This window comes from Camellia sinensis, chromosome 11 (assembly GCF_055761805.1).
Source record: "Camellia sinensis isolate YWXY chromosome 11, ASM5576180v1, whole genome shotgun sequence".
NCBI classification, from domain to species: Eukaryota; Viridiplantae; Streptophyta; class Magnoliopsida; order Ericales; family Theaceae; genus Camellia; species Camellia sinensis.
Genome location: NC_138971.1, coordinates 125,007,349 through 125,079,437, shown reverse-complemented (window position 1 = coordinate 125,079,437; position 72,089 = coordinate 125,007,349). Strand labels below are relative to the sequence as shown.

At 35.5% G+C, this 72,089-nt stretch overlaps 4 protein-coding genes across 5 annotated transcripts; 3 read left to right on the top strand and 1 right to left on the bottom strand.

The window, feature by feature from the left end:
• Positions 1 to 28,385: 28,385 nt before the first annotated feature.
• Positions 28,386 to 30,208, bottom strand: LOC145802608 (protein FAR1-RELATED SEQUENCE 5-like). The gene is made up of 2 exons (XM_082895367.1): positions 28,576 to 30,208; positions 28,386 to 28,405 (listed from the first exon to the last, which is right to left on the bottom strand). Exons 1-2 carry the CDS (start codon positions 30,206 to 30,208, stop codon positions 28,386 to 28,388), a joined length of 1,653 nt encoding a protein of 550 aa, XP_082751493.1.
• A 9,880-nt stretch (positions 30,209 to 40,088) lies between these two features.
• Positions 40,089 to 58,839, top strand: DXPS3 (1-deoxy-D-xylulose 5-phosphate synthase 3). 2 transcript variants are annotated; one of them, XM_028211061.2, is made up of 11 exons: positions 40,184 to 40,312; positions 40,466 to 40,612; positions 50,981 to 51,100; positions 51,207 to 51,371; positions 51,635 to 51,785; positions 52,356 to 52,624; positions 52,985 to 53,267; positions 53,411 to 53,703; positions 54,993 to 55,271; positions 56,371 to 56,655; positions 58,406 to 58,839. In XM_028211061.2, exons 4-11 carry the CDS (start codon positions 51,255 to 51,257, stop codon positions 58,553 to 58,555), a joined length of 1,827 nt encoding a protein of 608 aa, XP_028066862.1. In that variant the 5' UTR covers positions 40,184 to 40,312; positions 40,466 to 40,612; positions 50,981 to 51,100; positions 51,207 to 51,254; the 3' UTR covers positions 58,556 to 58,839. The 2 variants fall into 2 exon arrangements, with proteins under 2 accessions (XP_028066861.2, XP_028066862.1); XM_028211060.2 differs by having other exon boundaries at positions 40,089 to 40,612.
• A 3,668-nt stretch (positions 58,840 to 62,507) lies between these two features.
• On the top strand, positions 62,508 to 63,613 carry LOC114269716 (uncharacterized). Its single transcript, XM_028211078.2, has 2 exons — positions 62,508 to 62,576; positions 63,050 to 63,613. The coding sequence occupies exons 1-2, from the start codon at positions 62,508 to 62,510 to the stop codon at positions 63,611 to 63,613; spliced, it is 633 nt and encodes a 210-aa protein (XP_028066879.2).
• Positions 63,614 to 63,754: 141 nt separating this feature from the next.
• LOC114269717 (uncharacterized) lies at positions 63,755 to 65,211 on the top strand. The gene is made up of 2 exons (XM_028211079.2): positions 63,755 to 63,966; positions 64,326 to 65,211. The coding sequence occupies exons 1-2, from the start codon at positions 63,755 to 63,757 to the stop codon at positions 65,209 to 65,211; spliced, it is 1,098 nt and encodes a 365-aa protein (XP_028066880.2).
• Positions 65,212 to 72,089: the final 6,878 nt, after the last annotated feature.

Below are 72,089 nucleotides of genomic sequence, written 5' to 3'. Positions count from 1 at the left end.
CACAAACCAACTATTGTCCAAATTAAAATAATAATTTCATACCAAATATAGAATCATACAAAAAGTAAAGCCTTCCATATACAAAAAATAAATTTACTACCATGTGAAATGACTACCACGTAATCTGTACCACGACAAAAGGTGATGTATGTACCAAGACAAAAGTACATCTATGTACCATGACAAAAAATCATATATATGTACGACGACAAAAGGTGATCCATGTACCATGCCTGTAATTATCTGTTGGCTGCCAAAAGTTTTTTGTATCAGTAATAGTGAACTGCACAAACGCCGGGGATAACAAAAGTATTACATTAGTTCTATACAAAAGTGAGATTTCTTCTCCATATACAAAAATATTACTCTGAAAGTCCACGCAACAAAGTCATCTACAAAAAACAAAAAAAACAAAAAAACGTTAGAATTGGACCCAAAAATGCCCAACTTCATGAATGAATTTGGGAACAAGTTACAAATAACATATCAAAGAAGCAACCTTCCATGATGAATCAATTATCAGTCTTTGTAAAGTCTTTTGTTATAAGGAACATTGTTAAATGCAGAACAATCATTACTAAATCTGTCATTACTAACATAAAGCTAATGTAACAATCTTTTATTTGTATGCAACATGTATCCAAATTCTATGGCTAAACCAATATCAAAGCCCGATGTGAATAGAAACTATTCTTTTTACCAACTTCCTCATTAATTGTTTGCAAAAAACACTTGAATCATTAGATTGGATATAAAACTATCCCTACTTATTAATATCTGTCAGTGCCATTTCATTGAAGATATTAGAACATGTGAGAAAAATAATAACCAAAATAAAGTTCAATCACAAAACGAAATATGTAGAAATGTATGTTCAATCACAAAAGCAACCTTCCATGATGAATCAATTATCAGTTTTGGGCATATTCGGCTCTAACTCCCAACCAACGGATCCAAATTACATTCCGTTAGTTGTCACAAGTCCTATTTGTCATGGGGAAGCTGCCCATGAGAGTCACACGGTGGTTCGGGGGCTGTTTTGAATTTTCGCCCCCAAACTGCCATTTTTCGAGTAAGTTTTGGGCGTATTCGGCTCTAACTCCCAACCTACGGGTCCGGATTATATTCTGTCAGTTGTGACAAGTCCTATTTGTCATGGGAAAGCTGCCCGTGAGAGTCACATGGTAGTTAGGGGGCTGTTTTGATTTTTCGCCTCCGAAACGCCCTTTTTCGAGTAAGTTTTGGGCGTATTCAGCTCTAACTCCCAACCTACGGATCCGAATTACATTCCGTCAATTATCACAAGTCCTATTTGTCATGGGGAAGCTGCCCGTGAGAGCCACATGGCGGTTCGGGGGCTATTTTGAATTTTCGGCCCTGAAACGCCCTTTTTAGACTAAGTTTTGGGCGTGTTCGGCTGTAAATCCCAATCTATGGGTTCGAATTACATTCCTTCAGGTTTGACAAGTCTTATTTGTCATGGGGAAGCTGGTCGTGAGAGTCACATGGTGGTTCGGGGGCTGTTTTCAATTTTCGCCCCGAAACGCTTTTTTCGAGTAACTTTTGGGCGTATTCGGCTCTAAATCCCAACCTACGGGTCCGAATTACATTTTGTCAGTTGTCACAAGTCCTATTTGTCATGGGAAAGCTGCCCGTGAGAGTCACATGGTAGTTCGGGGGCTGTTTTGATTTTTCGCCTCCGAAACGCCCTTTTTCGAGTAAGTTTTGGGTGTATTCGGTTCTAAATCCCAACCTACGGGTCCGAATTACATTTAGTCAGTTGTGACAAGTCCTATTTGTCATGGGAAAGCTGCCCGTGAGAGTCACATGGTAGTTAGGGGGCTGTTTTGATTTTTTGCCTCCGAAACGCCCTTTTTCGAGTAAGTTTTGGGCATATTTGGCTCTAACTCCCAACCTACGGATCCGAATTACATTCCGTAAATTATCACAAGTCGTATTTGTCATGGGAAAGCTTCCCGTGAGAGCCATATGGCGGTTCGGGGGCTATTTTGAATTTTCGGACCTGAAACGCCTTTCTTAGACTAAGTTTTGGGCGTGTTCAGCTGTAAATCCCAATCTATGGGTTCGAATTACATTCCTTCAGCTTTGACAAGTCTTACTTGTCATGGGGAAGCTGCTCGTAAGAGTCACACGGTGGTTCGGGGGCTGTTTTCAATTTTCGCCCCCGAAACGCTTTTTTCGAATAAGTTTTGGGCGTATTCGGCTCTAAATCCCAACCTACGGGTCGGAATTACATTCCGTTAGTTGTCAGAAGTCCTATTTTCCATGGGGAAGATTCCGTGAGAGCCATACGGCGGTTTGGGGGCTATTTTGAATTTTCAGCCCTGAAACGACCTTTTTTGAGTAAGTTTTGTGCATATTCGGGTCTAAATCCCAACTTACGAGTCCGAATAACATTTTGTCAGTTGACACAAGTCGTATTTGTCATGGGGAAGCTGCCGGTAGGATTCACACGGTGGTTCGGGGTCTGTTTTGAATGTTCGCCTCCAAACCGCCCTTTTTCGATTAAGTTTTGGGCGTATTCGGCTCTAACTCTCAACGTATGGATCCGGATTATATTCCGTCAGTTGTCACAAGTCCTATTTGTCATGGGGAAGCTGCCCGTGAGAGTCACATGGTGGTTCGGGGGCTGTTTTGATTTTTCGCCTCCGAAACGCCCTTTTCTGAGTAAGGTTAGGGCGTATTCGGCTCTAACTCCCAACCTACGGGTCCAAACACATTCCGTCAGTTGTCAGAAGTCCTATTTGTCATGGGGAAGCTGTCTGTGAGAGCCACAAGGTGGTTTGGGGATTGGTTTGAATTTTTGCCACCGGAACGCCTTTTTTTAACCGAGTTTAAGGCGTTTTCGGCTCAAACTTGAAGCCTACAAGTCCGAATTACATTCCGTCAGTTCAATTCTCTTTAAAAAAATGGTTTTTTTTTTAATCAATATTATGTTACAGATTCCATGATTCTCATGCCATGCCATGCCAATTTCTTTATATCATCATTTCTTTATGTCATCACAAGTTTTATGGCATCAAGCAATTTCCCAAATGCCCATTCCATTGTCATTTAATCAGAATTTCATCCCTTACATTCTCAAGAAATAAAATTAGACTCAACCAACAACCCAGAAAAATTTAATCTTGCAAGTTCAAACCATCATATATTATATAGCCTACAATGCGATCCAGAAGCTTATGCGAACAATCTAGCATCTATCAGACAAATTTACCAAAACATGCACCAATATCTTGTATAAAAACAGTGGATAACATTTTAGTGGTACAGCTCAGAATCATGAGTGGTAAAGTACGTCAAGTTGTAAATAAATCCTCTGTTTAAGAATAAATGAATAAACGAAATACATCAAATTTATAACTCATTATTCTTCCATGGAATTGCATCCAAATAAACCAAAGCACACACTTTGTTAAATTTGATTCCACTCTGAAGCTAGAAAACTTCAGAACATGTATATAGAATGCGCAAGAATTGATACACAAACAAACACTACATGCTAAACTCATTCTTTGGTCTTGATCTAATAAAGTGAATATAATGAAACCAAGTTTCAGTTACCTTCAGAGCATACACTCACAAGGTCATACACTAGAAAACAGCCATAAGAGAGCACAAGATCTCTCAAAGATAATTTCCCATAACTTTCCTAACCATCTAAACTTGAAATATGATTAGTAAAACGTACTGGCTTGTCCACTGATTAAACACGTTGAAGATCAAGGAAAACTAGAAAAAACAACTGACAGTAAACAACATGAAAAAAGGCATTACCTCCACGAAGGCCATTAAAAAATGAGTAGATCCCACCAGGTTTCTTCAATGAAGGAAGATGTTGGTGGAACTCTCTCAAATGTTCATAATACTCCCCTTAAGTGTCAAAGAATACACCTGGAAAAAATAGAATCAACGATTACAAGGGAACAGTTATGCATGCTATATGCCATATAACATAGTCAAATTAATTAGCTATTATTGTGTATTTAAAAAAAAAGTAAAAAGAAAAGCTTCTACAAGTATTTGCACATTTAAGCAGGGCAGATTGTAGACAATACAACATGCACTTAATCTATCAATGATAGAAATCAGCTACAACTGCACATTTCCTTGGTCATTTCACTTCCTTCTTTATAGTGGTCTTAGATGCAAAGAAAAAAAATATTTAGTAAAATTAGGAAATAATATCTAATTTAATGAGGTTTGAATGTCTATGGGTTGGTATATTAAATGGGATGGAAAGGGGAGTGAGTAGTAACCACTAGTGAGAAAAGAAAGTAGATTCCAGAAGTTCATAATAAAGTACCACCAAGGTCCAATTCTGCTGCAATGGAAATTCAATATTCTCCTAGCCACCTCTTGTACAGTATATGCAAGAGTGGTATAAGTTTCCTTCTTGATTCAATTTTCTTTAATACCAGATGTAGTCCCATCTATATCAAGTGATTGTGCATGAAGAAATTTTCCTTTTTTGGTTTAAAAGAAATATTTACAGATTCAACTAAACTATAACTTTACGACCTTAGTGGATGAGAGAACCCACACAAGTGCTAATAACAATCTGAGCTCGGAATACTTATTGAAAATAAAAATAAATAGAAACTGAGCTCGAAGTTGGTGAGTAACCAACATGCAGAGCAAAACAAAAAAGAAAAAAGGAAACAAAACAAACAAAACAAACAACACAGATCATTCCACTCAGGGACAGAGCAGAACAGATCAGTTGTGGCCTTGGTAGCAGGTCAGCAAGACAGAACAGATCAGTTGTGGCCTTGATCAGCAAGACAGAGCAGATCAGCAATACACGGCCATACCAGCTTCATCTGGGTCTCAGCCAGAAGCAGTACTAACAGATTCTACCCATACTGGCAGCCTAGCAGCAACCTCACCTTAGCAAAACTGGCAGCCCAACCCATAAACTTGCAGCCAGATTCTACCCAGCAGTCCACCAGCCCTTCACCATCAGACCAACAGGTTCAATCACACACAGGACTTGAGTAACAGCCTAGCAGCAAGCTGACCTTAGCATACTAGCATCCCAATCCCATAACTTGCAGTCATCCACCATGAAACTAGCAGATTAGCCTAAGCATGACTGCAAGCAGCATAACAGACATCAAAGCACCAATTGCACCAACAGTCTTAACACAACCATACCAGCAGAACCCCAGCAGATTGGATCAGATCACACACAGGACTGGACTTGCAGCCTAACAGCAAGCTCACCTTAGCATACCAGCAGCCCAGCCCAGAACTTGCAGCCAGATTCTAGCTTGGCATTGTAACAGATCATCTACCCAGCAGATCACCAGCCATCCACCATCAGACTAACAGATTCAAACACACAAAACACCCCACAGGCAGAACCACAGCAGATTGGATCAGATGAGACACAGGACTTGACTTGCAGCCTACCAGCAAGCTCACCTTAGCAAACCACCAGCCCAGCCCAGTGGTTGCAGCCAGATTCTACCTTAGACAGCCCACTTGCAGCCAGTAGTTGACACAGATCACCATTGCAGTAGCACAACCAGACCAGCAGTAGCTAAACCAGACCAGCAGTAGCACAACATTGCAGTCCAACAGCAGAGCATAGATAGTAGCAGATTCAGCCTCCATTCCTGATGCAGTACTGCATTTGTTGCATATTATACACAAGATCAGTAACAGATAACACCACAGCCATTTCAGAAGACTTTATCCACATTGCTACTCTCACCTTCACAATATCACACAACTCGTCCGAATTCGGTTGGATGCCCTGGAACACACTCTCATTTCTGTGTGTCCAGATGGACCAGAGAATGGGTAGAGGAACAACTGTCCAAATTTTCTTTTCCAACGTTTTCATTCTACACCCAGACCACCACCGTAGCACTCCATTGACGGAACTAGGAAGAACCCACTGAAGAGCCCACCATTTTACAATGTTAGACCAAAGCCTCCAAACAAAAGGGCCAAAAAGAAGAATATGTTTATAGCGATCCCGGTATTCCCTGTTGTTGTATAACTATAATCTGGACTCAGTTTCGTAGATTCGTTGTTGTCTTATCCTCATTTCTATCCCTTACTCTTTGTTTTAGAGTTTTGGGTTGTGTTGGGCAAGTTGGGAATTCGTTGGTTGTGTTTTAAAGCTTTGAAATTTTGCCCAGGTTTTGGTCTCTCCGCTCGAGCGGCGGTTTTGTGCTCGAGCGAGCTTTTGTTACTGCCTTTACGCTCGAGCGGCAATTTGGACGCTCGAGCGTGAATTTCCTTCTCTCAGCATTTCGGTCGTCTGTAGAAAATTCTGGGAGAGTGCACCCGGCGCTCGAGCGGATCTTTGGACGCTCGAGCGTGAACTTGTGTCTGTACGCTCGAGCGGGGTGTTGTACGCTCGAGCGGACCTGCTTTTATATCAGTTCGTGAAACCACCTTTTTGATCACTTTTTGATTTCCTTTCTCTCTCTTACTTTTTCAAAACCTCCATTGGAGAGCACCTCACTCTAAAACCGAACTTCTCTCTTAGGATTGATCTACCTAGAGTGTTTTCCTCACCTTGGGCCTTTGTAAGAAGTGTGTTGATCGTCGAGGGCTTTGTTGAGATCTGAGAAATTTGGGATTTGGAGCACTTCTGAGTTTTACTCATCTTCTCCCTTGGAGCTCTGAATTTGAGGTAGGGATATCCTACTCCTCTCCATGGATTTTGTCTTTAAATTTTGGTAATTTGAGATGTTGGGGTTGGTTTGGTAATTTTGTGAAAGTTTGGGCCATTTGTGTTATTTTACAAAAGTTGGGATTTTATTTGTAATAAACCTAGATGCATGTTTGGTATAGAGAAATGGAATAAATGTTGAATCATTGATGAAAATGGGACCTAAGGGTGGTAATGGTAATTATGGAAAATGACCTAATTACATTGTTTAATTAATTGAGATAATTAATTGTGGGAAATGAGGAAATGAAATGGAATTGCTGAGATTGGGAGTGCATGGGGTAAAAGGGTGTAGTTGAATTATTTATCACTCACCGAATTGAAATGTCGATTGAATATCCATTGTGCATTTATTTCCTGCTTAGAAATAATTGCTTTGGGCTACCGGTGGAGGGTAGTGTTGATTGTTGTAGACAATGCTTGATGATTAGGCAAACTAAAACTAATCAATTGGATGTGTCATAGAGCATGTCGGTTGATAGAATACATTAATTTTATGTATTGATTGATTGCATATGTGATTCTGTGTTTATATGCATTACTTGTGTATGGGAGGAGATAGGGGATGTACTCCACGGTTTAGGGGAAGATGGGGGATGTACCTCTAAACCGGTTAATGGTTTAGGGGAAGATGGGGGATGTACCTCTAAACCGGTTGTTGGAATGTTGATATAGCTCATATGCTTATCGGTTGAAGTGTTGATACAGCTCATATGCTTATCTATCGGAATGTTGATACAGCTCATATGCTTATCTGTTGTAGTAGTGATATAGCTCATATGCTTATCTATTGAAAAGTTTGTTTGATTTGATATAGCATTAAAATGTATATCATCATTGTTTGCGAAGTATGGGAGTAGTTTATGTGTTATTGATACAACACCATAATGTGTATCCACCTTGGATTTCGAAAGTGTTCTAGTGATGAACTATAATCTCATCAAACGTTCTGGCCAGAGTATTGAGCCTTGTTTTCAAACTCAAAGTTGAACAAAAATGAAAAGTGAATTGTAACATAGACTTGGCTGTCATGGTAACGTAGGGAGATGTAAATGGAAGTGTCAGTGTTGACCATCTATCAGTTGCTAATCTTTTAGTCATTGTTCATGGTTGGTTTAGTGTATTTCTACTGGGCTGTGGCTCACCCTATATGGGAATATCATTTTCAGGTACAGGTAGCATGCCACCTCCAAGGACGTAGCTTGGGAGGCCAGAGGCGGACTTTTTGTTGTTTTACTTTTGATGTATTACATGTAAATTCAAGCCAAGGGCTTAACGTGTTTGAGTTAGTACTCTTTTGTTGTAACCAAGTGTTAACTTGGAAAGCTGTAAGCCCATAGGGCATTTGCTTTTGTTGTTAACATGTAATACTTTTTGTAATGAAACTCTGATAAATGAAAGAACGTGAAGCTTTTGAATATCAATGCATGTCTTATTTAATGGGTTTAAAGTTATTATTTTGAGGGCGTTACAACTTGGTATCAGAGCGTACCTGGTTCGAATACTTTGGGTACGTGGGAAGTGATTAGTATCACAATGGGTTTCTCTCGCTTGTTAGAGACTTAGACGTAATGTTATGTACTTTTATGATAACATGTTTATGTGACTATTTGGGTATGGAATGTAGTTTCTTGGATGTTGATTGGATCCTTGGGTTTCTGGGAGTCCTGTTGGAAAGGCACTTGATCAATGCTGTTTCTGATTGGAACTCTAGTAACGCCTCGGGACTATCATTATCTGGAAATGAAATTCGTAAGTGCTTACATGTTTATGTGCTTATGTGGAGTGAATTACAGTTATCCATGTGTTAGGATGTAAGTGTTCAGCTTCGGCACATGTATGAGTGTGCTAACGTGTCTCCGTTACTTTTACTAGGATGCCTAGGCGAGGAAGTTGCGATTTCCCTCCTTCCGCTCAGGAAGAGCTGCGGAAACAATTTGTGGAATTACGCCAAGGTACTACACCTTTGGTGCGGTTCGAAAGATGGTTTGCTAATCTGTCGAGGTTTGCTCCAGAATTGGTGGAGACGGAGTACTTACGTTGTTTCGAGTTTGAGAGTAAGCTGCGTGACGATATCCGTGTAAGGATAGCGGGGTCTTGGCATAAAAGATATAGGGCGCTTGTTGAGGCGGCCGCCCATGTAGAGGCTGCAGTGCTAGCAATGGGGCAGAGTGGGGAGGAAGCCATCTCGGCGACTCCTGTGACTCAGGGTGTTGGTAGGCCTTTTAAGAGGCAGAGGGTTTTAAACTCGCAACAGGAAGGACGGGCTAGAACTGCCCTTCCAGTGTCAGATTTGGGTTCGGGGGAAAATAAGCAGAGGGGCATCATTTGTTTCAGATGTGGTCTGCTGGGCCACAGGGTTTCGGTTTGCCCACAGAAGAAAGGGGTGGGGTTAGCAGTTCAACCAGTAGTTGTACCACCAGGATCATCCAACCAGCCGGGTTTTGGACCGATTAAATGCTCAGTGGGGAGGCAGTTGTTGGGGTCTTCATCAGCCCAGATTCTGAACCAATCTCGTGCTCAGGCACCGCCTACCTGTTGGGTGTGTAATCAGCCGGGTCATATTCGACGTTTTTGTACTCAGTCGGGAGCTTCTTTAGGGGTTTTGCAACCTAGCCAGGCTCAGTCTCTTTCGACTGGGCAGGAACAGTATCGTTTTGGGGGACTAGCAGGCCAGATTGCGAGGGCCTCAGTAGAGTCGAGTTCCCAAGCCCCAGCTAGGGAAGTTTGTAGTTGTTCCAGGTGTGAGCAGAGGGGGCATACCAGTGGTTCTTGTCCGTGACTTGTAAGCTCGTAGGTTGCCTTATGTTCGGGGATGACCAACTTCGGCGGTCCAACAAGGGACGGTAGTAGTAGTAATACTGATGGGATGGTTTTGTTTTGACTAATCCGTTTTGTAATCAGTGGATTATTGTTTTGTGATCATTGGGTTCCGTTGTGTAACCAATGTGTTTTGGGAAGGTTGAAACATCTAAACTGTTTGTTTATCTATATATATACATATATGCTTTGTTTGTTAATTTCCCTAGAGTGGGTGAATTGGAGCATGTCGTAGCTCTAAAATTTTATTAATGTATAAAGTTGCTATAAAAAAAAAATTATGCTTGTGATTTGATTTGGGAAGGATGAGGGCTAGAGAGCCATGTTTTCAAAATTTGGAAGAACCACTGAGGGGTACTTGTCCTAGCCAAGGTAATATTGGAGCGAGAACTGTTTTACTTGCCGAGTGTGTGGAATTACATGGGTACGACCCATTTAAAGTTTTGTGCGTGGTATAGCTTTTGATCTACTGTCGAGTGAACTTGAGAGGACGTGAAGTGTACGATTAATACTAGATGTAACACGTATTTAATATGGTGTCCTACGGGGGCATAGCACATAATTTTGTCAAGGTTGGACTCGTACCTTCGTGGTAAGTAACGTTGTCAAGATTGCAGGTGTACTGATTGGCCGTTTCAAGTGAAGGGATGTCAGTCCCTATATAAGGTTGTGATTGTTGTATCGGGAGCGATGTGTTGTGAGTAGCTGGTACTATACCTCGGACTGTAGTATAATGGATGTCTCCCTAAGTTTTCAAATTTCTTTATTTGGATTGAATGTGATAAGTTCGTACCTTAGCACTGGTCAAGTCAGAGGATATTATCAGAAGCGTTAATTGGGTATATAGCCCATGGTTAGAGTGTGACCCGTGGGTGGAGTCACAGTGGTATGGTGTTTGCGGATGAAGATGTGGGTTAATGACGAGGGAGGCGAGGACTTTTACCCCTCTGGAAAGTTAGAAGAGTGAATCTTTGGAAGCCCTATCGGCGACTTGTGACGGTGTCGGGGTTTGGTTCATGATGGTTGCCTAGCGGTAGTGTGGACTAGTGGTTTAGCACGGAGGCCGGGCCTCTTGATGGTACTCTCGAGATGAGTGACAAGTAAGATATAGAGTAACGAGTGGACCCTATGAGTTATTGGAGGATTCGGTGTAGGAGTAAGAGGGCTTGCAAAATAAGGAGGTTTTGCCTAGTACGGTTGAATGTGTTAGATGGGATGGTTTCGAGAGTTGCGCGGTGTTGGCAAGACTATATGAGAATGTTCGAGGGAACGTGAGATTTGTATCTCGAGTTAGTGGGAATGGTACCTGTATGCTGGTTCGTGTGTTGGGCCTTGCTAGATAGTGAGTCCGTGGTGACCCCCTTGGTTGTATAGGGGTAGTGTTCATATTGTGATTGGTTATCCATTGTTGGGTGTGGGTTATGAGTGGAGGCTGCCAGCATTCTTTGAATTAAGAGCAATTCGTGTTCTAAAGTAATGAGTATAGCGTGGGTCAAAGTAGTCCTTCGTATTCGGGATGTTGTGATTGAGGTTGACCATGTCGGTCTTCGGTTAAGGAAGTGAGCAGGCTTGCTAGATAACCATGGCGGGGGATGGTGATTCCCTTAGACGCGATGTTGAGGCGGTTAAATTTTAGGAAATCCGATGAGATTCCAAAATTTGTGGTTCGTGTAGAGAACTCTGTGGTTGGGGTTAGTGGTCTGAGTAGCACATCAGTGTGTGGATTACTGAGTGTAGAGTTTATTGAGTTGACTAGTCAGCTTGTCGGTATCGGGTGTTGGGGTGGCATTGGTCACCTTGAGTTTAGTCTCGTTCGTTGTAGACTCTGTATGTTGATTAAGGAAAACTGAAATTAATCGAACATGTTTTGTCGTTGAGTCTGACGGTTGGAATAATACATCTAATATATGTATTGATTGATCATTGTGAATGATTGGCTTTTTATACATTATGAATGTATGGTGTCTAGTTTGATGTTGATACAGCACTATAATGTGTATCATTTGTGTGTTTCTGAGCTGTGTTTATGATTATAAAGTGGTTAAGTAAAGGGAGGTGGGATAAAATTGCAAAACCATGAATTTCTTATACCTTATGTGTTGATAGTACGGTTGTTATTTCTATTAATTATCATTATAGAAATGTTGTGTTCCGTGTTGGTTGTGTCATCACTACGTGAGTGATGGTTGTTGATAGTGTTAATTTGGAAAGAAATGGAAAACAAAATTTTCCTAGTGTTTGGGGTCATCTAAATGCGTTGTTGAAAAGTTGATTTAATTCAAGGATTTTCTTTTTAAGAATTCTAGATTACTCTTTTGGGCAAATAAACTGTGGATAACTCTGCGTTTTGGGTAACAGCGTATTTGTGAAAAATGTTTACAAAGCTTTTGAGTTTTCGTATGGAAAATGCAAGATTTATCCTGGAACGTTAACGTTGAAAATTTAAACATCTTTGAGAAATGCCTCTTGAACAAGAAAATGTTTTCTTATTATCTACTTTAAGATTTGCTTTAGTCGTGTTGTTGAGTAGTGACTAAGCTTGGAGCACTAGTCGGTTTTTGGTGAATTGTTTCGGGGGAGGTTTGGTTTGTTGAGACTTGCGCACCTAAGGTGGTGTTATTTAGAATGTGTTCCCTTGGTTGGTCTTTTCCTTGGTAGAGTGAGTCGGAGGCTTGTTTTGAAAGTAATTTCTTTCCTTGGGGTTCGGTTGTTGAATGCTCTATGATCATTTGGCCTTGTGTTTTGATGTATCTTTAATTTCGAGGACGAAATTCTTTAAGGGGGGGAGGTTATAGCGATCCCGGTATTCCCTGTTGTTGTATAACTATAATCTGGACTCAGTTTCGTAGATTCGTTGTTGTCTTATCCTCATTTCTATCCCTTACTCTTTGTTTTAGAGTTTTGGGTTGTGTTGGGCAAGTTGGGAATTAGTTGGTTGTGTTTTAAAGCTTTGAAATTTTGCCCAGGTTTTGGTCTCTCCGCTCGAGCGGCGGTTTTGTGCTCGAGCGAGCTTTTGTTGCTGCCTTTACGCTCGAGCGGCAATTTGGACGCTCGAGCGTGAATTTCCTTCTCTCAGCATTTCGGTCGTCTGCAGAAAATTCTGGGAGAGTGCACCCGGCGCTCGAGCGGATCTTTGGACGCTCGAGCGTGAACTTGTGTCTGTACGCTCGAGCGGGGTGTTGTACGCTCGAGCGGACCTGCTTTTATATCAGTTCGTGAAACCACCTTTTTGATCACTTTTTGATTTCCTTTCTCTCTCTTACTTTTTCAAAACCTCCATTGGAGAGCACCTCACTCTAAAACCGAACTTCTCTCTTAGGATTGATCTACCTAGAGTGTTTTCCTCACCTTGGGCCTTTGTAAGAAGTGTGTTGATCGTCGAGGGCTTTGTTGAGATCTGAGAAATTTGGGATTTGGAGCACTTCTGAGTTTTACTCATCTTCTCCCTTGGAGCTCTGAATTTGAGGTAGGGATATCCTACTCCTCTCCATGGATTTTGTCTTTAAATTTTGGTAATTTGAGATGTTGGGGTTGGTTTGGTAATTTTGTGAAAGTTTGGGCCATTTGTGTTATTTTACAAAAGTTGGGATTTTATTTGTAATAAACCTAGATGCATGTTTGGTATAGAGAAATGGAATAAATGTTGAATCATTGATGAAAATGAGACCTAAGGATGGTAATGGTAATTATGGAAAATGACCTAATTACATTGTTTAATTAATTGAGATAATTAATTGTGGGAAATGAGGAAATGAAATGGAATTGCTGAGATTGGGAGTGCATGGGGTAAAAGGGTGTAGTTGAATTATTTATCACTCACCGAATTGAAATGTCGATTGAATATCCATTGTGCATTTATTTCCTGCTTAGAAATAATTGCTTTGGGCTACCGGTGGAGGGTAGTGTTGATTGTTGTAGACAATGCTTGATGATTAGGCAAACTAAAACTAATCAATTGGATGTGTCATAGAGCATGTCGGTTGATAGAATACATTAATTTTATGTATTGATTGATTGCATATGTGATTCTGTGTTTATATGCATTACTTGTGTATGGGAGGAGATAGGGGATGTACTCCACGGTTTAGGGGAAGATGGGGGATGTACCTCTAAACCGGTTAATGGTTTAGGGGAAGATGGGGGATGTACCTCTAAACCGGTTGTTGGAATGTTGATATAGCTCATATGCTTATCGGTTGAAGTGTTGATACAGCTCATATGCTTATCTATCGGAATGTTGATACAGCTCATATGCTTATCTGTTGTAGTAGTGATATAGCTCATATGCTTATCTATTGAAAAGTTTGTTTGATTTGATATAGCATTAAAATGTATATCATCATTGTTTGCGAAGTATGGGAGTAGTTTATGTGTTATTGATACAACACCATAATGTGTATCCACCTTGGATTTCGAAAGTGTTCTAGTGATGAACTATAATCTCATCAAACGTTCTGGCCAGAGTATTGAGCCTTGTTTTCAAACTCAAAGTTGAACAAAAATGAAAAGTGAATTGTAACATAGACTTGGCTGTCATGGTAACGTAGGGAGATGTAAATGGAAGTGTCAGTGTTGACCATCTATCAGTTGCTAATCTTTTAGTCATTGTTCATGGTTGGTTTAGTGTATTTCTACTGGGCTGTGGCTCACCCTATATGGGAATATCATTTTCAGGTACAGGTAGCATGCCACCTCCAAGGACGTAGCTTGGGAGGCCAGAGGCGGACTTTTTGTTGTTTTACTTTTGATGTATTACATGTAAATTCAAGCCAAGGGCTTAACGTGTTTGAGTTAGTACTCTTTTGTTGTAACCAAGTGTTAACTTGGAAAGCTGTAAGCCCATAGGGCATTTGCTTTTGTTGTTAACATGTAATACTTTTTGTAATGAAACTCTGATAAATGAAAGAACGTGAAGCTTTTGAATATCAATGCATGTCTTATTTAATGGGTTTAAAGTTATTATTTTGAGGGCGTTACAATGTTCCACTGTTTCGACCTCACTTTGACAAAACACACATACAATATTCGCATTCCCGTCAAGGATCCCGGGTCAATTGTCACAAGAACAATTCAAACTCGGAACATTCATAAACTTTATTAACCAATCATCAAATTTTCAATTTAAGTAGAAGAAAGTCATTGGTTCTTATTCTCATGGTATGAATGAATTCTAAGTAGTCATTACTCTTGGACTATGATAGAGTAATCTTAATTATTGATATGACCGTGGTAATGTTCTTAAGCATTCTTAGAACTTAGAAAACTTTGTTTTCCCACTTCAAAATAGATAGGTCATGGCAAACGGTAAATGGAAGTGTTGTACGATGGAGGATTGCATGTTCAGGTGGTCTACAGCGGAGGTCTTCGTAGAAATGAAGGTCAACTTGACCCATCCCGCATTTTCCGTCACCAAAGTATGACATGTGTTACAATTTGGACCAAAGTGAAAAGAATATAATAGTTTGGTCATTTGAAAAACAAATGTAGGTCAACTTTACCCATGCCGCATTTTCTGTCACAAAAGTATAACATCTCTTACAATTTGTACCAGAGTGATAAGAATGTAATAGTTTGAAGTCCAAAGTGAGAAAGTATTCATAGGTAAGCAAGGTGACGGTGTAATTTACCATTTTACAAAATGTAAACCATGCCTTAATTTGTGAAGAAATTGTTGATGTAATTAATATCATAATAATTAATATTTATTATTACAAAATATGCTAACATAATTTAATATGAAGATTTACTAATTTCAATAAAGGTAAAAAAAGAAATATCATTTTGCCTCTCATACTATCACTGAAAATTAAGTTAACCTGTATTATTTTAGTGAAATTAATTGTACAGTTTATTTAATTTTGGATTAATTTTACCCCCGCTATTAGGTTATGTTTGTAATCCAATGAAAGTTACTGACACCTCTTGTACATTTGAAATTTCATTTTACCATCCAAACTATCTATAACATATCAATTAGACCTCCAAACTTCATTTTATTCAGAGAACTAATTGATATTTTGGGTGCCACATGAGCAACTTTTATTTTATTATAGACTGTAATTGATGGTGGAGTAATATTTTATTTGAGTTATAGTTTGATAGAAAAATGATATTTTGTAACAGTGAAATTTCAATAAAAAAAAATTGTAAAAAAAATAGTCCGTGGAAAATAGAAAATAAAAAAAATATTAATAAATTTGCATAATTATTTGACCTCACCAAATTTTAAAAGGTGGATTACCTCAACCCCCCATAATTTGGATCTGAGGGTACTGTTTGGGCCTGTGAGGCCCATCACGGGTTCTAAATTTGAATCCAAACCATTAATGTTGTGTATTTCATTAACACAAAAAGATAGAGCAATCCGTGGTGGTCACCAAAAAATGTACAAAATTGATGTTTTTAAAATTAAATCATCACTTTTTGTAATGACAAATGCGATAATTTGAAAAGATTATGATCATTTTAGGGACCTAATTTTTTTTTTAAAAAAAAAATACACCTAAATTTTTTATTTCTAATTATCAAAACGGGATCAATTGGGCCTCAAAAAGTCCAAACAATACGGTCCAGTCCAGATTGTGGACTGTAGACACTCCCCCTCCATTAAAATAGTTATATTTTGTTTCCAAAAAAATAATATAAGACTTCTTAAAACTCCACACAATCTGTGCGTATTTCCAAAAAAAACAAATTCAAACTTCCTAGAAAATCAAAACATGCTTAATTTGGCCACCCAAAAACTCCCACAGAAACATATGTTTTGGGGTTTTGGCATGTCATTCTTATCTCTCACGTTGCTGGTCTCAAATTCCTCACCCCGCCAGTCTGATATTGTGTCTGTATCAGCCACTGTTTGATCCCACAATAGAGCTGTTGCTGCTGCCACCACAACTATTAGCCAACACCTTCATGCTGTGGAGACCTACGGTATGTTCTTTTTTTTATTGTTGATATTGTTTGAGTCTAGGGTTTGCTGTTTTTTTTGGAGACTTAGTTGTTTTTGATGAGTTATATATGATGAAATACTCATGTTTTTGTTCATATTGCATATACAATACCCATTCGAATAAGAAAATTCTGAACTTCAAAATCTTCTACTATCCCTTTCTTACTTTTCTCCATAATAGGTAGGTTAGAGTTTTAAATTTCTCTGTCATTGACAAGTGAAAGGAATTTCAGATTGTGCAGTAAAAAAACAGGGGAAAACAGAGGGAACAAACTAAGCCTAATTTCTGCTAGGATAGTCATTGATTATAGTCTTACCCCATATTATCAAATCTATCACAGTACAACTACAAACTCTCAACTCAAGAAATAGTGAAACCACAAAAACCAAAAAAAAATTACAAAGGGAGAGACTAGTTTATAGCACAACAAAACCAGAAATTGAGAGCTCATTGTCACTGGAATAGTTATTTTTAAAATTTCATTTATGATAGTCATTAATTTGTACAATCCTTGAATTGGAAGAGAATGATTTGGAGTTAAAAAATGAGCGCAACAGAGGACCTCAATAAGCTACATATACCCATCCGAGACTCAAAACAACTCAGCCGTAGCAGTCCCCTAAGCTACCCACAACAATCCCCTAAGCTACATATAATTGGTATCAACTAGCATCAGCAAAATGGCCCAAAACAGAGAAGAACAACAGCAGCATCTAGCCACAGCAACTTGAACCAGCAGCAACACCACCTGTACATTAAACATTATTTGACCTGATTTGCTGCAAGTTGCAGATCCTAGACTGAATAAGAACACCCCTTCAAATGAGCATTGATCCAAAATGCCACTCTGACCATAATCAACTCACCGAAGTCACCAAGGCAAAAAGGGTATCCACTGCGTCCCTCGTTGGTCGTCATGTGATGATGTAAATAGTCCAATCTTTAACAACTTTTTCTTTTTTTGTTATTTTTTCTGGGTGTCCAATTGTACCATGATGAATTTTTAATACCTAACAAACAAAGACAGTGATTCCAACTTCCAGAAATTTATAAAATGGGACCTATTTAAGCTTCCAAACAATTTGTAAAATGGGACTTTACAGATTAACAAAGAAGTCATGGGAACAAGTTAATGCCATGGGATTTTCACTAATTTTCCCTTACAAAATGGAGAGGGATGGAAAAGATCACTTTGAAGATGCATTCCAAAAGGTTGTACTTGGAGAATGGAATTTTAAATCCTATTCTTTTCTCTCTATTTCCTCCTCATCCTTCTCTTTCCCTTTTTGAGATGAAATAGAAAATAGAATTTTGGCATTTGGTGCCACAGAACATGACGTGCAACATTTTAACTCTCAGTGTGCTTGTGCTTGGATTTTCTGTTATTAAGTCATCAGTCTGCTACATTTTAAGGAGTAGATGTTCTTCAATACATGAAATTAGAGAAAACATGAGACGGTAGTAACAGTCCCCATCAAGTCATCAGCTACAACTAGTGTGTGCTTGTATTATTGCGTCAACTAAATACAACTAATCAGTACATTGCTTTTATTGTATTCATAGTATATATCTCTCAAATAAGGAAGGGGTTGTGTTTATTATTATTTGTCTTTTGGTGTGTATACTTTTCTTGCATTTACTAACTTGATTTTGTCTCATATGATTATTTCACCTTTGCTTATGTAGATAATATATAACAATACACAATGAGCGAAGGAAGCAACAAACCTTGCATACACAAACGATTTACACCAGCTTTCTTCTTCTACAAGTATTATTTCTTCACACTATTCAATGTATGATTTTAAATACATGTTTTATGTTCGGTTTAAATATTAGCCCTTATTATACATTTGGTTGAACCTGTAGCAAAGATGAAAACAAAAGCATGCAAGAAGCACAAATAACAGTTACCGACACGGTTTGCACATTGCCTACCTACCACATACTGTTTACATATTTTATATTATCTTTGTCTTTCATGTTCTACTTGCATCACTTATATTTACTTTTGAGGCAATGTAGATGAAGAAGGATGTAGGACATGAATCGAGAACCCGGCAGAAGGAAGACAAGGAGTACAAAGAGATGGACATGTGGACTGTTGATAAGCAAGCCAAGTTGGAAGGTCCCCTTCCCACAAAACAAAGAAAGGTGAAATACAAAGAGAACAACAATTTATTGTTTTATTATGACATATTTCACACATTGTAATAACATGTTTGTATTTTCATATTTCTCACAGAAATTGATTCACACACTATTCTGAAGTTATTTAAAGTGTCTTTCTTAAATTATTCTAATACCCACTATATTCTTCCTCAGTGGCATTTCCAAACACGAATTGCCTTGAGATCAATTGTTAAAATAATAAGAAGATTGAGCATGGAACAACGTGATGCAGTTACTAGTAGTGGGTTAGGGGGGCTCTTGAATCTCAGATGTACAAAGCTTGATCATGACCTCTGCGAATGGTTGGTTCAGAAATTTGATCCCAAAACTTGTTCGTTGAATGTTCATGGGCGCCGACTCCTCCTTACTGAACTAGACGTTCACAAGTTATTGGGCATTCCTGCCGAAGGCAAAACAATAGAACTAAGAAAATCTTCACAAGCATTTCCCAAGCTATTTGAAGAACTTGGAGTTGTCCAAGGACCTATCAAACTGAATGCTTTGAGAGAGTATTTGACCAAAACAGAGGGAGCTGGAGAGGAATTTATGAGGATATTTGCCCTTTACATATTAGGTGCCTTCTTATGCCCAACCACAAAGGATGTTGTTAAACAATCATTCATTCACCTCATTCAGAATGTGGATGGCATGAAGGATTATAATTGGTCAAAGTTCACTCTTCAATTCTTTGTTCGTGGTTTATGTAAGTACAATTCGAAAAGTCACTCACAACCAAATGGATGCTTATTTCTTATAATGGTATGCTTCTAACCAATTACAAATTGTTTTGTTATAAATACTTGACTTCAATGCCTTTTTTCATTACATAGTACATGTTAAATTAATACATTTTTGTGATGCAGTTGTTTTACTTTGATCGTGTTGCTCCTAGTGGTTGTGATGCTGGTCGTGCTCGTTCGATCCCCTCCTTGGCTTATTGGGGTGATGCAGAAATAAAGGCGACACTAAAACTATTCCAAAAATCAAGAGGTTACCAGAATGAGGAGGTCATCCTTAGCGTATCCCTTCTTTTATGTTTGGTTTTTGTTTGTTATTTTTCATGTTGAAATGGAAAACTAAATTGTTTACGATGTGTCTATAAATAGGTTGATGTTAATTTTGTTGTTGACGAGCAAATGCAACCATTTGTACAAAGTGAGGAAATGAAAAATATGAATGATATTCGGATTTCAAAAATTGAGACGACTGTTTGTGACATGAAAAGTGTTTTGGAAGAACTAGTTGTTATTGTTAAAAGTGGAATAACTAATTCTTCCATTCCGAAGGTCATGGAAAAATGTGAGCCACTGCAAATGTCAAAACAACAGGAAGCGGGGCACGGCCATTGTAAATGTGAACCTGGCATAGTTGCACCTGGAGTTGTGGTAGAATCTACAGTTGTACCTCTAGTGGACATGTCAGCCCTATACTCGTGCCAAAACCTAATGTTGTGGTTGAATCTACGGTTGTACCTACAGTTGAACATGAGAACAATACACTCCCGCCAAAACCTAATGTTGTGGTAGCATTAGAGAACATGGAGGAAAATAGAATTTCGCTCACACCATCCAACTTGCAATTGGATGCCCATCTTCATGAGCAAACCAAACAAGCGAAGAACAAAATCAAGGTAAGATTGAACAACAATCGAAGAAAGAAAATCCCAAAACTCCAACTTATTGATGAATCTAGTTCATCCATTGGTCCATATGGCGGTCCTTGCACTCAACATTCGGATGCGCGGGTGGACATACATTCACCTTTTACAGCCATTGCTGGTAAGAAAAGGAAAGCCACTCAGAAAGTACCAACCAAGACAAAGCTTCATTTAGATGAATCAGATTCATCTCTCGATACAAAGGAGGATAAGTTTGATCAAGTAAGTCATGTACATAATATATGTGTTATACAATGTTGCTATTCCTATAAATATATTTTAGGATTTTTCATTATTTATTGTTCGTTGTAATTTGTTTTAGAGTTTGAACTTACTTGGAAAACTACTTGGCCTCAATTTTGAAGCATCTGCTACTGCCATTGAGGTTATTACTAATTTCATTATTGTTCTTGATCTCCAATCCCCTTATTTTAATGCACTGCAAGAAGTATGACAATTTATTGTTTATGTGTTCGGTTAAATTCACAAGTCATCGACTACACAAATTGTGAGGCCATGTCCTTTATCTGCTGAGGAGCAAATTGTTAAGGCTTATTGTTTCGATAAGGATTTGGAAAGCAGGTAATTTTATTGCGTTTGTATGTTCCTCTCTATCACCAATAAGTGAAACTCTTCAATTTGTACATGATGCAGTGAGGATATTGTGGTCATGGAGTTGTTTTACACGCCGGTTGAATTTGCCACCCGATTCGATTTGTGCTCATTACAACCAAAAACATGGATTTGTGGTTCCGTAAGTGTTCATTTCATGCATCAATATTGCTATGTGAAGTCATTTTTAAGGATATAGGTTTCAAATTATTATTTGATGCATGTATTTCAGATTATTAATTTAGTTGTAGCACAATTGACAAACGCACAAAGGAGGCTCTTCCCCGATAAGTGTCATAGGACGTGGTACTTTCCCACATATGTATCGGTGAGTAGTCTAGTGTGTCATGTTTATGTTTGGTTATTCATGTATACTTATTGATGTATACTTGTGCATTATCAATTGTAGCAACATATTATCAATGGGGCGGACCATGCAAAGCTATGTGACGAATATTTTGGGGAGTCTCGATACACTGGGAAGCTTCATGCCTGTCAAGAAGTAATGTGTCAAGCATTCTTCCATTTTACAGGATTATTTTAAATATCCCCTCCATTTTACTAATATTTTTATTATTTATTAAGTTTTTTAGGGTATCAACGTCGTCACTATTTTTTTTTTATAAATTTTCTAAACTGGTTGGGCAACGTTGCATGACCCTTTTTTTATTATTGTCACTCAGATATATATTCCGGTGAACGACCATGAAGAACATTGGTTTTGTGTCAACATAGATATGGCACATCGCATGGCTTATATATTTGACTCGAGTCCCAGCCTCACAAATGACAAACGTCGTGAATTAATGGCAAGGAAATTGGTAAGTCGTTTATTTTATTTTATTTTTTTAAAGAAAAAAAACAATCAGCTGCATCTATCTTACAACATTCATGCATAGGTTCAAACAATGCATTTGTTATTGCAACAATATTTTGGAGACCTTTATGTTGCAAATGTGAAGGAGTTCGAATTAGAGAGGTTGAAAGACGCTTGTCTCCAACATAAAACCGATAGGTATTCTAAAATTTTTTCATTCGCTATTCATTTTTGGCTTTCTTATTAACATTACACACAAGTTTGACATTCATATGTATGTTGTCATGAAGCTACGACTGTGGTATGTTTGTCATGAAGTACATGCAAGGTGTTGTTATGCCGACCGGCGTACACAAGGTGACTGTTCAATGTTAACCACATAATTACACTATTGCAATTACAATGTCATATGATGGTATTGTTGATGGAAAATTTTTTGTTTTGTTTCCTTAGTTTGATAAACTGGAAAGGTTTAGGCTACTAGTTGACCTAGTGAACGATTCGTCCAACCGTATTTACATTGAGGTTATGAATAGGCTTGAACAATACAAAGAGAGGTGCGTCCCCAAACCATAAACAACTTATGCCCTTCATAAACTCAGCTGATTACTTACTGAATGCAATTTCTTTTGTAACAGGTACTCTAGGCTCCGGAAGGCTACAAGGAAAAAAAAAGTTTGATTGTAAACATGGCTGTTTGAAAAAGATTGATTCGCCTTACCGTACTTTTGCCACTATGCTTATTCACAATTATGAACATATTAGATGGTTGAAGAAACATGGATGACTAAAGTAACCCAGTTTGGTAGTATTTTGTGGACGATTGAAAAAACATATTATTTTTTGGGTTTCAATTTGTATGGAATTTATATTGTTGCTCAAGATTGGGGTGATGAAACTATTTATGATATTTAACTGTACCACATTAATCTTGGTTGTTACATTTACAATCCATCAAAAATTACACACATGTACCAAATGTTAGTGGGGAAACTGTTTTAAAAACTGGAGTACGAGTCCATGCATTGCTACATATATAGTACAAAATAATTTTTGTTGCTTAATCAGTTCATGTCCAACTAAAATTGTGCCATTAGTGTATACTATCATGTACACATTTCAAATGACAAGAGTGTAATAGGACTAGTCCTTGGCAGAGTAACAAAATAACTAATAAATTTTCTAAATTTTACGTCTAAGAAAACACATAAAATGAACAATACAAAAAAAAATTAAATAAAAAATATATTGTTAATACAGAGAAAGTGATAATTCATTTCATCTCCCCACTTAGAAGGCGCGCAAAGGTAGTTCTTTGCAAATTTTAAAAATACCAAGAACAATGACAGTATTTGCTACAAAAAAGCAACAGAGGACCTGCATTTCCTTGCTAGTAAGCAACACCTAATGTACCCTTCAACGACTTAGAAAGAAAGAACGTCTAAGAAATCTAAGGAATTATAGTTGTTAATCACATTCCGTGCATAAATATCATACTAAGTTTTGGAATCGATGTATCAACTGTGTAGTCAATTGGTATCCATAAATTTCAGCAAGCTATACATACATCGTTGGATTTGAACAAAAAAAAATATATATAATTGGACATGTCTATCAAAAATGTCGAAGCATCATACTAAATAATATTGTTGACATAAACCATCCAAATGTTGTCCATCACATAAGCCATCCATGAATCCTAACATTGTTTCAATTTTTTTTTCATAATACATGGGACAAAAAGTAACACTGTTCGCAAAAGTATGGGATGATCAAAGTACCACCACTGGTTGCACAAAAAGTAACATTGTTTGTAAAAAAAAGTTGACACTTTCTGCACAAAAAAGTAACACTGTATGCAAAAAAAAGTAACAGTGTCAGCTAAATCATTGGCCTTGCAAACTTTGTTCAACCATCATTGTCTGTGTCCATTTGTTGGCTGTCATCATGGTTGGACCCATTAGATTCCTGCTCACTATCATTAGAACTAGTTGAATTCTCAAAATCTTCACCACAAAAGGCTTTCCGCATTTTTTTTAGCTCTAACTTGACCTTCCTCATGTCTTTCTTGTGCTGCAACTCCATCCGGTTCAATATGGACACAGCCTCGTACAAACGAGTTGATATGCTCTCCAATGAAGTAGGATCTTGTCTTTCACGGTGCTTTCGACTTTGCCCTTGTGTTTTCCCATACGTTCCACGACCTATGTGGCTCATCTGCCCCTTCCATTCATCATCTGGTCGAGTCGGTACACAAAGCTCAAGTAGCATATCAGTCACGAGGAGGCCGAATGGTAATGCTGCATGTGGATTGTTAGCTTTTGCGACAGAATCCACAACTTGCCAAATTATCTTCGGAACATCTAGAGGGCTGAAATTATGGACAGCATACAACATGAGTGCTCGTTCATGGTCAAAAGTGGATTTCACCCCCCTTGGGTCAAGATTGTACCACAAGATAAGATGAAGAACGGCAACGTCAGGCTTCAGGAACTTTACATGATACTTGTCTTGTGGTATGACTCCTTCAATGTACAAATCATCAACAATTTGGGCTTCGTTAGGAAGGTCAACACCAGGAAGGTATGGATATTGTGTTTTGTCATCATGTGTTGGTCGCTGAATGTCTAAGAATTTTGATATGCAATCCGCAGAAAACACCACATCTTTCCCCCTCAGTTTTGTTTTCAGAATCAAGTTCTCTGTATCAGTTGGCTTTTTGTATGCTACCAAAGAATTCCCGTACCAGGTTGACATTAGCCTTCCCTTCCCGTTCGATTAGGTTTTGGATATGCAGGTGGCCCACAATTGCTGGAATATCAGTATGAGTTAACTCCTTCAACTTGACAGCCCGCTCTACCGTAATAGCCCGTTTAGCAAAAATACCAAGGTCAACGTGAGGAGCTTCCGCTTTTCCTTTACTCGGTTTTTTTGTTGTCTTTTTCCGTGGCATCTTCAAGTTTGATTAGTTGCTGCTCTGAATCAAGGAATATTACCCAATAATCACGGACAACTTCCACAGATTCCCGAGTAGAAGCCTAACACAAAAAATAGTAGATAAGCAATAGTTATTGTGCAAAAACTAACTACAAGATATAAGAAAGTAAAACAAAAAATCTAACATGGGCACTTGCTATAAGAACTAACAAGAAAGAGTACATGCTTCAGAGGAAAAAAAAATTGGCAGAACAACAATACCAGCTGGCTCCTATTTCTGAAATTAAGTTCTTTTTATTAATGCGTAATAAAAGCACAGTCAGAAATTGAAAGAGAGTTCATCTCATTCAAATTGCACTAACGGCTAGGAGTGGATTGATACCATACAATAGTACAATCAAATTTAAATTTAATCCAATAGTGTTCCAATACAATTAAGAGCTTCTAAGTTTGTGTGTTCAACTACTAACCTCAATTGCACCCTTATATAGAGACTTCTAAGAAGACACCTATATAAAAAACAAATATAATGCCATTTTGTGTTCACATACCTCAGAAGCAGCAGAAGGAACTGAGTCACTTTAGGAGTGTTCACATGCCTTATATAGTCACTTTAACTGTACTGTTAGGACATTTTTCGTCCATATTTGGGGAAAAATAGAAACTTTAGCTGGAACATTATCAACAACTGAAAAGATTGTTTCTGGTTTGGCGAGCGTTTTATTTACAGAAAATTTACTCTTTAAGATGGGTCAAGTAACACAAGAAACTATTATATATTTATTAGAAAACAAAAAATTACAACAGTTCTTTTGTGTGGTGCAAAGCAATGGTGCACGTTTAATCGTCCCTAAAAGTGAACACATCTAGGAAAATGAAAAAGATAACAATTGTAGACCCTAAATTCCCAACCAAAAAAGGTGAAGTTTAGATTTGAAAAGAAGAAATGAAATAGGTATAGAAAACCAGTTACAAAACACAAAAGTGAAACTTGCTATACTATAGAACATTAATGTACAGTATTTCATTCCAAATCTGTTAATCCCATAACCGTTGTGAAGATTCTCTCTTAACAATTCTTCCTTCCATCCTTTTATGACCTTGTCGATGAATCCCTCAATTCTGCTCTCCAAATCATTGTTAAATTCGTCTTCATCATCATCCTAACCAACAACACCATCGCTACCATTGTCATCATTTTCTTCATCGTAACCATCCGAACCATGATAATAGACATCATCATTTTTGTCATCGTCATCATTGTAATTGTCGTTGTACTTGCTGCCGTGTTGGCTGCTCTGCTCCTCATAGGTACTGTCTGTGTATTCGGTGTGCTCTTCCTCTACTCCATAACGAAAGTGGAGGACAGGCAAGAATGGATCAAGTACATCAGTAGATGATGGGCTGTAACTTTTGACAATAACGACGCATATAGCATGAAACACCAAAAACATGAAAAGACGACTACATGAAAATCCGAGAATTTTGTGATATAATGTCACAGAGAAATTTAGAAGTGCCACATAAGTAGCTGCACATAGAATGAGCACTAGAAGTACTGGTAACCAGACAAGTCTCACGCCATGTGTTGCGTACAATTGGTTGATGTGGGTAACCATTTTATAGGTCTATATCAGACTTATGGAATAGGCAAGAGATATTTTCTCAGAAAGTGAATAGGCAAGAGGTATTTTCTCAGAAAGTTTAAATATAATATATTCTCAGTTTACATTTGAGATATAGACAGATTGATCAAGTCTATTCTAGAAAAGTTGACATTTTCAAGCATAAACTAGGAAGTCTCTCATCATCTCTTGGCATTGCCAAGACAAGTAGAAAGTATGAGCTTTTCATAAATAGAGAGGGGGGGGGGAGAGAGAGAGAGAGAGAGAGACCCTCATATAGCTCTGATCGGGATTTGCTGCACCTTCTACTCGAATGATCGTCAGTGGGACGATGACGGCGTCGGAGTAGGGCGACACCGGTGGGAGGATGGCAGAGTGAGGTAGTGCCACCAATGGCAGCAAGAGATACAGGTATTAGAATCATAGGACTTGAGTGAATCTCCAGATTATTTGGTTGCGTTGAATATATATCTTGCATTTATTTTTTTATGAGATTACATATTTGAAAATAATTATTTTTAGTAAATTTAACGTTTGGTTAGATGGAATGGATAGAATAAATAAATAAAAGACTATTTTATTTTTTTTTAATTATTTACTAAGTAATAGCAATATTAAATATATCTTTAATATTTTAATTATTTTTAATTAGATTAAATAAAAATTTATTTTATTTTATTTTTTACACAATTAAATAAATTTATTTTTAAGAAATTAAATAAATAAAATATCAATACAAATATACATTATTTTTTTAATTAAAATTTTAAATAAATTTGTTTTTAAAAATAATAATAATCAAACAATGAAATTAAATAATATATATTAAATTTAAATAATGAAATTAAATAAAATATAAATAAAATTTTAAAATGAAGATTATTCCATGATTCGGATCTCTTGTGTGAGCAAATAGCCAAATAAGCTCAAGTCCTAATTTGACTGCATCAACAGCCTCAAGTCCAAAATTTTCTTAGATGCTTTTAGTTTTAAGGAAGTACATTTGCAAAGTTGGTTTAATGGTACGCTATTGTTTGAATGACAACTTGGGTTCATGTTACTAAATTTTTTGTTGGGTGATGAAGTTGTTTATATTTTGACAATGCACATCTCCATCATCTCTTATTATACCTATACATCGATACCATACCATTCCACTATAAGCATAGTTATGTGTCACCTAACAGCAATGTCCACCATTTCTTACCAAGCAAACAGACAATTAAAAAAATCTACAAAAGAGAAATAGAGACAGTTCGGTATTATTAACAGTGATTGTTTGTAAAGTAATGGCATGAGCAACTCCCTATTTTATCAGCAATCAAACAAATTTTGAATGTTTTCACCTTTATTTTCAAAATTATTCTCCAAACTACGAAATTTATTAAGAATGCCTAAGATTAAAACAACTAAGACATTAACAAAACATAACTACTAGCCACAAATGTCTCCTTGTAAAAACAATGTTTCGATCACTGTAAGCCTCATCATGAAAGTCAACTACACTGGATCATTTGGATAAATTGGCAATTCATCGATATCATCCGTGTGGGGATCCAACTCTGTGTTCATGAATGGTTCACTGTCTGAGTTGCTACCCTCTCTGTGGCTACTTGAAGCCAATTTTTTACACGTCCGCTTCGTGTGTCCGATGCTCCTACAGTAGCAAATAATGCATAAACGATTTTAATAATCATATGAATGTAACAGGATATTAAAAGGTCATACAATGAAAGTACCATACCTACAATACCCACACCGCCTTGGTTTTGGAGGTTTACCCATAGAAGATGTCCCTCCGGGGTTCCCTTTGGTCTTCACTACATTCGGATCACCAACGCCATATAGTTTGGGTGCAATATTTTTGTCCCCAGCCTCGGCGTTACCTTCTTTTCTCATTGCCCAACGTTTTTTCATCTGCGATGTCAGCTGGAAAGCTATTTCCCTTGCCTCTTCAAAATCTTTGTCCGCGTGTGAGGCATAATATGACATTTCACTAAAACAGGAGTTGAGTATACCAAATCGAGCTGTCTGTGTTAGGGTGCTACAAATTTGGGTAAGACTTGGTTGTTGACACTTTGACCTACCACGTCTTGTCCATCTCTGCAAGACACAACTCGGTGGAATACACATTAATTGTTCAGATTTCATAACAGCAATCATGTGGCAGCAAGGGATGCCAAACGACTCAAACTTCAAGCAACAACATTTCATTGTGATATTAGCTGGAAAATACTCAACCGTCCACGTGCATGTTGGTGCCTTGTACTCACCAAAACGGTAGGTGCGATGATCGTCAAGCTGAACTCTTTCCATCACATACAATTTACCCTCTTTCCTGATTTCATGTTGAAACAATGAGAAAATCTTCCGAGTAAAGAGTTCAGCTGCATGTTTCTCCAAACTCCTCAATGGCGTAGTCAAAACCGGGAAACTATTCTCTGTTTTAGATTCTGTTTCTGCCTCATTAACACGCATTCTAGCAAGAGCCCTATCATACTGCGCTACAAATTCATACAGCCTAACCTTTTGGTTTAGGAATATATTGAAATATGCATTTATACCCTCGACACGTTGAGTGCTCCTCATTCCAGCAAACATGTGACCACGGAGATATGCCTCAGCCCAATTATCACGCTTCAGATGAATATCCGACACCCAGTTATTGTTCTCCAACTTGTACTGTTTCACCATAGCAGCCCAGGCATTGTCAAACTCATCAATTTTACATTTCTTCAACATCAACTGTGCAAAATCAGTTGTAAATTCTGGTATGTGGACATTTGTTGAGGCATTTTTCTCCAGATGCCAAGAACATAAACGATGTCTGCAGTTTGGAATAACTCTTTTGATTGCCTGACGCATTGCCCTATCACCATCTGTTACAACGGAGATGGGTCTTTTACCATCCATGGCCTCCATTAACATTTCCAGCACCCACGTGTATGTCTCCATTGTCTCATCAGGCAACAAAGCACATCCGAATATAGTTGTCATGAAATGGTTACTCACGCCAGCTAGAATTACAAATGGCTTCTTATATGCATTTGTACGATAAGTTGTATCAAATACCAATACATCACCAAATGCAGCATAATCCATTCGAGACCTACAATCTGCCCAGAAAATCTTGTCCAACCGGTTGTCCTTATCGACGTTGTATTTGAAAAAAAATAATGGATCTGCATCTAATTTAGCTGACAAGTATCCTAACGCACCCTCTGCATCCCCTTCTGCGAGTTGTACTTTGCGCTCAGCTTGGAATTGATTGTGCAAATCTCTATGAATGAAGCCCACCTTCTCATAACCCCCTGACTGATGGACCATAAAATCCATGATCTGACTCGTTTTCATACCCACATTGCGCATGGCCTTTGCTTGAGCTTGGTCTGCACTTGTTACAAACCTATGCGACCAAAGAAAAGGGACGCAGTGTGGTGTTGCCAACGGATGGTTGTGTTCCCCTACAAAGTGGGTCACAACATATTTCCTAGCTGTCTTGTCATAACGCACACGAAATGTGGCATTACAAAAAAGTCTAGTTTCTGCCCTAGGAGTTCTTACCCGTTCCACACGTTGCAAGTATTTCTTTTCTCTTACACCTTCCCTTGAACAAACCCATTTCCTACTCTCTACAAATTTGTTGTCTCCAGTAATTCTTTTTCTACTTCTTCGTACGCTAAAACCGATGACCTTAGCGTATGCATTGTAGAAAGTATAAGCATCATCCTCTGAATTGAATTTCATTTGCAACACATCTTCCTTAGTAAGCATTCGTAAACTATCATAGGTTTGGGAAGCTAACCCTTCTTTCACATCAACAACATCATCCTTGCCATCTAGAGCAAATTGATCATCAATTTCAGTATTGACCTCTTCAGGCCTACTACTTTCAGGTTCATCCATTGTATATACACTTGTAAGTACCCTATTAGCAATTAAAACGAAACAAATCAACTAAAAAACACACATGCCATTGCGCTGCTGTAATTTACATCTCCAGAACAAATAAATATAATAGCACACCTGCCAGTGCCTTGCAATCAATTTAAAAAAAAATTCAAACATGTCTGCAAGCACCCTACTATCAACTAAAACCAAACAAAAAACCAAAAAAACCACACCCGCCAATATTGTGCTACCAATTATTACTTCTTTATAGAAAATGAACAAATAAGCACACCAGTCCGTGCTATGCTATCAATTATATGCCAATAATAAACAAGCACCTGTAAGTACCCTACTATAAATTAAAATAAAATTAATTAATTACAAACACACCTGCCAGTGTTCTGTTATAAATTAAAATCAAACAAATAAATAAAATAGCACACCCGCCAGTGCCCTGCTATTCGTTAAAATCAAATAAATAAATAAGCACACCAGCCAGTGCACTGCTATCAATTCAAAACAAATAAATTAAAAAACACAAAAGCAATTACCCTACTATTAATTAAAATGAAACAAATAACTAAAGTAGCACACCCGCCAGTGCCCTGCTATTCATTAAAATCAAAGAAGTAAATAAGCACACCAGCCAGTGCCCTGCTATAAATTCAAAAACACAGAATCAAGTACCCTACAATCAATTAGAATGAAACAAATAAATATAATAGCACACCTGCCAGTGCCCTGCTATTCATTAAAACAAACAAATAAATAAGCACACCAGCCAGTGCCCTGCTACCAATTCAAAGCAAAAAATTTCAAAAACACAGAATCAAGTACCCTAATATCAATTAAAATGAAACAAATAAATAAAATAGCACACCCGCCAGTGCCCTGCTATTCATTAAAAGCAAATAAATAAAATAGCACACCCGCCAGTGCCCTGCTATTAATTAAAAGCAAATAAATTAAAAAGCAGACCTGCTAATGCAACCGCTACGGAGGAAGGGATGGAGGAGGTATAAGTTTACTTGTATGTTAAGATGGAGAAATTGAGGACCTATGACAAACAAAAACAGAACATCGAAATAGAGTTAGTAAAGAAGACAATACTTAAGGAAAGTAATGATTATGGCGAGAAAAGAAAGAATCTATCTACGAAAAATATTATTTTGCACATCTTTTCACCTTAACAAACTGCATAAGCAATAACAGAGATAAAAGTCTACGACTCAATTAAAAGTCTAATTGTAGGTTATTTTATCCAATTTGTGCTTATGACCTATTGGCGATGCTTACGACTCAATTAATGGGCTTACTAGTTCTGACCTGATTCTTGTTTCATTCAATCATAATATATATTATGAGTTATTTTGAGGATTAGGGTTATGAGATTAAACAGAAGTTTTGCTACAAAAATGACTTTTGATAGAAACAGTCGGTCATTATAATTTCTCTTCTTTTGATAGTTAAACCCTTTGTCGTTTTTTGCTCGTGGATGAGGCTTTTAGACAAACCACTCGTATGTTTGTATTCTTGTGTGATTCCGCTGTGTTACTTTGTTTTCGTTTGTTCCGTCATGACAAAGTTCAAAAACTTGTGATAGCGGTTTTCAAAAATGAATATATGATATTTCTAAACATTTTGTTTTCAGAAAAAGTTTGCCAAACTAGTTTTCTACTTTTTCTTTCCCCAAAAAATTTGAAAACAAACCAAACATATCCATGAGCAGTGACTGAGCATGGTATTGTTGTCACAACAAAAAGCACAAACCTACCCTTCTGGTAGCTTTATCAACTAACATGTTAATGTTAATCAAATTACCTCAAAAAGGGCTTAAGGGAACATTAAATATTAATCTTTTGGGAAACCTCTTCTTAAATTCTGTAAAGACAATGTTATCATGGGCCTACCTTTTTCTTACATCTCTATCCACCTGACAAGCATGGATTTAACAAAATTTAAACCCTATGGCAAGCAAGGTATAACATGATTCAATTATAGAATTTATTCCAACTTTTCGTCCTTATGTATAGCTTACCCTGAGCCACTGCAAAACCACACAAAAACCCATTTTATCCCCATCCTGCCTTCTTAATTCCCAAAAAAATGGAAAAGAAGCCCATAATGCAGCAACTGGCCAAGAATGTCCGTCGGATGTCATTATCCGATGACAGTGCCATGATGAAGCAAATTCAGGGAACCCATTCGCCTGATGGGCGTGATGTCTATGCCAAGCCCATTCTCCAAGTCATTGAGGACATCCTGAACCATGTCACTCCTGACTTTTCTGGTGTATGTACAAATCCTCTTATCCTTTCTCCTCAAAACAGAACGTTGGCGCTGTTTGGGAAGCTGCCAACGAGGCTATTATAGCCTCATTTGATAAATAAGCCAAAAAGTGGCACTGTTCACAGTTTTTTTGGAGAAAAAAAAAAAAAAAAAAAAAAGGCACTGCGCTGGACAGTGTAGGCTCACAGCCAGAATTGATACATCAATGGGAAAATTACCATTTTGCCCCTCTATATCAATTTAAAAAATAAAAAGTTAGGGACAAATTTGTCATTTTAAATTTAAACATCATTTCAACACACGTTCCAATACAAGAACCCAACTAAAAATTCATCTCATCTTCCCAAACACCAAAACTGAAATAACCTACTAAAATAGCCAAAAAGGCAAATGGCCTACTAAAATAGCCACTTTCCAAACGAGGCCATTATGTTCTACAAGTTTCATGCTATTTGTCGCTAGGGGTCAATTGTGTTGTTTGTTAATTCAAAACAAATAAATTTAAAAACACAAAAGCAATTACCCTACTATTAATTACAATGAAACAAATAAATAAAATAGCACACCCGCCAGTGCCCTGCTATTCATTAAAAACAAACAAGTAAATAAGCACACTAGCTAGTGCCATGCTATAAATTCAAAAACACAGAAGCAAGTACCCTACTATCAATTAAAATGAAACAAATAAATAAAATAGCACACTTGGCAGTGCCCTGCTATTCATTTAAAAAAACAAATAAATAAGCACACCAGCCAGTGCCCTGCTACCAATTCAAAGAAAAAAAAATTCAAAAACACAGAAGCAAGTACCCTAATATCAATTAAAATGAAACAAATAAATACAATAGCACACCCGCCAGTGCCCTGCTATTCATTAAAAGCAAATAAATAAAATAGCACACCCGCCAGTGCCCTGCCTATTAATTAACAGCAAATAAATTAAAAAGCATACCTGCTAATGCAACCGCTACGAAGGAAGGGATGTCGGAGGTATAGGTTTATTTTGACGTTAAGATGGAGTAATTGAGGACCTATGACAAACAAAAACAAAACATCGAAATTGAGTTAGTAAAGAAGACAATAGTTAAGGAAAGTAATGATTATGGCGAGAAAAGAAAGAATCTATATACGAAAAATATTTAACAGATTTTAGTACCCCATGCCATGTGAGTCAATTAAACAAAAATACCTTTAGATTGTATTTGAATCTTGCATTTATGGGCAAAAAGGAAAAACAAGGGAAAAATGACAAAATTTAATAGTTTAGTACACCATGTAATGCGAGTCAATTAAACAATAAGTACTGATAGGTTATGCTTGAATATTGAATTTGAATAGGAATTGTGAATAGAAACGAAAATAGACGAAATTAGACAATTTTTAATTCATGCCATTTTTTTACAACACTAAATGGTGGAACAAAGAAGTGGATGATCCCATAAAAAAAATGCTCATATGATTATGATGTTACTAGGCAAGCGCGCTTTCTATTGCCTACCTTGCTAGCCATATCAGCAAAAGATGCATTACCTCCATGTTCACTGTTAATACATATTTTTGTATTTTCAAACAATGTCACAATCAATTTAAAAGGCTGTTGAGGCTTATGGATTAAGACTCACTTCGAAGATCAAGGAATGTAGCTTACAAGAAAACCTTGCAGCTTAAAAAAACAAAGGCTCGTATAAAAGACAAGCATCACACTTAGACTGATCTTATGCCTACAATGCATGCTTGTCTACCTAGCCTAATGCAAGCAACCTATACCGATCATCACAAACTTACTTTTTAACTATCCGTCTTGCTAGTTTATTTCAACACATTAAGATACACACGTTCTACAAATCACACCACTAGTTATAGATATCCCTATTTTTACTTTTGCACGGTCAATTACAAGTTCAAATCATAACAACTTGGTAGCTAAATTAAATTTCTATGAACTTTGCACAAATAATTTGCTCCTCAAACATAGAATCCCAAAAATAGTTGTAAGACATTGGTGTCCTCATACACTGTTAAAAATCTCATCATTTCATAACTTTTATTATATTGTTAATACCTTGTAGATTTTCTAATGTAGGCCTTAGTCCTATCAAATTTTGGCATTTCATCGCCTCCAAGGTAACTCATAAACCATTTTAGAGCATCTCCAACCTTTCACCAATTCTTTCAACTAATTTGATTTCAAATTTGAGTAAAAAAAACTTGATTTTATATGAACTACTCAAATCCTTTCAGTAAAATCTTTTTAAAAACCTTCCTCTTATCCAAAATTCCCCTTTTCATCAAATTTGATCAGACCCATCTCCAATGCTTCTTCTTTTTTTTTTTCCCATGAAATTTTGATTTACTTTATTGGTTCTCAATTTGCTAAAAAAAATAACTCTCCCTTCATGAGATTTAATGAAATAATTTCAGATAATTTTTTAACGCTTTTGACGAAAAAAAAAACAAAAATAACTAAATGGATACTAAGTCACAGTAACATCAAAAAATCCATTCGTTTCTCACTTTCCACAATTCCCAAACAATTGCTAAAGGTAATACATCCCAAACCACTGTAATTTTCTTTTTAATAGGAAAAACAAGCCAGCACAAGAGTAATTGTTACAAACATAACAGATTTCAATAAACAAATAAAAAATTACAGTCTCATATCAGTTACATGAGTACAAAATTCAATCACCCACAAATCAGATTTCACACACTTAAGCCAAATTTGAAGTGTATATATGTATATATATATGAAATCAAAACAACTACCAAAGCAAACAAACATCAAAAACCTAAACCGATTCAATTCATATTTTGACATCCTTTTTATTAAGGCTAAAGCAATCGGAGCTGATAGATACTGTATAGACATATCGATTATCAATGCTAAATTTTATATTTAGTGTAAAAGAGATGAAAAATGAGACAAAATTTTATATGAATTAAAATTTTAAGGGAGCACAGTGAATTTCCTTGTGAATTATGGCAAACTTATGAGTTTCCTTCTCATAGTGCAGCATTATTATTTTCTTCATCTCCTAATTCTCTTTTGTCTTGTTTTTCAAATGCCAAATCAAGAACCTCAGCAAAACTCTTGCAGGAGGAGTTATGTTGTCTAAGGATGAAGCATGATGAGATCCTTCAAAGAATTAACAACATGTGGTACTGGTCAATAATTGTGAATGTGCATGAAAAAATAAATATCACAATGGTCAAAATCCTCCAAATACCATTTTTATTAAAAAGAAAGTCACTATAATGAATCGTGATGAACACCACGTTGGGTTATAACTGAATATCACAATGGGTTGTGACCAACTTATTAAATTAAATACAATTTAAAATTCGTTAGGTTCTCAAGTCAACTATTAGGTCAACTCGGTTGGTTTAGAGTCCTAATCTTAATAACTTAACAGTGAACCAATGCTGAACTAACACATGAAGAAAGAAAACTAATTTGCAAGAAATATGGTGATGCATCTAGACACAAAACACATATTTGTAAATTATATGTATATTAGCAGTAGGCCCTTCTACCTACTATAAAATAAAATAACGGCAGGCCCTTCTTAATCTGGTGTTTTTTTTTTCTGTAACAGATTTGACACACTGTTTTGGGTACTTTATTGTAAATAGAACTTAAGAATTTCATAACTTGTATATTCAAGAAGATGTAAAAAAAATATACAAGTATAACCATCTTCTCAGGCAAAAACAAGTTTACTTCCTAAAACAGTTTAATGCAGGATATGCAAATACAAATACGAAAACTTTAAGATTATGTTCGGATCATTGATTATATGTGGAGGCCAACAAAGGAAAAGAAAAGGAAAAGAAGAAAATAAAGTCAAAAATATTTATTTGTTTCAATATTTCCCTTTCCTTGATAAATCCAAATTTCATACCTAACATAAAATTTTCATTATGATGTGATCATCATCATGAAAATTAATGTCGCCTTTGGCTCTACTATGCATATAATATGTGCACACAACTAAAAAAACACTCTTTACATTGACAATCGATACAAATAATCAAAAAGCAAACACAAACATGCGATGGTAAATGGAGGGCACAATTATGGGTAGAAAGTATTTGAAGTGTTAAATTATGTTTCTAGAAACAGTTATAGTACTACTTTTGAATAAGATACTTATCACCAACTTGAGATAAAAGGTTCATGTATGTTCATTTTATGGTTAAACTAAATTCTCAAGAAGTCAATGTGTCATTCCTCTGAAAAATCCAAGTAGGTCTACCTTTTTGACAACTTGCAAAGCAGATTACCACTAGAAAACAATTAAAAAAGAAAAAGAAAAAGAGGCTAAGTTACATACAAAAGGAAAGTAAATAAATAAATAAATGAGAAGACAACAACTTTGAATACATCCATAGTTTTTTGAATTCAAGGACTGCTACTATGTCCTTAGCCTAATTTGTGTTGTGGGCTTCTATTTAAGGCTTAAATTTTCAAAAAATTCATTGTCGCGCATGTTATTCTTGTCATGAAATATACAAAATCTCTCTAAAAGTAGACTTTTCCACGAACATTCCTAGCTTTTAAGGATATCAAAAAGTAAATCCAAGTGCATAAATGATTTTCACATAATCATTCATAGTTGTCATACCAAGTAATCTGACTATGAAGATTCCTTGAACCAATACAACATTCTCATAAATCTTATAAATACCCAAAATTGGATAACTCTTACAACACTTCACCTTTCTTGGCTCAAAGGTTTTAAGTATTTTGTGTTCAATCTCTCTTCATATTGTGGTCATGTTGTCTATGTTCTTCAGGTTCTCTCTTTGCAGCAAAAACCATAGCTAATCCTTCTCACGATATGAGCTTCGCAATCCTTCTACTATATATACAAGCGTGAAAGGGGCACTTTGAAGAATGGGAAGCAAGAATCGATACAGGAAATGGGGGTTAACAAAAGAGGATTTCGAAGAAGGGAATCAAAACAACTATCAAAGCAAACAAACATAAAAAACCCATAACCAATGTTTGTTTTCCAAATATATATGAGATTAGGATGGAATTGTCTCAATGGCTCTCTTGTTCTATTGAGCCAGTTAAATCAATGGCATGAAAAATGGTGGTCAAAAAAATATCGGGCAATATACATGATATTACAAGAAATGTTGTTGTACTTGATTCAAGGTAAAAAAATTAGTGTATTGGAGTTCTATTTTGATTGGAGACAATGATGCAAGGGAAATTGAGAGAGTTCACCAACTTTTTATGATTTGTTGCATGAGTAACAAGACATAATTAATTTGAGGAGCAAGGCTACTAGTGAATCTACTACGAGTTCAAATCAATGTTAGTAAAAGTGTGAGGCACACTTAAGCACAAAGACCTCCTAGGCCCTAAATGCAAAGTTCAAATTCAAGCCTGATTGACATAAAATCAAATTTTTCAAAAATAATGTATTATGACAAACGATTCATAATACATAATAAATAAATAAAAAGTTATAGAAAATCAAATAACAATATATTTAACCTTTTAGCTAACCTCTCCAAAATACTGATAAGGTTGTGTCAGCAAGAATCGATACAGGAAATGGGGGTTAACAAAAGGGGATTTCGAAGAAGGGAATCAAAACAACTATCAAAGCAAACAAACATAAAAAACCTACACCTAATATTTTCCTATTTTTATAAACAAACCCAGTGAGTTCACAAACGTGGACTCACAGTTTCAAAGAAAGGGATTGCGGCGGTCTAGGGTTTCATACAATGGACATGGAGAAAGGGGGAGAGAAAAAAGTTACAGAGAGAGAGAGAGAGAGAGACATACCTTCAGGCGAAGTCGATGGTGGGTCGTCTTCGCAGGGATGGCCTTCGAGGGATGGTCTTCGAGGGCGAAGAGGGAGGGTCTGCGTGCTGTCTCCAAAACAGAGGGGTTTGGGGAAAAAACTGAAACAATTTGAAAAAAAAAGTAACCGGTTGAAGGGGTTGCCAATATTCCTAATCAAATTCTTCATTGGCTGAGATTTATTTGTGAAAATCTAATGGCTTAAAATAAATGTGTATATGATGTGCACATCTTATTGAGGTGCACATCTTAACAGCTCCCCAAGTTTTTTGATACTTGCAAAACAATAAACAAAATTTCCTCTAGAGAATCATGTGTGTGTGAGAGGGAGAATAAATGGTGTGTTTGGTTGAGGGATTTAGGTAGAGATTTGGAAAGGGAAAGGGAAAGGGAAAAGGTGTGTGAAACTAGGTAAAATGTAAGTATATTTTATTCATATTTCACTTAACTTTTCCTTTTCCCTTTCCCCAGCCAAACACAGTGTAAATAAGGGAATAACGGATTTGATATATATATATATATACATATATGTATATATATACGTATATTTTGTGTTTATCACGGTCCGTTATCTAGGAAAATCAAGCAATATTCTGGTAAAGGATTTGAGTAAAATTGTTAGGTCGTCAATTGATTATATATAATTTCTATAAACATTAAAAATACAGTAATATATGATATATATATATTTTTTAATGTTTTGTATTCTTGTTAAAGTAGAAATAGGTCGAAGAATATTGTGACCTCAAAGATTTTTGGTGGGGTGAGTTGGAATTTTAAAAGAAATAAGAAGATAAAGAGAAAATAATTAAAACTTAAAAGAAGATAAAAAGAGTTGAATATAAAAAAATAAAAAATAAAAAAGGTATGAATGATTTGAGTCTACCGTGAGAAAAAAAAAATTTTATTTTAAGATTTAATTTGTTTTGTCCTTATTGGTAAATTTAAATTAAAATATAATAGAAATTGAGATTTTAAATTTTAATTAAACGTACTGAATTATTATTTGAGTGCAAATAGAATCCCAAAAATTTCTTCATGGACTAAAAGAAGTTTTTGCAAAACCAAAAATTAAGATTTAATTTGTTTGGGTTTTTTTTTATTTTTTTCACTAAAAGACAAAAAATTTACAAAACAAAAAAAAACACATCCAAACAAAATATCGCATCTAACCTCATAATCATTTCACTTTTTCTTTCACAAACATCACATCCAACTACAAAAAAACCCAACTATCTTCCCAAACATCAAAAAAATTTTATCCGATAATATCTTACAACTAAAAAAAATTTACATAAAAATTCACTTCCCAAACACCCACTATGTGTTAGCCCAAAGATCATTCACGTATTGGTCAGCCCATTGGAGAAGTTATTGGTTAGTTTGGGCCACTGTCATTTGGTGTTTTAATGGTGTTTTAATAGTGTTTTAATGAAAGAAGGTGGGGTCAATGAATTTATATAGTAATTAAAGATTATAAGATGGTTTAATAGTGTTGTGATTAATGCAGGATATATGAATTTGTGTTGGATAATTAAAAAATATGAAAGATACAATAAATTGTATTTAAGGATAGTTTGGGATGATCTAAATAAGTGTATTTTTTGACTTTTTATGAAATATGGATTGAATTAAAAATGATATGATAAAAAGATGATGTAATTTAAATAAGATGATATGACTTAAATAAAATAATAATTTTTTGACTTTTTAAATTTTTTAAAACACCTCAAACAAGCCGTTAGTGTGAAATATAGCCATGTAACCAATTATCCACCCAAAAAAGGCCACGTAACCAATAATTTTTCCAGCCCACTGGGGTATCAAACCCGGCCTAATTTTTACTTGTCTTCTAGTTCTTCCGCATGGTTTATCGACTCTAGCACCATTTGTCTTGTCTTGTGCATCTGTCGCCTTTTTGATGCTCTGTGAAGAACAACCCAAATTTGTTTTTTTTAACTGAACTTGAGTTTCAACTTCTTCTGGGTTTCAATTATTTCTCTCTGGTTGTTCCATTTTTTTAATTTTATTTTTAAAGATTCTCTTGTTCTTTTGTTACTCTTTGAGTGATGTCTCTATATGAATTGATTTTTGTTGCAATTGATTGATTTTGTTGAGTTGGGTATCTATTTTTCTTGATGGGTACTGCTGCTGCTCAGTGCCCATTTAGTACCAGTGCCCATTTCCATGGAAATTCTAGGGTTTTGCTTCCCAAAGTGGACTTCTCAAGCTTTAATTTTTCTGCCAATGGGGAAATTTCAAGATTGAACTTGTACCCAAGTTCTGCTTCCTCCGGCACTTCCAAGGTACTCAAATACTAGCATTTCTGTGCCCTTGATGAGATATGTTTTGATTGACTCTTGGTTGTCTCTGATTTAGTTCTTGTAAAAGCTTTCATTTGTATTGTAATATATTGAGGATTCATTCTGAATATTTGTTCTCTCTTTGCAAATTGAATTACTTAATTAGGTTTAAGGCTGTGACCCTTGTTAAATTTGTGATCATGATCATATTTGTTTGGTTGTAATTTAGCAGAAATTTATTGGAGTATCTGAACTTGGTTATGCTTGAATGTGGTGGTGGTTGGGAGGTGCTGAGGTGGCAAGGGTTTAGGGAGGGATGGAATTGGCACAAAAGTTTTGGGATTTTGAAGGGGATGGTGTGGCTAATCATTCCTTCAGGTGGTAAGAAACTGGTGACTGGCCAAGAAAAAAAGTTATTGTAGGAGGTGAAGAGAAAGGGCAAGGCAGGATATGATGTTAGGGTTAAGTAGAATCGAGGAAGGAGCTGGGTGCATGGTGAACAATGAAAATTTACTTTATTAGAAAGCTTAAGGAATTTATGACGTTAATTTGGCATAATGCATAGACTCACTGTGCATAAATGACTTGTTATAACAATAACTAGAGAATCTAGGAAGCACTTACTGGAGCAAGTGATGGTGAATTGATGAGCATGCATGAGCTATTATATTAGATGGACTCAAGGACAAGTATCAGAGGGGCAGGTGTGTATCCAAATATCAAACCTTCATTAACCTAAATTTTAGGATATTGGGGTATGTATCTAAAACTTGGATCTGGATATGGGGACAATGTCATCAACATTAAAATATTACATATTGTATAATATTCTTAGAAAAGATGTTGTAAATTATGTATAAATATACTTGAAATAGGATTTAGGAATATGTAATTTCTATCTGTCATCATCCATGTGAAAGGCTATAGATGTTTCTTTACTAGAGAATGTGAGTTTCTTCTTTTTCAAACATTGTAAAAATTAGAGGGTCCAAGTGTCTAAATTTGGATACGGGTATCAAAACATATCCCACACCCTTACTCTTGTCATATCCGGTAGACATAGGCACTTTGGAGGAAATAGAAGAGTCAATGTAACATATGCATGAGTGAACCAAGGAAGGAGGAATAAAGATTAGAAGCAAGAGGACGATGATTAGTCTATTAGGCTCTCCAAGTTCATTTGTGTTGGTTTACTTGTAGTGGAATTGGTCTTCTGCCCCAATAATAATGATAAATAAATAAATTATGGTAACGTATGGCAACATAAAGAGCTGTTGGTAGGGTTCAAAAAGTTTAACAGGCAAGTACATTTTGAAAGTTGTTGATGTAGAATGGCTATTAAGAAATCCATTCAACAATCTAATTGATCACAAAATCAGAAAATATGGAGAATTGATCCAAAAGAGAAGATGAAAGGTTTCAAGAAGAATAAAAAGAGAGGAGAAGAACACAAGGGTCAAAACTCTAATATCATAAAAACAGCCAGAGTCTTAAACTTAATTTTGTTATTTCACTTAGAAGTATGGATACTTCTAAGAAGGTAATGTGTCCGTGTCAAACAAGTGTCGGGCTCTGACACTCCTTGGACACGTGTTTGGTATTCAATTTTTCCATGTCCATAATTAAAAATAAAAATCATAATTTTGGACATGTGTTCGACAGCTATTTTCTGATGTGTCTATCACTTCTTGGCCATAGCTATCACTCAAAAATAAATGTTTGACTTACATTTCTTGGACATTTGCTAACACATAATTTTCAAAGGTTGAGAATTTGACATAAATATATTATACCCTAAAAAAATGTATAATTAGTAAGAATAATCCTATATAAACTTACATGAAAAATGAAAAACATACATAAATGTATTGACAGATGGCTTAGGAAGATGAGGGAAATGTTGCAAATATGTTATGTTTACTATAACTTGTCTAATTTTTAATTACTATGATCCAACAATATTCTGAAAATTCATATAAGAGAATTGGATGCAATTTAGTATAAATAACAGTAAATATTTAATTTTATATATATTATGCACATATATAACTATGTAATATTAATATACTAGGGATAACCCATGCCTAAGGCACTTCCAACAATTTTTTTGATACCACACGCACTACAGAACTTAATTAAAATTAATTAGTTCAGAATGACAACAATTTCACTGCAATTTAAAACTTCACATAAGAAGTTGAAAATGTTTCTACACATTAAACTAGCAAAAACATTCCTAAATTTCAAATAGTTGACTTCAAAATTAAAGCACAAATATCGAATTTTATATTTCAGTGTAGCATAAGCAAAGAATACATGTGATTCCTCATAGAAGGCTAAAGAGCAACCGTACAAAAAAAGAAAAAAGAAAAAAATCCAAGTTTACCAAACAGAATATTGGCAACAAAAGGTAAGAGGCAAAGCAAGCTATTTATTTTCTACCTCAACCTTATTCCCTTCAAAACAAATTGACTTGAGTTGTAATGGAGTATTTTTTGGCTTGAGTTGTAATGGAGTATTTTAGAAATAAATCGATAAAGCAATATATGATTATATGAGGTCCTCTACTTCCTTTTTATATAGTGAAAAAATAGATAATGCCTCCAAATACCTGTTGGAATTACCAAATGCATCAATCTCTACGATCAGGGAATTAGAGTTATAGAGATTGGTTCAATTCCTTCTACTTCCATGAGCTGAAGAACCTTTACAGTCTGTTCACATAAGAAATCATATAATTAAGAATGTTGAATAAATAAGCATTGAAGAAAAAGTTAATTGCAAAAATATATTGATTACGTCATGCATGATTTTATTAGACAGAAAGATGGCATAGATTAAAGAAGAAAAAAAACAATTTACTGGCAAAGTAAAAAATGAGCCTATATCAGATTTACAATCACAACTTATTAGTGATGGGAATGCTGAAATCTTGAAAATCTAAGATCTTATACAATCATTAGTGGTACACTATCCTCTTGTTTCTCCACTGAATCCCATTAAAAGAAATAATATAAAAAATTATGAATGCATTTAAACCAATAAAAAATTAACATGACAGAAAATCCATGGGTATCAAATCCTGTATCTTGTTGTGCCCTTGGGTTAATATCCACTTATCCATATTTTTATTGGAAGAAAAATCCCACACACGCAAAAGCCACAGGAAAAGAAAAAAAAAAAAAAAAAATCTCCCACATACAGGAATAATTCTGGTAGTCCATCCCTAAGCTTATGAGTATGACAAATCTGGTAAAAAAATTTCTTATTTTTTGATGACATGACAAATCTCATAATTCATAGCAAAACTCATATATATATATATATATATATTTTGATCAACAACAAAAGCTTTATTGATAAATCAAAAAAAGAAGAGAGGATAAGGCATCCTCTTACGACAGGACAATGAGAATACAAACACAAAAAACCCCTAACAAGTTAAACACGGGCAAAAGCCTACATAGCACACACCTTTAACCAATCTCTAGCTAACAAAAGAAGTGGGACTCCCTTAAATAAAGAGTTCCTCGACGCCCAAAAAGAAGATAAGTGACAAACATGATCTCACAAACAGCCCACCTCCCGGAACTTATCTTCAAACAACCTCTGATTTTGCTCCATCCATTGAACCCCAAAAGTTGCAAAGACGGCACAAGACCATAGAATTTTGGCTCTCTTCGTTCCTCCGAATGTGCGAAAATCAACTAGGAGCATATGCGCACCCCCTTTTGGAGCAACCCACATAACATTTCCCAAAGAAAACAATTTATGCCATAAATTCAAAGCTATTGGACAATGCAAGAATAAATGATCCACAGATCAAGAATAAATAGCGAAACTCATATTACACCTAATCCTACATTCCTAAACATGTATAAGTGTCCGCATTAAGCAAAGATCACAATGTTGTATTCAATTATTCAAACATGAGGACCTTTGGGTATAATTAGAAGTATAACAATAGGAACTTGACACAACCTACATGTAACATCAAATAATAGTTTAATAGGAATACTAATACTATGAAGCATCAGGTGTTTTGCAGTCTTGAATTAAGATATATATAGCAATCATACTACCATTTTAATTGCTAAAAGATTCAAAAAAATAAAAATAAAAATGCTTCAAGAACCATACCAGTTGATAAGAATTGTATTTAAGACCCATCTTGGGACTAAAAAATAAAAAATAAATATGGGATGTCAACACTTTGAAGGTTGTTGAACCTCTTAAAAAAAAAAAAAAAAAACCTTGTGACAAAATCAACAATTCAAGAAAAAAAATCCTATGACAAAAAGACATTACCAAAAAATAATCTGGTAGTGAAAAAAAGAATATATCAGAAGCAATTCAATAGGCTCACTATCAATCTCCTAACACCACTAAAGTATTTCATTTGGCTCACCCTTAACCTCAATCAAAAGCAATGAAAATGCAATAAAGAAATTACAAAATATTGAAGTAGCTTTGTCAATAATAAATTTCACTGGCATTGTATATGCCAACCAAAGTCAGGATTGTGAGGAAGATACCCATTGAGATTCTACAAATTAACTGAGAGAATTTAGATGTAACTTGTGGGGATGGGTTGAAGTGAACCCATGACGAACAGTACTACAAATTATTAATAGTGAAGAGAATCCATTACCATTGGTCACAATATAAATTTAGAGCCATATAAGCAACAGCCATTCTAAAGGACCTGTATTGGACTCAAATAAAGATTAATTAAAAAATCCAAAAGGACCAAAACTCACTATTGCCAAAAACCTATTATACATTTTGAAATCCAGAACTGCCTTTTTTCATGGATGACAAAGAAATAGAAAAATTAAATTAAATATTGTCCAAATTCTAGATGAACGTTGTCAGACAACCACAAACAAAAGCCTTCGAATCATCACCTATAAGGTATACACAAATCCCGTATAAGGTATATATCCCTTCAAATGGCCTAACATAGCAAAATAGCCTCATAAAATCAAATTAAACTTACCAATGATAAATTTACATGCATGTTGAATTTATAGTATGAACAAATTCAAATTAAATTCCTATGGAAGCATGATTGATAGTATGTATATTGTTTTGTGTCCTATACATGGCATGTTATGTTGTATGGTAGGATAACAAATTGAGTGAATATTTATATACAAATTAAACAACACATAAATTAAAGCTCTATCTCTCAATTTCTTTATCTGAAAAACAGGTCATCTATCCAAATCATCAAAACTAACCTCTCTGTATCTCATAATGGTTCATCAATTTTCGTGTCTCTCTAACCATTTTCGTCAAATTTATTGTCTCTTTAATAAAATCTATAAATTATGGCCCACTTCAATTTAAAATATCAAATTTAATGACTAATAATTTGAATTTGAATACATAAAGATATCCATTCAAAGAAACACAACTATTATGGTCAACTGAATTATGTCCTTCAATGGTGAAGTGAATAGAAATGTGTATGCACTACTAAAGTAGACAAATGAATAGAAAAGCAAATTATAGCATAGATAAACCAATTGAGAATGCCGATAAATTATACAAACCTCCAATAGAATTAAATTCAAATTTTGTAAGGGGAGCGAATAATTTTCTGTATTGATTCTAAAAGAGTCATGTTATAATGAAGAAGAATTTGTGAAGATTGTAAAACCAAACAAAATTAAATTCAAATTTCTAAATAAGTAGGAACAAGAAATCTAAAACAATTAAAGCTTACCTTGCATGGAGTATCGATTTTTGGATGATCATGCTCATTTGAGCTCCCATCCCTGTGGGAATCCACCCCTCTTTTTCTCGTTGAAACATTATGTCTAACAGGTAGTAGGCAAGGCAACAAAAAAAGAATGAAACTTGAAATTAATGTTAATGGGCAGATCTAACTAAAGCGTAATTAAGTAGAGAAACAAAACAGTTAAATAGAGAGTGAGAAAAATAGAAGTAATGCTCCAAATGGTATAAACAGAGTAGTTAAATAGAGAAACTGAAGATTGATTTTAGAACCCATTTCAGACAAACCCATTTCAATAATTGTGCTGGTTCATTTATCATTTTAATATTTTGGAATCAAAACCATTCAGAAACACATTTAAATCTAACCCATTTCAGAAATTCATTACATGAAGATGATGGGTTTCTAAAATCTAAACCATTTCAGAAAATCATTACATGAAATTCATGGCTTTTACTCACCTCATACCCAACACCCCAACACCACCTTCGTCTCCAACCAATCAATTGACTCATCAGTTGGTTTGTGTGGTTTCTAGAAGCAATAAAAAATGCAGGCATGATCTCTTGCTATTATAGAGAAAGAAGGTTAATCAAGGAAATATCACCTCTTTTGCGAGAGAGAGAGAGAGAGCGAGAGAGAGGAGCAAATGCAATAAGAGGATCCATCCCAATTTATCACAGCAAAACCTTAATCCTAATATTCTTTTTTAAGCTACCTAAAATTATGTTTCCTCATGACATATAAAAAATAAATAGACAGCATGCATTTGAGCAAGAGGATCCTTTTATCATAGACACAACGTCAAAATAAGAGGCACACCAAAATGGTGTTCTTGATCAAAGTCTAAATAGCAAACACCTCCAAATGTCTACCTCTCAAATCCAACCAAACCAAATCTATATAAGTTTACACAACGTCAATCTACCTCTCAATAATCGTACTTTAACTTTATAAAACGTCAATCATTTTCAAAATTTCTCAACGATAAAACCAAAAATAGTGTGTAAATTATACTTTCGAAGTCCCCAACTCTGCACCAATATAAATTTATTGACGTGCAATGCATATGCTTACACTACTACACATATTCAAATGACGCTTTATGGGTAAAGAATCTTCTTTAGCTATCAAAACAAATATTCAGAAAGTGTGTTAGCATATTCACAAAATACTTTCACATATACACGTGACAACATTTCATATTTACAATTGAAAACATAGTGTAACACCAAATCAGCCACACTTGAAAATGAAATGACAAATCAAGATAAGTTTTTTCAACAACAAAAGGGCAGAAATCAGTTATCGCAAAAGTCTATAAAACTAATGATGCCTAAGCTCTCCTACATTCCAAAACAATTACCATATCATTTAATAGAAGTGTCTAGACGAAAATTGGAATGAATAAGACAAAGATTTAAAAGATAGAAGGTTTGGAATATATAAAGCTTAAAAATTGGAAGGTTCTAAATGACTCAATTAAATTAACCTAGAACGATGAAATTCTCAACAACCAATCAGAGAATTATAAGAATATAAAAGCACTTTCTAATGAGATTAATTAAAGCTTGAATAGTATGATGCCACAAATTCAAACCAATTAAGTCATGAATTTCAAAATCAATCAACTTAAAAAGATTAACTCATGAATTCTATAATTCTGTTAAGAGCCTATTCGTTGAAATAGAAAATTCATCGGCCCAATCCGAAAGTGCTCATACCGTTTCAACAAAAATGAAATGTGGTTTAGATTTTACTAAGATAAAATGGAAATATATATATATGTATAATATAGTTGATTGCTTAAATTATTCTTTCTTTCTTGCTCCCCCTATCCTACCCTACCCCACCCCAATTTGGTTTTAATAAACCCAAAGAATGATAATTGTAAGAAAAAATAAAAAAAATCATACCTACAAATTCATTTGAGTTTTCAACTCAATAGGAAGCATGATGGATGGTAATTTCCTAGATTTGTATAGTCAAGGTAGATAACCAACCAAAGAAATAATTATAGAATAACAATGATCAATCATTGCTTCAGTAAGAATACAAATCAAATACTTACCACAATGTTTGGATTTGAAAGGTCCTAAGGAAGACCTCAAGCTGCCTAATGTGAGCCTATTAAGCAAACACAATGCTTGCCTATTAAGCAAACACAATGCTTCAGACGCAATGTTTCAAACACAAACTGTAAGAATTAATAATATAAACGTCAATAAAGTGATTTAATTGGACAAACCTGCTGGAAATATACCTGCTGGAAATATTATTGAGTAACAAACCTGTTGGAAATTAAAGATTATTGAAACAAAAGATATCCAAAAATTAGAGTAAATTAAAGATTATTGAAACATTATTGAAACAAAAGATATCCAAAAAAATTAGAGTAAAAAAGCTGCTGGACAGATACCTGCTGGATCCAAATGAAGACACCTCCATCCATGATGGGTTAAAGATAGAAATACAAATACTCAAGAAAAATCAAAGCCCAAGTTTCCGTTTTCCCCTTTGTTTAGCTACTTTCAGAAGATAACAAATAAGATGGGTTTGCTCACCTAAACAGTCTTTTTTACTAGATTCTTCCTTTGTTGAGCAATAGACACATGACAAACCACTCCAAACACTTCAATTCCTCTTGATTTAAGCTTCTCCACTGCCTTGTCTACATTTTTCTGCAAAACAATCAAAACCCAGCACACAAAATGGACTCACCTCAAAATCAAAGTATGCATACATATAATGTAATTAAAATTTTAAGTAAAATAATCAAGAAATGAAGAAGTATAATGAAAAATCAAAATTGAAGGACACAGACCCAAAAAAAATTGAGAAAAATCAACTAACCCAGATAAATTGAGGTTTAATCTCCTGAAAAAGAAGACAAAAAATGTTAGGGACAAAAACAAAAATGAACCTGTTTGCGAGATGAGATAACAACAGAGGCACCTTTTAAGCTGAGACGCTCGGCGATGCTGAAGCTGATGCCTTGAGTGGAGGCCGTGACAATCGCGCGCGAGAGAGAGAGAGAGATCTGAGCCGTCCACGTAGAAAAATGTCCCATCAACCCCCTTGTTTTGTTATATAGATTCCTAGATAATACAATATTAAGATATAATTATTTGTGGTGTGTCCAAGCTGTGTACATGCCCTATTTTTTTGAAATTTTCTGTGTCAACGTGTTTGTATCCGTGTCTATGCTTCATAGTTATTTAAAAGCTATCCTAAGAGAAACCAAGGGCAACCCCTACAACCAATTTCTAACAATTTATTAAATTACCAAAATATCCCTAAATATTAAAACTGAATATAAGTCACTAAATTTGTCCAACAGCATTATAATCAACAAAATACATAAAAATAAGACAAACTAATCGTAAACATGATTATATAGAAGTCATAGGTATGAAATTTCAAAATTGCACTTTTCATCTCAATGTTCTCAACATGCTCATTATGATGCTCCTTTTCACCTAAGTTTCCCTGAATGCCTGCATGTTGTACTTGGTTGGTGCCAGCTTGCTCCTTTAATCATCTCAAAGGAGCAATTTATATTGATTATGTAGAATCTTGCAACATGTAGTGATTTTCTAGTCGTTGTGCTATTATGTATCATATTATATGAGTATATCAAAGATTTTCTTTTCCCATTTTCCGTTTGAGAGGATGAAAAAACAAGGGTCTTTATATGAAGCGAAGTCCCACATCGCCTGAGTACTAAAGTAATATTAAGCATATAAGCGTGAGGGCACCTTCACCTTAATAGCTAGCTTTTGGGGTGAGTTCTACCCAAGACCGTATAACATGGTATTAGAGCTAGAGTACTCAAGGATGGGTAGGGGGCGTGTCCCTAGCCTACACGTCACAGGTGCTGCCGAGTGAGCACGCTGGGTGTGAGGGAGGATGTGAAGCGAAGCCCCACATCGCTTGAGTACTAAAATAATATTAAGCATATAAGCGTGAGGACCTTAATAGCTAGCTTTTGGGGTGAGTTCTACCCAAGACCGTATAACATGGAATCAGAGCTAGAGTACTCAGGGATGGGTAGGGTGCTTGTCCCTGGCCTACACACTGCAGGTGTTGCCGAGTGAGCACGCTGGGCGTGAGAGAGGGTGTGAAGCGAAATCCCACATCGCCTGAGTACTAAAGTAATATTAAGCATATAAGCGTGAGGGCACCCTCACCTCAATAGCTAGCTTTTGGGGTGAGTTCTACCCAAGACCGTATAACATGGAATCAGAGCTAGAGTACTCAGGGATGGGTAGGGTGCTTGTCCCTGGCCTACACACTGCAGGTGTTGCCGAGTGAGCACGCTGGGCGTGAGAGAGGGTGTGAAGCGAAGTCCCACATCACCTGAGTACTAAAATAATATTAAGCATATAAGCGTGAGGGCACCCTCACCTTAATAGCTAGCTTTTGGGGTGAGTTTTACCCAAGACCGTATAACATGGCGATGTGGGACTTTGCTTCACACTTTATAGATTATTCAAACATCTTTCTGGTTATATATTCTTAATAATCAATAGTTCTTCCTCTCCCAAAAAGAGAATGAAAAAAGGGAAAAGACAAGGGAAAAATGAATGTTGAACAGGCAAGTACATTTTGACTTCTTTGTGATGCAGGGACGTGTTGGTCGAATAAGTTCTCTACCTGATGTGGATGATTTCTTCTGGGAGAAAGTTGCCACACCCATACTAGATACAGTTGAAAACCCTATTCACTTGAAAAACTTGTCTCCAAAGGTTAAGCTACCAGCTTTCTGTAATGTTTTATCTTTCACAAGTTTCTTACTCTTAGGCTATCCTAAAGTTGCTGATTTCTCATCTAGCTGAAAATAGCTCTGTGCAGGAACTGAAACAATTAGCTGATGACATCCGTTCAGAGTTGTCTTTTCTGATGTCTAAAACTCAAAAACCTTTAAAAGCCAGTCTAGCAGTGGTGGAGTTGACAATTGCAATACACCATGTTTTTCATGCTCCTATGGACAAGATATTGTGGGATATTGGGGAACAAGTAAGACCTTATTTCTTATTTTCATGCAGATGGAAAGTCTGTAGTTCTTTTGGGTGGTCGGACCTGAAAGTGCATTATTATTATCATTGTTTTGGTTTTGGTTTATTTTTTCAAAGAGAGAAAGAGCTCATCATTAGGTTGCTTATCTGTGTTATGATGGTGTTGTTTCTAAGCATTTCTCAAGGATAAAAGGAAGCAGAGCAAACCAAATTGTGTTTATTTGTCATTCTGTATTATGAATTAAAATTTGATGCATTGGACAGACATATGCACATAAGATTCTGACTGGAAGACGGTCCCTCATGCATACGCTAAGACAAAAGAATGGTCTTTCGGGTGTCACATCTCGCTTTGAGAGCGAATTCGATCCATTTGGTGCAGGGCATGGATGTAACAGTATTTCTGCTGGACTTGGTAGTATTTATGTCTATTAATTTGCATTCATTTTTGGTTGTGAGAGAATGGTCAGCTGTCAATCATTTTGCTGCAATGTTATTTGCTAGTCAAAACATTCTTTGTGTTTAGTTGGAAAGGTTCTTTTTCTTTTTCTTTTTCCTAGTTGTTAGAGTCAGTGAGTGACCTAACCAAACCAAACCAAACCAAGCCTTAAGTCATCAAATGGGATCGGCTACATGAATTCTTCTTCCCCACTCGACTCTATCAACAGCCATTTGGTTAGTCAAATTAAGGAAGTTCATATTTTTATTGACTATACTTGCTCATGTCTATCTAGGTTTGCCCCTTCCCCGAACACCTCCATCTACCGTCACTGTATCACATTTCTTATCCCAAAAAAAAAAAAAAGAATTTGTTAGTGAGTGTATCGTCATACTATATTATTGAACTCAACCTCAGTTAGCCAACCAAATAGTGGCCCCAATTCAAATTTTGAGATATCTAGTCATGAATCATGATGCCTTATTTCCATCTTCATGATTAAACTTGGAAATTGAGAAGTGAAATTATATTGTTTTCTTAATTCAGGAATGGCAGTTGCACGGGATATCAAAGGCAAGCGAGATCGTGTAGTTGCAGTCATTAGCAATTGGACAACCATGACTGGTCAGGTCTACGAGTCAATGAGCAATGCAGGTTATTTGGACTCGAACATGGTTGTGATATTAAACGACAGTCGCCACACGTTACATCCAAAACTCGAGGAGAGTCCTAAGACACCGATAAATTTTCTATCCAGTACTCTAAGCAAGCTGCAGTCAAGTAAAACCTTCCGGAAATTTAGAGAAGTTGCCAAGGCAAGTATTCCCTGATTTTTATTTCATCTACTAGGCTATGTCCATGGAATTTCATTTTGCGAAAAAGAAAGGGAAACTTTTGAACATGAAAAAGGTTACTAGTCTTTTGTAAGTTAAATCATTTTGTAGTCTCCAAAAGTTTGGTTTGCATTATCAATATTCAGGACCTCAGGAAAATAAAGTGTTTGAGACTATATTTCTTTTTGGAACCATATTTCTTTTTCTTCTCTTATATTTTTCTTTAATATTGAAAAGACTGGAGATTATGATTACATACTTAGCATGTTGAAATATGACATTGTGGGGTGAATCCATTTTTTAGTTGTATTTCATAATTATTAAAACAGGTGCTTCTTTCAGAGTCTTACAAAGAGAATCGGTGGAGGTACACATGAATGGGCAGCCAAGGTTGATGAGTTTGTCCGTGGTATGATAGGTCCACCAGGATCCACTCTGTTTGAAGAGCTTGGGTTGTATTATATAGGTCCCGTTGATGGACACAACATTGATGATCTTTTGTGTGTCCTAAATGAAGTAGCATCCTTGGATTCGATGGGTCCTGTGTTGGTTCATGTAATAACAAAGGAAGATCGGGAAGTAGAAGATAGCCAAAAGCATGATATATTAAATGAATATAATGAAGGTATGCTTCTTTTGTTTCTAACTCTTTATCAAAATTTCATGTAAAAGTTCAAGGGGTTTGATGCATTTTGAGTACAACAACCTCAATCCTCCTTTACAGGTGTTCTCAATATTCTCATTGCTTTATTTTCTTGCATAAAGCAGGTTCAAGTAACCCTGATTCCTTACCGTGTAGTACTCGTCCTCAAACATACAGTGATTACTTTGTGGATGCTATGATTTCAGAGGCAGAGAAAGACAAAGATATTGTGATAGTTCATGCAGGAATGGGAATGGAACCACCACTTCAACAATTTCAGGAAAAGTTTCCAGACAAGTTCTTCGATGTGGGGATGGCTGAGCAGCATGGAGTTACTTTTTCTGCTGGTTTGTCGTGTGGGGGATTGAAGCCATTTTGTGTTATCCCATCTGCCTTTCTACAGAGAGCTTATGATCAGGTTCTCTCTCTCTCTCTCTCTCTCTCTCTCTCTCTCTCTGTGTGTGTATGTTCTGCCGCAATGGGTCATATTGCGGTCATACATGATATGTAAAATATTTATTATTATTTTTGGTATGGATAAGGTTCTATTCTACATAGACTCTTCAAATCACATGAAGTACCCATGTCAAACACATGACACTTGTGTTTGGCATGCCTAGTTAGATACACATCCAGCAACCAAGTCTAGTAATTGATGTTTACTATTGTTTGCACCAACTCTTTTCTGCTACTTGTTGAAATGAATGCAGTGCCCATGTTTTATACTCTATATCACACAAAGCACGATATTATCCTAGGAAATAAAAAAGTAATATTAGAAATATAAATATGTAGCCACACATTTTGGTGCCCTCAGATTTGGGTAATGGATGAATCCAACATGTTTGCACCTGATATCCGTACACCGAGCTCATAAAACAGAGCTAAGATGCATGCATATATATATACTCAGGCCTCGTTTGGCAACCGAACTTTTTAGCCAAAAAGCCAAAAAGTTACTAAATTAGCCAAAAAGCCAATAACCCATATCAAAAAGTCAAAGATTCTCTTTTCTCTCTACTTTTTGCATATCTTTTCGTAAAAAGTCAAAAAGTCATCCCAAACATACTAGTTTTTTTAGCTCATATTTTAGCCAAATAGCTAAAAAGTTACTAAATTAGCTTGTTCCCAAACGAGGCCTCAGTAAATATTTCTAATAAACGGGTAGTGTATTAATGGGTAAATCTGATAATATCTAATGCCAAAATATTGGTTTCTTCCATGGCATTACAATTTCTGGCTTGTGTTTTTAACCTTATTTTATCTCTCTTTTTTTTGTTGATCTACTGGCAAGTTATGTTACATTAACTCTTCAAAATAAATCAAATACCCGTGTCAGACATCTTACTTTTGGACAAAAGTGTGGGATATGTGTTCGATACTTTCCATGGACACTTGTCATATATTTATTGTGTAATTGCTATAAAACACTTTTTTGATGTTGTATGCTACATATAGTATCATTTTATCTCTCATAATAGATTGAAAATATAAAAATATGACTATTTTTTGCTGAGTCTGTGTACCCTTAAATTTAAGATTTGATGAGTCCGACCTCTAGATATATGCACCGACACCAGACACCCGTACCCAAGTCCATGAAAGATAGCTGGCAAGGCATGGAGCATGTTTTGACATTACTAACAAAGTGGGAAAGACTAAACTAATGCTTTCTAAAGTGTTTTCCTTCTCTTATTGCCTCCTTAGGTTGTTCATGATGTGGATCGACAAAGAATTCCAGTGCGTTTTGTCATTACAAGTGCAGGATTGGTGGGATCCGATGGTCCAACTCACTGTGGGGCATTTGATATAACCTTTATGTCATGTTTGCCAAACATGGTTGTCATGGCACCATCCGATGAGGATGATCTTATTCACATGGTGGCCACGGCAGCCCAGATTGATGACAGGCCAGTTTGCTTGCGGTACCCTAGAGGTGCGATTGTTAAGATGAACAACTCTGTATGCAGCGGTGTTCCAATCGAGGTAATAATACATCAATATCCTTATTTTGTTTCTTGCTTATATTAACTTATTGTGAATATCTCTAATTACAATTTGATGAATCATGCATAATTGACTAGTACAAGAAGGCTAATTCATATTTTTTTAATGGAATACGATTATCAGTTTTGCGTATTCTACTGTATGTCTGTATATCTCCAGATTATTGCTAAATTATCTCAAGCATTGTTATCAAATCGTGAATCGAATTATGAATCGTTTTTCTGAAATAGTGAATTGTGAATCATCAAATTCACTTTATTTAGCATGATATATAATTTTATGGGTAAATTATATTGACCTCCCTTGAGATTTGGAGAAAATACAGCAAGCCCCATAGTTTTGATGTGATTACACCGACTTCCCTTTTAGTAAGGCTAAAGAGACCGAAACTGATGCATCTAAGGTGAAAACATAATAGTAGACAAGGTAAAATATACATTTCAATTTAAAAGTAATGATATGACTAATGAATTACTAATGAAAGGGAGGCTGAGTGTTATGTGAATTAAAATTTTGGGGAAGTCCAATGTAATTATGTCAAACTTCTCGGGTTTTACTGTTTTTTCTTCAAACCTTCGGGGAGGTCAACATAATTTACCGTAATTTTATATATGTACAAATATATAAAAATTCACATATAGTGTTTAAATTGAAACAAATATCGATATAACTAAATTGTATATATGATATACATATAAAATCACGTATATCAATATAGTTAGTTGATATCTTCTTTTCTTTTTTTATTTTGTGAAAGCCGTTTTATGCATTTTGCAAACAAAATTGAATCGCGGTGAATCATACTGAATTGCAATTGAATTGTAAGATTTACTCAATTTAAGATTCAACTACACAAATCGAATCATTTTGCTTGAAACTCATATCGAATTGTGTTAATTGAATCGTGAATCGCAAGATTCTAACAACCATGATTGCAAATTCCTTCTAGTGTTGACTTCATAAATTTAGGATTCCCTATCTTTTTTCTCAAATAATTTGCTTATTCCGACTATACACCTTCATGGGCTTCTTTGAATTCTGAATTATGACTAATTTGGCTACATTCTGTTCTGGGCAGATTGGGAAAGGCAGAGTTCTTAAAGAGGGTAGAGATGTCGCTTTGCTTGGTTATGGAGCCATGGTTCAGAATTGCCTTAAAGCTCAGTCCCTTCTTTCAAAGCTTGGCATTGATGTGACAGTCGCTGACGGAAGATTTTGCAAGCCACTTGACATAAAGTTAGTCAGGCAGCTATGTGAAAACCATGCCTTTCTTATCACTGTTGAGGAAGGTTCTATTGGTGGATTTGGATCGCATGTTGCTCAGTTCATTGCACTTGATGGGCAACTCGATGGAACAACTAAGGTAATATTCATTTAACTTTATATTTCTTGATGAGTTCAACTTTTTGATGGACATGAGTTCTGATTTTCTTTGCGGAAACTAATCCATTTCTATCATACTTCTGTATGCCTGATAAATAAGTTCATGTTTATGGATATTTTCCAAAAATTTTATATCAATATATGTAGCTTCGATATACGAGTTAATTTATTTGCAGAATTCCTCAGCAATGTATACCAGAACAGAGCATTTTCTGCCTTCATTTTTAATCCTCCTATGGGTGGGAAATTTACGTAAAATTCAAACTAAACTGTTAGATGTATACTTCAACTTGATTGCTACTTGATTTGAAAGAAAACCAAGTTTTCTGTGTTAGTATCCATTTTGTATTTTCGAGAACCAAAAAATATATATATATAGGGAGAAAAAACCCATTTCTACCAATGCGAAAATCATGGATAGAGATTTGTTAGTATAGAATTTAGTAACATGCTAATTTCTGTAAGATGGATATTCATATATCATGTCCTTATAATTTGTGCCTACTAAAGTCACATGCTCATGTCAGCTGGATGACAGAAGTTAGTAACTACTACATTTCATTGAGCACATCATCACATGCACACTATATCTATATCCACTGCTTTTGATTTTTTGAGTTTCACCTACATGATTTCCTCTTTCTCTCTTTCCAAATAAAGATGGCATTACCCTCTTTTTATGAATTTTCTGTCACTCATGATTAATTCGAAGTTCCGAAATGAAATAAAATAAAACTTTAATACTATACCCATTTCACATGAAGGATGCTTAAATTTAGGGTTAAAGCAAACTGAGCCGAACTTAGTAATGCAATGGTCAAGCTTGAACTCAACTCAAATACATGATCAAAAAAGCTCGAGCTCGGCTACTTATTTCTTTGCCTTGGTGCTACAACAGCATTGGCGTGTTTCGGTATTGAGTTTTAGCTTCTTTAACTTCTGTAAATCTTAACTGGACTGAAAGTATGGAAGGTTGTGTTCTCGTCAGTGATTTAGTTTGTATGTGTGGACTCTTGCGTGACAGAATAGTTTTAAAAAAAAATGAAATATTACTCTGAATAAATCAAATCATTTTTAGGGCCCCCCTCTTGCGAGTTAGACCTCTGCTTGCCACAGAGGATGATAAAACTCTTGAAAGTACAAAACAAAGAAAACACCAACTCCTCTTGTATTTTGTTTGGAAAAAAACAAAAAAACAGAATTTAAAAAATATTGTGGAGGAACCAAGAGAACATGATACTGGTCTTACAAAAGTAGTGATTGTGCGGGAAACACTATGCTGCACACCCTTTTGAAGGGTGTGTACCATATGCACCTTATAACTAAATAAGAAAATGACATAATTTCATACTTTATGAGTCATAACTAAAAAAAAATGTCATAACCAAACATAACCTGAGGTAGAACTAAAAAATTCATGAGTCATAACTAAAATAATGTCATAACTAAAGAAGAAAATAGCATAACTAGAGGTGCATATGGTGCATAAGAGTGTGTATGTTAGAATTCCCTGTGATTGTGCTAGTTGTGTCTTTACTTATTTATTCCTTTCTTACAACTATTTGTAGATTTCAAAGTTTTTTTTGTCAGTTGTGCTGTTCTTCTGCATGTGGAGAGTTATTGAATCTCTAGTATCATTAGTTGGATTATACTTAAGGTTTGTATGGCTTGTTTAACACCAAAAATTTTGGGTTTCTGATTGTTTTTCCTTTCCAAATCTGACTTTGCAGTGGCGACCAATTGTTTTACCGGACAACTACATAGAGCACGCATCTCCAAAGGAACAGCTTGACCTTGCAGGGCTGACCGGACATCACATTGCTGCTACGGCATTAAGTCTTCTTGGCCGAACTCGTGAAGCCCTCCTTTTGATGTGCTAATAAAATCTTCTTCTTTTTTCTCTTTTTTGTCTTTGTTGATGAACAGAACCACAGTGAGCTGCCTCACAAAATGGCTGATTATCATTATCATCATATAGAGAGCATTAGGTTTGCTTATTCATTTTGGTAATCTCAGTTGCAGTTTGTACATATGCATAATATGTTTGTACTGTGCTGACTCTCTCTCTCTCTCTCTCTCTCTCTCTCTTATACAAAGGGGTTTGATCTGAAATATGTGAGGTTCTCATTCTTGTTATGTAAATGCCCTTAAGAATATTGTTCAATTGTATGTGTATTGCTTTTTTTTTTTTTTTTTATTAATTTATTTATTTGTTTATGATGAGGAACCTCATGATGTTCCACTTTACCTATATTTATATGCAATAAGCAAATTATTTAATCGCGTTTTTTGTATTGAAATTTCATTTCAATATCCTTTTTTTATAGGTTGAAATTTAAGCTTATTGATTTACCATCATGCAGTTTAAAAAAATAATAATAATAATTATATCAAGTGAAATTAACAGTTTATATATGTATGTATCACTCCATTTATAAGATATTAGTGCCAACATGATTGAAATTAACTATTCTCTGAATTTATTTTGTGTTTCATAAATAAATGAATAAGGATAAATTATAAAGGCACTCCTTGAGATGTGATTAAAATACCCCTGTAGTGTTAAAAATTATGATTTGCCCGTCTTTTCAAATTTCTGATCGCATAGCAAATTGCTCATTTTATTAATAAATTATGAAGTTAATTAATATTTTTTAATGATGTCAGAAATATATTTTAATTGATAATTCTAATAATATTACTATTGAATAGAAGGGCAGTTAAAATTTTGTGTTTGGTAGAGTTTTGTAAATGTGATTTGAGAGTATGAGTTGTATTTTGAGTTTGTGTGTTGTGGAATTATGATTTGAGTGTAGAAAATTTGTTTAGTTATGGTTTTTAAATAGAGTGTTGAAATGTGTTTTGAAGATGTATTTTGAATTAAGTTTTGAAAGTTTGATGTGACATGTGAAATAAGAAAATTTGTTTGGTGATATGTTTTGGAAATAGTTTTCAAAACTTAATTCAATCAATAATTTATAATCAAACACACAACTCATATATCGATATACGTATTTTTTTATCAACAGTAATAACTAAACTATTTTTAAAATACTGAAATTAAAAATTGATTTTTTTTTCAATTAATTTTTTTTTAGTATTTTTTTTTGAATAATTTTTTTTTTCATTTTAAAATAAATCTATGTCAATTATTTTGTGTCAATTAAATTTTCTATCAATTCATTTTTTACGCCTGTACAAACATCATCTACAGTAAGTTTTTTATTTTTTTCTAAAATTTTGTTAAATTCAACAACTTTTGAGAATACATATTAATAAAAATTAACATAAATACACTAAGTTTAATATTTTAAAATAGAAATTTTAACGTAAACCTTACAAAACATCATCAATTTTTTTTCTCATTTATTACACGTTATTAATTTAGTAATAAAGTCGTAACAAATTGTTCAGTATTTGTTCAGTATACGTATGCAATATTATTAAAAAATTATTAATTTTATAAAAAAAATAATAGATAAGAAATAAAAAGTAAAACATAAAAATAAAAAAAAAAACCTGAACCTTCTGAGCCTTCAGAGTAGCTTCAGATAGTCGAACACCAGGAAGTCGGACCGGGACAACCGGCCGGTCATCCCATCTCACACCAATTCCCACTCAGTGGAAGCTTTTCAGAGAAGAAATATGAGGTTTACGTGATACAGAGAAGAAATATGAGATTCACGTTAAATTTTTAGAGACGATGGAGAAGGACATGGAAGCTTTTCAGATCAAAAGAGAAAGAAAGATGAGGTTCACGTGAAATTTTCAAAGACGATGGAGAAGGACATGAAAGCTTTTCAGATCAAAAGAGGAAGAAGGCAGAAATGTTAAAAGTGGAGAACTGAAGTACAAGCTACCAAACGGGTTTTCAAACTGTAATTTGAATTAACATGCGGAATTGTATTTTGAATGTCGTGAAGCGGGAGTTCACGTGTTGAAAGTTAATTTGAAAATACAAACAAACAGAGATTTTTTCTATTAATTTTGTTAAATAAAAAATTCTAACAAGAGGTATTTGTAATTTTTAGAACCATAAAGGACAATTCATATTTTAAGCAAATTTTAAGGGATATATTTGTAATTTACTCAAAAAATAATAAAAATTAAAAAATACTCATCATTTTTATATTATTTTAATTTTGTGCGAAATATCAAAAATTTAAGAAGTGCTTGTCAATTTATTTATTTATTTATTTTAAAATTCAAAAGGTTTTTGCCAGCTTAATAGTTTTTGACATTTGAACAATTTTTTTGATAATAAATTGTTTGGTTTTAACTCATTTTTCAAAAAATTAAATTTTTTATTTTTAGTGAACTTTTTTGTTATTTTACACAATTTTTTTGTATTTTTTTAGATATATCTAATCTAGATATATTTAAAACGTATAATATTTATCAAAAAAAATTAAAACATTCATCAAATATAAAAAATACATACGAAAATTTAAATTTGATGAAGGATTAGATATGCTCTAAGAGCATCTATAACCTCCCTATTTCCCAATTTTTCTTTATTTTTAAGAAGTTGAATACAAAAAAAAAAAAATTAAAAAAATTCTTCCTAGAGTATCCTTGCTCAACACGAATGTATTTTTTTTGCTCCTATATAGTGTTTAATCACTTCCTATAACTAAAAAATAATTTTTTCAAAGGTGAAGGAGAGAGGAAAGTTATAAAACATATTTTTAAGAAGAAACCATAGATTAGTGGGTAGTGGGGCACTTTTAGAAATCATTGTAGAGTGCAATTTTATTTGTGTTTTTCACACACGAAAAAAAAAGAAAAAAAAGTAGACTTGCATCCATGCATTTGTAATTATTTTTTGTCAAATATTCTAATTTGTGGTGTCTTCTATTTTAAATAATATTAATAATAAAGGAAAAATATTTAAAACATATGGAGAAAAGAATATGAAGTTTGTTAAAGGTGATAGTTCAAAAAAGTGATTATTAAAATAGAGAAGATACTTTTTATTAAAATTTTGATTAAATAAAATAGAGAAAGCTTTTGTTGGAAATACTCTTAAGCTCTTTGGAGTTGTTTCGTTACACAATTTTAAGTATATTATTGTATGTATTTTACCACAATATATGTAATAAAATCATAACATTTCGTTATGAATACTACAACATATCATATTTTTCTCTTACCAAAATGATTTATAACATTTCTCATCACAAATAATGTGTATTATTTTTATCCCACTATTCATTATATAATCACAATAATTCATAAATGTTCATAGTTGGTTTGTAATTTTTACCTTAGGAGTGTATTATAGATTCACTCATTCAAAATTCATACTACAAAGCGATACAATTAAACATTAGAAGGGCAAATTATGCTGAACGGTGTAATTAGAAAAATATATAGTGGAATGAGATAGAATTATGATGTAAATAGAATTGTAAAATTAGTCTTAAGGATATTTTTGGTACTTTCACTAAAGTAAAATTGAAAAAATTTGGGAAATTCTATTTTCACCCACTTGATAAACTCAGGGAACACACTTAATGAAAAATTAACTTAATGACAATTATATCCTAATTAAAAATTACTATAATAACCATTGATCAACACTCCTAATATTATATACATAAATTCTCTATACACATCTTTTAGGAATAAAAATATCTCAATATACACCTCTTGAAACAAAAAAATTAAACCCTAATTTTTTTTATTGTGGTCACTTTGTTCTTACACACTCTGTACTCCTCTCTGTTACTTGCAAACAAAACATCTCTCATATTGCTTTAATCTTTTAGTTTATACTCGATTATTAACATCGTTTAATTATTAGTTCAATAATTTTTACTTGATTTTGATATGGAAGAGTTGCAAACTTATGGAAGTTCAAACTCAAGCAATGGTGACAGCAAAATCAGTGATGAAAAGGTAAAATCGTGTAGTATTTTTTTTTGCATTTTTTAGTCAGAAACTCAGTGCCGAATTTTGTAAATTAGTTCGGAAATAAACCACCGAAATAAAATGAATATTTCATTACAAAAGTACCGATTTTTTTTTATATATTTCGAAACTTTAATTATGATTTTTTTAAAATTTATTTTGGTTTTTAAGGGCTAAATAAAATTAATATTTTCGGACATATAGTTCCGAAATTTTTTGTTATTTTCATTTTTTTAGGGCTGAATTTTTTGATTTATTTCTTTTCTGTAGAACCGAATGAAATTTTTTCCCCCTCCTCTTTAGATGGCATGCACTGAAGAACCTGAGGTTTGATCGGATACTATGGTGAATTGTACTAGTCATTTTACAGCTAAATATGTAACTTTTAACATAAAATTCATAAGTTCATAATTTGTATTTGTTAGTATGTTCTTATAAAAATTGTATGACATTATATCTAGATTTTCGACAACAAAGATGAATTACTCACTTGGGTACGTGACATTGGAAGGATAAATGACTTTGTTATTATTATAAAGATGTCGGACTATGGTGGCGATCGTAAGAGACTAAGAATTTATCTTGCTTGTGAGCGGAGTGGGAAGTATAGATTGTATAAAAAGTTGAAAGATGACTCAAAAGACTTTTTGAGACAAACTGGTACAAAGAAGTGCGAATGTCCATTTGATTTGAGGGCATTCAAGTTGAAAACAAACGATGAATGGACATTGAATGTAGTTTGCGGGCTGCATAATCATCCAGCTACAGAGCATCTCCAAGGATATTCATATGTAGGGAGATTGTCAGATAATGAAAAGTCGCTATTAGTAGATATGTCAAAGAGCCTAGTAATATCAAAAGAGATACTCATTACACTCAAACAGAGGGATGCCCTTAATATGAGCACAATGAAGACAGTTTACAATGTACGACATCGATGTAGGGTTCTACAGAAAGCTGGTAAATCCCAGATGCAACAACTGCTGGGTGAATTAGCGAAACATAAGTACATTGAGCGTCATTGATGTGAGGAAGGCTCTATGATTGTCACGGACTTGTTTTGGGCACATCCAGTGAGTTTGGATTTGCTTCGTACATTTCGTCGTGTGTTGATTATGAATTGCACATATAAGACGAATAGATATCGGCTTCCTCTTCTTAAAATTATGGGAGTGACATCAACTCATATGACATTCTCCGTGGCTATCGCATACTTGCAAATTGAGCGGGTTGATAATTATGCATGGGCGTTACAAACATTGCGTGATCTTATGGACGACGATGTTTTACCTGAAGTCATTGTCACAGACAGAGAGCTTGCTTTGATGAATGCCATTGACAACACCTTTCTGAATGCTCGACATTTGTTATGTCGTTGGTATATTAATAAGAATGTATTGACAAAATGCAAGAAAATGTTTGAGACAAAAGAAAAATAGGACAAGTTTAACACTGCATGAAACTATTTAATATTGTCATCAACTGAAGAGGAATACAATGATCACCTTGCAACATTACATAAGGATTTCAGTAACTATTCGGAGGCAATCAAGTATGTTACTGTGAGTTGGTTAAATCCGTATCAAGAAAAATTCATTGCGGTAAATACAGACATGTGTATGCATTTTGGTAATGTTACAACTAATCGGTAAGATTTTTTTTTTTAATTTATTATAAATCATATTGTTATTTTTAATTATTATGCTTGACTATTTTTGTTTACATCCATATGAACAGGGTTGAGAGTGCTCATGCTAGATTGAAGAGGCAATTAGGTTTAAGTCAAACTACATTTGAGATTTCATTTGAAAAAATACATTGTCTACTTGAGTTGCAGCACGTTCAAGTTAAAGCATCATTCGAGCAGAGTTTGACAACTGTGCAACATCAATTCAGACCTTCTCAATTCAGAGAGCTCCGAGGTAATGTGTCTATTTGTGCATTGGAGTACGTGTTGGCAGAGAGTAAGAGAACAAATTTAGTTGGAATTGATGTTGCAACATGTGGGTGTGTTCTTAGGCGCACACATGGTTTACCTTGTGCTCACGAGATTGCAGCTTGCATGAGACAACGCCGTCCTATTCCACTCAGTAGCATATATGTACATTGGACACGACTTACTATATGTGTGCATAATTCGAAGGAACAGAAGTTGGAATTGACTTGTATCCCAGAACTTGAGTTGATTTTAAAGCGGTTCAAAAAGTTTGATATTGCCACACAATTGGATATGTTGAAGAAGGTGAGGAAAATTGCAAATCCAGCGAGCACTTTTCTTATTGAGCTTGATATGAAACCTAATCCACGTCGAGGACATAAGAAAATTGATATATCTTATCGTCGTGACCTATGTGCATTTGAGTTGGTTGACGATGGGCATGATAGCCAGAGCACATTAGTTCCCAATCAGTCAAAGAAAAAGAGAGCTTCAAAAGTACATGAGAAGAAGCGGAATGTGAAGACAAAGACATGTCGTACAAGAACAAGTTTACAGAGTGCATATGCTAGTAACTTCCCGCCAATGTTAATACCATTCTTAAAGTTGATAAAGGATGTAGATGGTGATGGGAATTATGGGTTTAGAGCTATTGCAGGTTTACTTGGTCTTAGAGAGAATGACTAGGTGCAAGTTAGGCGCGATCTACTACTTGAATTGAATAATCACAGAGATGAATATGTTGTACTATACGGGTCGCATGAGAGGGTTGAGGAGCTGACACACATCATTTCATATTTTGAAAATAACTCAGGCTTTGATCGTTGGATGACTATGCCTGACATAGAGCATCTTATTGCATCATTTTATAATGTAGTCTTGTACCACTTGTTATTGTAACAGTGTCTCGCTTTCTTACCTTTGAGATCACCGCCAATAACCCTAGCTGATCGTCGCGAGATTGCCATTGGATTTGTCAATGGAAATCATTTTGTGCAGGTATAAGTTATGAAAATAACCAAACATTGTTGTCTAGTATTTGCATAATTACAAATTTTATGTATTTGGTAAAGATATGTAATTTTTTGGATATACGTGTAGGTATTTTTGAAAGCCGGTCATCTAGTTCCTCCCATTGCCGTGCTTTGGCGAGTTCACCATCACCCTTGTGCATCAGAATGAGAGAATGCATATGTTAGCTGCATTCAAAAATTCAAAAACAACATAGGATCTAATGGAGCTACTCGAGAGACATTTGATGTAGTTAACATAGATTGATGTATTACAGAGTAATAATGACAGCTTTAAAACATTAGTTTTTATGATTTACTAGCATGAAGTAACGAGGTAGATATCATTTTGCCATTGGATTTTGTCATGGTCAGTTTTTTTTTTTAAAAAAATAAAATATTATATGCGTTATAGTTCTCTAATTTGTGGAATGGATATCATATTATTTTTACATTGTCTGAACACAAAACATAATAAAAAAAATATTAACAAAGTGTAATTGTTGTTAAAAAGTAATCAGATTAAACAAGTATGTAAAATATATATATATATATTAAATAGTAGTTCAATCCATCCACATCATCACAAACTATATGTGTGCTTGTACATAATCCAAAAAATACATAATCTGAAGATAATAATAATATTTGTCTCCTATACATCCACCAACACCATCAGAAACTACTTGTGCTAACATTATGAACTACTATGAACTACGTGACTGGCGAGTGTAATGTGCTCCAAAACGATGTGCAGTGGAAGAGCTGGGCGCAAACCGACCCTGAGTGGATGTGTTAGGCGCAGCTTCACTAATGTGCTGATCTTGAAGAAGTTGTTCGATTGCATCAATTGCGTAGTAAAGCCTATCAGGATGTTGAACATTGTCCTCATAGCCAGCCTCAACGAAAAGATGAGTAATCTGATATATCTGTGACATATACTGCATTACGAGAACAAATATAATATTATGTACAAACTTGTAACAGTTTACATAAATAATTTGCAATGTAAATGAAAAAAAGGATACCTGTGCATCTTGGCTAGGATATTGATAATGATGGATATTCGGGTCCACTTGAGAACGACGCGCTAGGGTTTTACATACATATGGGTAATGGTTTGGTTCCAATCTATGTAACTAGGAACACAATCCCAAGGTTGTCGTACCGATGTACTCCTCCCCTGATCAGATAACACATGGTTATCCCATACCTCCCAAATGATGTCCAAGTATACATACATAACATTGTAGCGTGGAGCTGTGGCTTCTCGAGAAGCACGCATAAGGCCAAGTGGTGGATTAGGGATTGTCTGCACTCTGCCAAACTGTCTCAAAACTCTATCAGGGTGATATGGTTCAATTCAACTACTTCCAAACACTTTAGGAAACTATGGTAGAACGTAACTGGGTGACATGGATGGACATCTCTGCAACTCTGGTACGGATCCCAAATAACCTACAAACAATAACAACTGTAAATTTTGTATGATATAGAGTTTCAAATTTTGAAAGACTTTTCAACTTACATCATATACACCCAACCTATCAAGCTCTTCTTGAAAAGCCTACAACTGTGTCTCTTAACCAGAGTCTCTCCAAGAAGTCCAACGGTAAACATGTGGCATGTCTCGAGTGTAATTCATATTCAAGTGTGGTTGGAATCCCCGAAAGTGCTCATAAACCCATCCCTCAAGGAGTGTCGTGTAACCGGCTATTTGTTTCACGCCGGACCTACTAGCGTACCCCATCTGTCTATATAAGTATGCCAATGCAGCAGCACCCCAAACATATGAAGATACAATCGTCAAATCGGACAACAAACTCAAATAAACAACGAGGACCCTAGTACAAGTCTTGTCACTGAAAAGTGTACAACCCAACAAAAATAGCAAGTATGCTCTACCTACACATGCAATTCTTTCCATTGAATCATTGTTTGTGACATTATGTAAGTGTGCCCTCAACCACTCAAGCCTCACTAAATTGCCTCCAGAACTACATATCTCATGTCGGACGTCTTGCTCATCAATTTCCAAGGTATTAACTACAAATGTTGTCAGGACCCAAATCCGCCCCTATAGGTTTAGCGTCATGACCAGCCAGTAATCATAGATTACCTATGGCCTCTATACAAATAAACTTTTAATGTAAAGTACGGGGCTTAGCGGAAGTCTAAAAGTCAAAGAATTTTATCCATTGAGCTGTGCATATATGAGAAGAGCGAATATGTTAAGCTAGGTTTTGTTCCAAAAAAATACATTTATCAAAAGTACAGGCCATGTAACATAAGTACAGTTCATGTTTTACAAAACGCAACCCCAACTATATACAGATACAAAACCATTAACTACACAAAAAGGGTTAGACAAGCATGGCTCATCTCGAGCCCGATTACTTCACTCGGAAACTCCACAAAAGGCTGACTTGGGTAGACTCGAGGCTATCTAACTCTGATGTTCAGCTTGCCCACCTACATTTACATATATAAATAATTAGTGAGCTAATGCCCAATGAGTAATAACAGAATAAAGAGGTTTTATGAATGAAGTTCGACAATATTACGAATGACAATTTTAACATCAATACCCATTTCAACTAACATGTATTACATTCGATAAAATAACAACGTTGTTATAACAATAGAACCTCGAGGGTCAATCAAAATATCATAGCCAGTGCAACCATTACGGTTTAACAGTAAAGATTTCTACATTCCAATTATCCAGTGGGCCACGGTATTGTTTCCCCCGGGCGAGGGTCAATGGGCCGTGGTATTAATCTCCCCCAGGCAAGGGTCAATGGGCCATGGTATTAATCTCCCCCAGGCAAGGGTCAATCATTGAGTCATGAATACATTTTCAAAAGGGAACTTCATTCATTTATAAGAACTAGAGTTTCAATAACCCATTCATATATCGATTTCAATAATAGTAACGCTTTCAAAAGTAAATATAATTTGAACATATCTTTATAAAGTTTTTACTCACAGTGGTTTGAGTTGTCACTACGCCTCGGTCGTCCACCTAAATGAAACACATAACAAAGTACAAATGAAACCACATTTCATTTTAATTCAATTCTCTTTATGTGTTTCTAACCTATGGTATGATTATATGAGCCCAAAAGGTGCCTAAGAATGTTTGGAGTGATATGAGGATGCAAATATGCATTTAAAAGAGTTGGTAAAATTTTGCTGAAAACAGGGTTTCCGCTCGAGCGCAACTTCCTAAGCTCGAGCGGGGGTTCAAAAACAAAGGTAGTCGCTCGAGCATGACTTCTGTCGCTCGGGCGATCTGTAAAAGTACTGGTTACATGAAATTTCCGCCCGATGGTCGCTCGAGCGGAAGACTGAGAAAAAGGGTCCTCGCTCGAGTGACCTCGAGCACAACATTGGTTGCTCGAGCGGACTACAAAATTTCATAAAATTCTAGGAGCCTGATTTTCACGCTCGAGCGGGGATTCCCTCGTTCGAGCAGACAGCACGAATTCTGGAATTTCCAAAACTGTGTTTAAAGTTCAAACTTGATATTCAAAGCCTCAAATCTTGGGTTTTTGGTACAAAAACATGGAGAATCATTATGTAACATAAAAATGCTTCCAATTGAAATCATTTAGTTAAAATCATGGCAAATTCTCAACCATTAACTTCAATTTCAAGTTGTAAAATAATGTTTAATTCAAATTGGATGTATATCTCTTAAAAAACATATTCAAAACATGATTAAGTGACATGAGAGGCATGAAGACATGTAGGATTCTCCAAAATGATGTATAATTGTGCCATGCATGAATGAATTCCATGAAATTCCAACTCAAATATGCATTTATGTAAGCTATTCAACTCTATTCTTCTATTTCTTGATATTTATAGCTTCTTTTCTTCAATAACATGCCAAAAAATGAGAGGAATTCAACTTCTATATGCCATATCTACATGAATTAGTGATGAATGCCATACCTAGTGTTGAATTTAAGTGTGGCCCTAGCTTGATTCTCCAATTCTCTAGCAATTCCCTTCAAATTCTCCTTCCTCTTTCTAAAGTGTTGAGTTCAACTCCTCTCTCTCTCAAATCTCAGCCCAAGAGTGTATATAATGAGTTCATAAGCTTAAATTGAGCCTTTTATAAGATGTAATTAGCTTAGCCTAATCAAAGTTGATTAAGGTTAATTAACTAGGCTTAATTCTATTTAATCCAATCAGTTTATTCTAATTATTTTGATCCGAATCAAATTTCAATTGAAGTCACCATAAAATTCTAATTATTCTAATTAGCCTATTGGGCTAGTCAATTTTAGCTTCTAAAGTTGTTTAGACTCTCAATTGCCAACTCTAAGTTGTCAATTCCAACAGATATTCCATATGTCAACAGATAATTATAGAATTAAACATGTAATCACACAATCAAGCACATAACCATGCAATTAAACTCATTAAAACTATATAATGCACTAGTTCGGAGGTCGGGGTCGTCACAAATGCAATGGCCCGCCTTTCTGACAACTTACGCACACTAATAGATTTACCTACAATGGGAAACCCTAGGATAATGGCGACATCGTCCAATGTGATATTCATCTCTCCAATAGTCAAATGGAAGGTGTTTGTCTCCGGTTGCCATCTCTCAACAAAACTGGACACTACAATTTTGTTGACAAAGTGGTACGTGCAACGAGCTAATTGTGCAAGTCTTGACATCTCCACAATGTTTACAAATGTAGCGTTGTTTCCTTGTTCCCACCATGGCCACAAACGAATCTTAGATGAGTGATTATGACACTTTAAGGGCTCCCTTTCATCAACACCATTCCAAATAGCTGCGGCAACATGACTTTTAAAACTTTTTAAGGATTGATGGATCAGTTGGCCCTCCCGAAAATGGCTGAGTAAGGATATCTTCATCAACAATGTCAACATTATCACCAGTAGGGTCATCATCCATAGCAATATCATCAATAACTGTTGTACCATATATAGGATCATCATCCATGGCAATGTGCATGTCATCATCATGCACTCAAGCACGTCTACGTCCGCGTCCACATCAACGTCTCTTTAATTCACAGAGTCTTTTGTTCGAAGTTGTTACTGACTGACGTTCACTAGGACCGACATCCATCTGCATAAGAAAAGTTTCTCATCAACCCAATATAATGAAACAGAATAAACACTCCCAGAAAAGGATCACATCAATGTGGGTAATAAGTAGCCTAACCATGCCACCTTAATGAAATCTAATAGACAGTTATAGACCATTAAATTCACAATTTGGATTATGTGAAATTAACAAAATAAGTTAAATACATAACCTTACTACTTATGAAAGATTTAGGCCAGGATTTGTTGAAAAGTTACAATGCAAACATGGATATGACAAAACTATTTGTATTCTATACATACCATTCACCAATTAGTTTGGTTGATGTTCACAACATGCAAAAAACATATATTAACTTCATTTCGGCCATTTTACCAAGGCAACATGGTCATTAATCAATGCCAACATTTTTCAAACAATCAAAGGACTGCCCATCACTTGTCTTTGAACATGCCATTGATTGTAAACTTGTTGTAGATGTAAGTATACAACCAAAAACCACATTTGGCACCAATTTCAATGCTTTGAAATGAAAAACCCCAAAGGCAAAATAACTCAAGCTTTAATATTCTATATAATACAATTATTTTGTTCCGCTATTTAGCTAACAAAATTTATGAAGACCTAACTACTAAGCTAACAATATCATGTGGAAATACCAATACTGCACAGATTTTTGTTTCTATTGTCGTTTGGTAACATTTACGTTTTCAGTTTTCTGTTTATATTTGCAAAAATTTTAAAAACTCAAATAAAAACTTGTTTGGTAAAATTTTTGATTTATAAATTAGTGGTCTCAGTTTATAAATTTGGCTAAAAAATGAAAACACAAAAAATGTGTTTCCGTTTTGAGTTTTGAGTTTTGAGTTTTTTTTTTTTTTTTTCACCCAACACTAGCCACCACCCGTCACCATTTTCCACCACCGTCTTCCGCCACCACCACCCACCACCCATCACCCACCCCCCACCACCACCTGCCACCACCACTCACCACCCACCTGCCACCACCCGCCACCACCAGCCACCCACTAGCCACCACTACCCATCAACCACCTGCCACCCACTAGCCACCACCACCCACCAACCACCTGCCATCCACCCGCCATCACCCACCACCCATCACCACCATCCACCGCCCGCCACCCCCACCACTCGCCACCTACTTGCCACCACCACTCACCACCCACCTGCCACCACTAGCCACCCACCACCACAAGCCATCTGCTATCCATCCGCTACCACTACCCACCACCACCACCATCACCACCACCATCACCCACCCGCCACCTACCATTCACCACCACCACCACCCACTCGCTACCACCTACCACCCGCCACCGTCACCTACCCACCCCCCACCACCACCACCACCCGCCATCCGCCACCCACCTGCCGTCACCCACCTGCCACCACCACCACCACCACCCACTCGCTATCACCCGCCATCGTCACCCACC

Excerpts from the sequence above, each read along its gene's own strand:
- LOC145802608 (XM_082895367.1), bottom strand. The coding sequence starts at position 30,208 with ATGGATGAACCTGAAAGTAGTAGGCCTGAAGAGGTCAATACTGAAATT. Across the intron at positions 28,406-28,575 it reads TCATCGCACCTACCGTTTTG|AGATGGACAAGACGTGGTAG; the intron begins GTGAGTACAAGG and ends TGTGTCTTGCAG.
- DXPS3 (XM_028211060.2), top strand. The coding sequence starts at position 40,445 with ATGGGTACTGCTGCTGCTCAGTGCCCATTTAGTACCAGTGCCCATTTC. Across the intron at positions 51,786-52,355 it reads CAGTATTTCTGCTGGACTTG|GAATGGCAGTTGCACGGGAT; the intron begins GTAGTATTTATG and ends TTCTTAATTCAG. Across the intron at positions 56,656-58,405 it reads AACTCGATGGAACAACTAAG|TGGCGACCAATTGTTTTACC; the intron begins GTAATATTCATT and ends CTGACTTTGCAG.
- LOC114269716 (XM_028211078.2), top strand. The coding sequence starts at position 62,508 with ATGGAAGAGTTGCAAACTTATGGAAGTTCAAACTCAAGCAATGGTGAC. Across the intron at positions 62,577-63,049 it reads GCAAAATCAGTGATGAAAAG|ATTTTCGACAACAAAGATGA; the intron begins GTAAAATCGTGT and ends CATTATATCTAG.
- LOC114269717 (XM_028211079.2), top strand. The coding sequence starts at position 63,755 with ATGGGAGTGACATCAACTCATATGACATTCTCCGTGGCTATCGCATAC. Across the intron at positions 63,967-64,325 it reads CGACATTTGTTATGTCGTTG|GGTTGAGAGTGCTCATGCTA; the intron begins GTATATTAATAA and ends CCATATGAACAG.